Source organism: Malus sylvestris, chromosome 13 (genome assembly GCF_916048215.2).
Source record: "Malus sylvestris chromosome 13, drMalSylv7.2, whole genome shotgun sequence".
NCBI classification, from domain to species: domain Eukaryota; kingdom Viridiplantae; phylum Streptophyta; class Magnoliopsida; order Rosales; family Rosaceae; genus Malus; species Malus sylvestris.
Genome location: NC_062272.1, coordinates 40909885 through 40981973, shown reverse-complemented (window position 1 = coordinate 40981973; position 72089 = coordinate 40909885). Strand labels below are relative to the sequence as shown.

General features: G+C 40.7%; 1 protein-coding gene and 1 pseudogene across 1 annotated transcript; both read right to left on the bottom strand.

Moving 5' to 3' along the window:
• Positions 1 to 14618: 14618 nt before the first annotated feature.
• LOC126595488 (polyketide synthase 5-like) lies at positions 14619 to 16569 on the bottom strand (annotated as a pseudogene).
• A 41164-nt stretch (positions 16570 to 57733) lies between these two features.
• LOC126595487 (uncharacterized) lies at positions 57734 to 62671 on the bottom strand. Its single transcript, XM_050261764.1, has 3 exons — positions 62505 to 62671; positions 58306 to 60161; positions 57734 to 58212 (listed from the first exon to the last, which is right to left on the bottom strand). Exons 1-3 carry the CDS (start codon positions 62669 to 62671, stop codon positions 57734 to 57736), a joined length of 2502 nt encoding a protein of 833 aa, XP_050117721.1.
• Between the last annotated feature and the right edge of the window lie 9418 nt (positions 62672 to 72089).

Below are 72089 nucleotides of genomic sequence, written 5' to 3'. Positions count from 1 at the left end.
TGGGGACTCTGTGATGAAGAATGATATGACCGCTGCGGTGGTGGCCAGGAACCTTCTCACTCCCAAAGATATCAGACTACTTTCCAAACGGTCTGATGAGTTGGCTATTAAGGATTCTCTGGCTCTCAGTGTTCAGTGTGCAGGTTATGTGTCTAATATGGCCCAACACCTATTTGCTCGAACCCGCCAAGTTGAATCATTGGTGGCTGAAGTGATAAGTCTCAAACAGGAGATCAGATGGCTCAAGCATGAGAATAAACAATTGCACAGGCTCGCACATGACTATGCCACAAACATGAAGAGGAAGCTTGACCAGCTGCAGGAATCTGATGGTCAGATTTTACTTGATCATCAGAGGTTTGTGGGTTTGTTCCAAAGGCATTTATTACCTTTGTCTTCTGGGGCTGCACTGCGTAATGAAGCTCCAAATGATCAACCTTCGGTGCCTCCTCCTTCTGGGGTTCTGCCTAGTACTGAGGCTCCGAATAATTACCCTCTGGTGCCTCCTCTTTCTGGGGCTCTGCCGACTGCTGAGACTTCTTCTGAGCAACCTTTGTGAAGGCTCCCTCTTGTTTGTTTATTTTGATTCATGTATATGTACATATTTGTAACTTATCAAACATATCAATAAACAAGCTTTGCTTCATTTCAACGTATTGTGTGAAATACACCAAGGCCTTCTTCACTAAGTTCTTTAAATTTTTCCTTTTATTGAAGCTTGTATGTTGAAGCTTTGTGAGTGAAGCATGTAGGTTGAGGTAGTTCTCCCTTAATTTCCTGAGTGAGGAAAACTTCTCGTTTGGAGACTTGAAAAATCCAAGTCACTGAGTGGTCGTGAGACTTTCGAGTATCAAGTTGACATATGAGGCATTTCCTTTTTAAGTGGTAGCCCAAATATATTTGTTATGAATGTTGTTAGGCCCAAAGAAGAGGAGGCCTAGGCTTTTTTTTTTTTCGAATTTTTGAATTTTCAAATTTCCGAAATATATATATATATATTAAAGCTTTGTAGGTGAAGCTTTGTAGGTGAAGCTTTGTTATTGAAGCTTTGTAGTGAAGCTTTGAGGTTGAAGCTTTGTTGGGCACCATGAATTGATTTTGCTTCACACTATCTTGATCATGATAGTGTGAAGCTTTTGTAGGTGAAGCTTTGTAGGTGAACCTTTTGTGTTGAAGCATTGTAGGTGAAGGTGAAGCTTTTGTTGGTGAAGCTTTTATGGGTGAAGCTTGTGTAGGTGAAGCTTTTGTGGTTTGTGAAGATTTTGTGGGTGAAGCTTTTGTGGGTGAAACTTTTGTTGGTGAAGCTTTTGAGATTTTGCTTCACACTATCTTGATCAAGATAGTGTGAAGCTTTTGAGAATTTGTAGTTGTCCTCCATCGATGAAGTTTGTTGAATTGCCCTTTTTTTTTTTTTTTTTTTTGGGAAACTAGAAATTTGAAAATGTGGGAGAGACAACATATACAAATTTTGCTTCCACACTGTTGAGTAAGAGATTGTGATGCAAGCCACACTCTATAGTAGTCGAAGGTTTGGATGAACCATATAAATTGAATTTTCTTCGAACAGTCTTGAATTTGTTTCGAAGGTTTAAGAATTGTAGTTGCCCTCCATTGATGAAGCTTTTGTTGGCACCATAAATTGGTTTTGCTTCACACTGTCTTGATCAAGAGTGTGTGAAGCTTTCGAGAATTATGGTTGCCCTCCATTGATAAAGCTTTTGTTGGCACCATAAATTGGTTTAGCTTCACACTGTCTTGATCAAGGGTGTGTGAAGCTTTTTATGAGTTGTAGTGTTTGCATTGTTACAGAGGGGATATGTTTGAAGCAGATGCAAGAGGACTGAATAGCTTGATCTTTGTATGCCATGCACTGAAGTTGTTGTTGGCTTGTAATAAGACATTGTTGGTGACTATAACTCTTGTTGGGCAAAAGTGCTCCCCTAGTTGAGTTATCAAGCTTGAGGGTTTTTGATTATTTGTGAATGCTAGGAGTTCACCTGTACAAGTTGTACCCCTCGTCTTCTGGTTAGTGGAATGAATGGTGAGTTGCTTTCATCACTTGGTTGGTGGTACAAAGGTGAGTTCCTTCATAACCCTTTATCACATTTCATCACCTGGTTGGTGGCACGAGGATGAGTTCTTTCTTTCCCTGGTTGGTGGCATGAATGGCAAGTTGCCAAATGATATTAAAGTATGGGTTGTACATTTCATCACGTGGTTGGTAGCATGAAGGAGAGTACAGGTTGTACATTTTATCACCTGGTTGGTGGCTTGAAGATGAGTTCCTTCTTCACCTGGTTGGTGGAATGAGTGGCAAGTTGCCAAATGATATTAGAGTACGGGTTGTACATTTCATCATCTGGTTGGTGGCATGAAGGAGAGTACGGGTTGTACATTCCATCACCTGGTTGGTGGCATAAATGGCAAGTTGCCAAATGATATTAGAGTACGGGTTGTACATTTCATCACCTGCTTAGTGGCATGAAGGATAGTACGGGTTTTACATTTCATCACCTGGTTGGTGGCATGAAGATGAGTTCCTTCTTCACCTGGTTGGTGGCATGAGTGGCAAGTTACCAAATGATATTAGAGTACGGGTTGTACATTTCATCACCTGGTTGATGGCATGAAGGAGAGTATGGGTTGTACATTTCATCACCTAGTTGGTGGCATGAAGATGAGTTCCTTCTTCACATTTCAACACCTGGTTGGTGAGAATAAGGGCAAGGTGTCTAGGCACATTGTAGCAAGTGTCGAATGACACAAAGTATGTTGAACCCTTCCAAAGCACAGTTGGCTTATGTATGAATGTGTTGGAATATATGATTGAACGAATATACTGTGAAGCTGTTCGTTTATTTGTATAGTCTTGTTGACATATACTTAGACTTTGTTTCACGTTGGAAGCATTCATGTTGAAGCTTTGAACCTGAGTGTTTCATTGCTAGGAATGTAAAAGTATTAGGACCGAGTTGTCTAAATCACCTCTTTTTTTAATTCATGCCAAATAGTCTTCGTTACATAGGATGTCGAACGGCTAAAGCTTAACACTTGTACAATATGAGTTTACTTGTACTTGTAATAGTACTTCAAGTGATCAGCGTTCCATGGATGGGTAAGGGTCTTGCCATCGAAGCTTCTAAGCTTGTAGGAGCCAAGGCGACTGATGCCAACAACTTCAAACGGTCCATCCCAGTTTGTACTAAGTGTTCCTTCACTCGGGACTCTGTCGCAGAGTAATCTTTTCTTCAATACCCAGTCCCCTACTTTGAAAGAACAAGGTTTGACCCTTGAGTCATAGTAGTTAGAGATGTGCTGCTTGTAGGCGACATTCCTCAAGTGAGCTTGGTTTCTATGTTCCTCGACTAGATCTAAGTTGAGGGTAAGTTGTTTGTCATTTTCGCTTTGCACGTAGTTCTGGACTCGGAACGTTGCTTGCTCAAGCTCAACTGGGACAACTGCCTCTGTACCAAAGGCAAGTGAGAATGGGGTTTCTCCTGTTGTTGTCCGATACGAAGTGCAGTATGACCAAAGAACTTGGGGTACAAATTGTGGCCAACAACCTTTAGCCTTGTCCAAGCTGGTTTTCAAAGTTCGCTTGATTATTTTGTTGATGGCTTCAACTTGTCCATTAGACTGGGATGAGTTGGGGAGGCCAAACATAAGTTGATGTTGAACTTACAGCAAAATATCTTGAACTTATTGTTGTCGAATTGTCGGCCATTGTTGGTGACTATCGCATTGGGAATGCTGAATCTACAAAGGATGTTCTTCCATACGAAGTCTTCTATTTTTACCTTAGTAATGGTTGCTAAGGGTTCTACTTCGGTCCACTTTGTGAAGTAGTCAACTGCAATGATTGCATAGCGAACCTTGCCCTTCCCTGCAGGCATTGGGCCGATCAAATCAAGTCCTCATTGGGCAAAGGGCCAAGGGCTGCTCATAGGAGTGAGCGACTTGGAAGGGGAGTGAGAAATAGTTACGTAGCGTTGACACTTATCACATGAGCGGGATATTCTGATGGCATCTTGGTGGAGTGTTGGCCAGTAATATCCTTGGCAAAAAGCCTTATGTGCTAGGGATCAAGATCCAGCATGATCTTCGCAAAATCCTTCATGTATTTCCTGAAGGACAGTTTCCACCTTTGCGGGTGTAAGGCATCTTAGGTATGGTAGGCTAAAACCCCGCTTGTAGAGTTCGTCATTAATGATCAAGTAACGGGTAGCCTTGTATAGAATCTACTTAGCTTGGACTTTGTCATTTTGAAGGGTGCCATAGGCCAGGAATCTATAAATTGGGGTAATCCCTGTTGTAAGTTGCACACTTCCGCAACCATGGTGCTTGGTGCTGCCAACAATTCGACTTGAATTTTTCTCCCAATCTTGTCTTCCACCGCTGAGGCGAGGCGAGCCAAAGAATCTACGTGACTGTTTGCCGCTAGAGGAATTTAGGTGGTCTAATAGTGGAAGCACTTGAGCAATAATTGTGTTTGTGCTAGATATGCTGCCATGGAGCTATCCTTAACGTCAAAGTTGTTGGTGACTTGGTTAACCACCAATTGGGAGTCACTGAAGATATCAATTTGTTTAAGCCCAAGGTGTTTGGCCAAACGTATGCCTGCTATGAGGGCTTCATATTCGGCCTCATTGTTCGACTTCTTGAATTTGAAACGAATAGCATACTCCATCGTCACTTTGTTAGGGGTTGTAAGGACTAGTCCTGCTCCATAACCCTGTTGGTTGGACGAGCCATCAACATATAGACTCCATGCTGGGGCTATTGGTTCTATTTTCTGAGCTTCCGAGGGTAATGAAACCACTTCTTTAGGCGTAGAAACAATGTCAACAGGATATGTGAAGTCAGCGATGAAGTCTGCCATTGCTTGGCCCTTCTTAGCTGGCTTTGGTTGGTAAGAGATGTCAAACTCACCCAATGCTATTGCCCATTTAATCATTCGCCTAGAAGTGTCAGGACTTTGGAGTATCTGTCGAAGAGGATGATTGGTAAGCACAATGATGGAGTGTGCTTGGAAGTAAGGGCGAAGTTTTCGAGCAGATATGACCAATACTATAGCCAATTTCTCAATGTTGGAGTATCGTGTCTCCGCATCTTGTAAGGCCTTGCTAGCGTAGTAGACAGGCCGTTCGACATTACCATCCTTTCAAATGAGAATGAAACTTACTGTTGAAGCCGATACCGATAGATAGATAATGAGAGTGTCACCAACCTCAGGTTTAGAGAGCAAAGGGCTTTACTCATGTAGTCTTTGAGGTTCTTGAATGCCTTAGCACATTCATCAGTCCATGTAATGTACTTCTTACTTCCCTTAAGTGCTTTGAAGAAAGGAGCACATTGTTCTGTGGCCTTAGAGATGAACCTAGTTAAGGCTGCCACCATGCCAGTATGGCTCTGGATGTCTTTTGAAGTTACCAGTTCCTTCATGTAGAGGATTGCTTTGATCTTCTCGGGATTAGCCTCAATGCCTCGTTGGCTTATCATGAAGCTTAAGAATTTTCCAGAGCCTATGCCGAAGGCACATTTGTTGGGGTTCAACCTCATTTGATACCTCTTCAGAATGGTGAAAGTTTCAGATAGGTTGGTGATGTGTTGGTCAGTATGTTTTCTCTTGACTAGCATATCATCAACGTAAACTTCCATGCTCTTCCCAATCTGTTCGGCGAACATTGAATTGACCAGTCTCTGATAAGTCGCTCCTACATTATTTAGGCCGAAGGGCATGACTTTATAGCAATATAGTCCCCTGTCAGTAGTGAAGGCTGTGTGTTCTTGGTTCGGAGGGTTCATGAGGATTTGGTTGTATCCTGAGTAAGCATCCATGAAGCTCAGGAGTTCACACCCTGCGGTAGAGTCTATAAGGCTGTCTATGAGAGGAAGAGGAAAGCTATCCTTCGGGCATCCTTTGTTTAGGTCGGTATAATTGACCTTTTGGAGCAGGAGACTTTCCTTGGTCGGATTTTTCTTAACGATGACAACATTTGCTACCTACGTTGGATAATTGACTTCGCGGACAAAGCCTATGCCTTTGAGTTTTTCAACTTCTGCCTTTATTGCCTCGTACCGTTCAGCGTCATAAGATCTTCGCTTCTGTCTCACTGGCTTGGTCTTGGGGTCAATACTTAATCGATGACAAATTATATCGGGAGAGATGCCTGGCATGTCCTTGTATGACCAGGCAAAGACCTCAGTGTTCTCTTGCAAAAAAGAGATCAATGCCAACCGAATGGGTGGTGACAAGGTGGTTCCAATCTTCACCATGCGATCCGAATAATCTTTTGAGATAGAGACCTTCTCCAACTCTTCAACAGGTTGTGCTTGCTGGGTGAAAGAGTCATCTCGAGGATCGTCGGGTTAACTGTTGCCACTGTGAAGATCCCAATTAGCTTCATTTGGGCTAGTCTTTATGACCTGGTCATGTATAGAAAGGGTTTCTTTGGGCACAGGCAGGTGCTGTTGCTTGACCGAAGTGTTGTAACATGATCGTGCACTAAGTTGATCTCCTCTGATGTAACCATTGCCATGGGGGGTTGGAAATTTCATCAACAACAAATGTGTGGATACCATGGCCTTGAGATCATTGATGCTTGTGCGTCCGAAGATGACATTGTATGTCGTTGGTCAATCAACCACCAGGAAGTTAGTGGTAATGGTAACTGTGTAAGGGCCTGTACCAATGGTGAAAGGTAAGTGTACACTCTACAAAGGTTGCACGATATCACCGGAGAAGCTTATCAGAGGGGAAATCGAGCGATCGAGCAAGTGTTCAGCTACATTAAGTGCCTTGAAAGCTTCAGCAAACATGATATTGACCGAAGCCCCCGTGTCTACCAGGATTCGTCGTACTTCAAAGTTGGCTATGTGAGCTTCCACGATCAGTGGGTCGTTATGAGGGTAGATGATACCTCTTTCTTCCTCAGGGTAGAAACATATTGGATCCCAGTTAGGCTTTCGATACTTACCTCCCCTGATGTCTTCCACATGAAACACTTGGTGGCCAAACCTTAAAGCTCGTTCACTATTTTTCATGGCCCTGTTGGAAGATTTAGATATGGGTGTGCGACCACTTATGGAATATATCACATTCACCTAACCGCCCTTGGAAGTTGAAAGAGAAATTGATCAATTTTTCCTTCACGTGCCAAAGCTTTAATATGATCACGAAGGGTGATACACTTCTCGCCATCATGGCCATTATGCTCGTGGTAGCAGCAAAACGTGTTCGTGTTCTTCGTGGGCTTGTAATCCGGGTGCTGAAGGGAAAATTATGAGATTCTAGAATGGGATTTCAAATAGACTATCATGCATATACAAATCATATTGAATATACGAAAGCAGCGGAAGCATTTATAACATATTATCAAAGCTATAGTCATGCAAATCCCCTTCAAGGTTCATAGGTTTATATATAATGCATCAAAACATTTTAAAGAATCAAGAACAAAGTGAAGGTTAGTCTTATACCTCTTGATCTAGACTTGAGACCAAGGATGGACCACCTCCAAGCCCTTTGCTCCTTGAAATCCTTGAGCCTAGCTTCCCTCCTTGCCTCCTCCACTTTGATAGAATGAGTGCTCCTAGGTTCTCTTCAAGTTTCCAAAGTAGGAAACCTCTAAAGATCCTCACCCACTAGTGTAGTGAGAAGGATGAAGGAATAACCAAAAGGGTGTAAGAGATGTTAGTAAAAACCCCCTTTGGTGGCCGGCCTTTGTGTAGTTTAGAGAGCTATTTTTCTTTTGCCTCTTTGTTGTTTTTAACACACAAAAACCCCTAATGAACAATATCTTATAAAGTTCCTTATATAGACAAAAGAAACCTAGTCAACACTTGACTAAATATCTCACCCTTTCCACCTTAAAGTGGCCGGCCTCTTTGTTGTTTGTTTGGGCTTTGGGCTTTTATTATTTCAAGTCATCCAATGCTTGAATAAAAGCCCAATGGGTTTAAGCCCAATGGGTTTAGGCCCAATGGGCCCAATTAAACCCGAACGTTTCTTAAGCCCAAAACGATCTTTATCGCTTTTATGATTTCTTTAGACTTTCTAAATTAATCACAACAATTAATTAATCCAATTAATTATTTCCATCATCCATTAGTTACTCACTACAATAGTGTTGTGGCGAACAATCTTTTAGGTTCTAATTAGCAAGGCAGTGAGGTGATTGGCATCAATCCAATTGCTTATATTTAATTCAATCACTTAGTGAATTAAAACTTCATTTTAATTCACCTTTCTTCTTTGACGACTACATTTAATCATCTAGAAGAACTCACAAGCTATGAGTGACATCTAACCATATGTCATAGCTACCCAAGCTAATGTAGAAGTTTATTCGAAGAACCTAGTCAGTTGGAATTATAATGTAATTCAATCCTTCTCTAATACAATACTCTCAATCACATCATTAGGGTATGGATATATCATGTCAAACCCCTAATATGATTATTCCTTCTTATATGATCCAATTGAGTCGTATAGGAACGCTTTCCTTTATTACACTCGATACTTCGGCCGAAGATTCCCGATTCATATCTTAGAGTATTCTTCCTCTCTTATCAAGGATTAGAGATTCCTTGTTGCGCATACACTTGCCTTCATGACTAAGTGGCTTAACCCCAACTATGCCGTTGACATTCTGATAGAGTGACGTTGACATAATCAAAGATTAAGTACTTAACCACAAGACAATGACGATGCCTCAGGTCAAAGGACTACTTACATTATTCCAACCATTAGAGTTACTTGCTTGACATGTGAGTAGACCTCCATGCAAGTACTCTCTTTCGATTGTTTTCAGTGAACTCATTCCCTTAATGAGCACCTACATACTTGTCTTAGTGTTACAACACGAATGGGATGAGACTTTCCATCCTTCCAATTGAAGCGGACACAGTATGTACCGGTCTAAGCATTGTCAGTATCCCTCCGACAATCCAACGACCAGGAACCTTTTGGACATAATGGTTATGTGAAGAAGGTCTCTGTAGTCTAACTTCATTAGATTACTTCTTCAATCGATCCATTGTCCATGGATTCACTATTCAGGACATATATCGTTTATTGAGATAGTCCTAATTAGTATCTTTGCCATTTGATGTATAAGAATCATCCATACATCGATTCATTTGTCCTGAAAGATTTCTTCCAAAGATTGACTTTCAGGGCATATTTCCAACAGGTGCCTCGGCTTTGGCTTCGGTATTAAGTGTGCTATGCTGGGGTAAATGGCCACGCATATGGCATTCAAAGGTGTGTATGCCTCATACCTCGGGGTAGGGGTTGTCCTAACACGTGCTTGACCCACTGTATTGACTGCCTGGGGTCGAGGATGATCATGGCGATACCCTTGGTTAACATGGTAGTGTCCCTTACTCCTTTTACTAAAATGACACTGGCAAGGATGGAAATCTTTCCTTTTGGCCTCAGATTAATATGTCTGTTGACTTGGCAAAGTATTAAGTAAGGCAGGGGGAAGCACCGCTGCCGTTTGGAAGGTCGAGGTCTCCTCATTTGGTTGGATCTGGTTTCCACTCCCTACTTGCTGATAAGGGGTGGCTGTGGAGGGTTTCCTTTGATATGTAATTGCCTCGGCGGAGGCATAGTTGTAAGCCTGTGCCATCACCTCAGAGTAAGTCTTCCAAGTGTTGGCATTGATCATGTACTTGAAGAAACAATCACGTAGGCCTGCCGGGAAAGCTTTGAGGGCAGTCTTATCGTCTGCCTCGGCACAACGGGAATACTCATGGCTGAAGCGACTAGCATACATATGTGATGACTTGTCTGGCTTCTGGCAAATAGTGTACAAGTCGTCTGTAGAGTGCAAGCGATCAGTCTGGAAAATGTGTTGAGAAACAAACAGTTTCCTCAATTCCTCAAATGAGTCTACCGTCTCAGGTGCAAGACGGCAATACCAGTTTAGAGCTCCAACAGAAAGGGTAGAGGGGAAGAGAAGACATCGCTTTTCGTCGGTGTGCATTCGGTATGCCATGGTAGACTAAAAAAGGTTAAGGGGTTCAATCGGGTCCTCATTTCCAGTATAGAGTTGCAAGCTAAGCTTTTGTTTTGTCTTCGCTTGAAGGGGGGTGTCGAGGATCCTCCTTGTGAGAGGGCCAGGCCTGGGTTCGTTCCAATCAGGTATCTAGGCCTGACGTTCAGCCTTCAACTTGTTTTCTTCATTAAGGAGTTGTAGGACAAGGGGGTCCTGAGTGGAGTCATGTACCACTGGGATTTTCTTTTGTAAGTCTCCATCTCCTCTTGGAAGTAGGAAAGTTTGAGCAAGGGCGTGTGATTTTTCCTTGGACTCGCCGTACTGTCTTCTAAGGCGAGTTTGTCGAAATACCTCAGAGTCCCTTGTACCTTCGTGTTTCTCTAAGACTTGTTGCCCCTTCCCCAAATTGGTAGCCGGTCTGGGACATGGGAGAGGACCGAGTATTTCAGAGACCTTTGGGTCATTGATCTTCGAGCTTACATGGATGGGATTGTCTCGACGTTGCTTTAGGAAATCTCGACAGTCGCGAAAGACGGCTTTCCATCCTTCCACTCCTTCTATAAGGAGGTGTCTTCCTCCACTTCTCCTGCTTTGGGTCGAAGCAGCTGGGTTGAGAGAAGTTTCATGTTGATCAATGTTTTGATGATTAGATTGCTTCTCATCAGGGATACCCATGTTGAAGCAAGGTAACCCTTCGTGTTGGGGGGCACCCAGATGATGGTTGATGTCCACAGGGGTAACGAGCTCGTGTGTTTGAGTACGCCTAGTTTCGTGAAGCGTCTCAAAGAGCTTCTCATACTGCTCCTGAAGGACCTCATTTTTCATTGCTATCTTGTTGTTCTGAGCTTCTAACTCATCGACTTTAGCTTGAAGAGCAACCCTCTTTCCTTCTTTCTTTCGTTGCTTCGCACTAGGTGCAAGAGGGGTGTCATTCTGTGTGTTGTGGCTTCCTTCGCTCCCCATGTTGGAGAAGGATGCCTAGTCAAAAGAGAGTGTATGAATGGTGGAAACCAGCTTGACAAAGCTGAAGAGAGTGGGAATAAGTGTTGTTCCCACAGACGGCGCCAAATATTGATGCAAAAAATCGGTGAGGACTTTGGTACAACATAAAATGGTAAGTTTGTGACCTTCGCTAGATTGCTCCAGTCACTAGTGTGGATAAGTAAGTAAATGGATAAGGACAGGGAATCAAACACAAGATGTACGTAGTTCACCCAGATTGGCAACGTCCACGGAGTAGCGAAGTTCTCATTAATTGTGAAGGGTTTACACAACTACATAGGTTCAAGCTCTCCTTTAGTAAGTACTAGTGAATGATTTAGTACAAATGACATTAGGAAATATTGTGAGAGAATGATCTCTATTTATAGAAGAGAGTTTCTAGTTTCATTCTGACATTGACACGTGTCGTGTTGTGATTGGCTTCTGATGTTGACATGTGTCGCACTATGATTGGCTATAGAAGAGAGTTTCTAGTTTCATTCTGACATTGACACGTGTCGTGCTATGATTGGCTTCTAATGTCGACACGTGCTGCGCTGTGATTGGCCTTCTGGTTGGAGGGAAACTCTTCTGGGTCATTGATGGTATAACGTTGATCGGTGCTCAGTAGTTTCGGGATTGGTCAAGTATGGTACAAACAAATAGTGTCTGCTTATTCCAGTTTCATACAGTGTCTCCTTATTTATGATGACCCATCCTGAATTAATATATATATTTTATCCTCGGATGTGTGGAATTGACGATTATACCCTCGAGTCGTAGTGACGTGGATGTATGTTTATAGTTTTAAATTATATTTTAGCGGACATGAGTAAATTATACGCGACGTCACGAGAGCGTTGACGTGAGTTAAGGCCGAATGGGGTTCATTACAAAAATGTTACAAATGAATAGGTGAAATTGGGTTGGTTTCTTTTGATTGGATCTTATTTGCATGGACCTTAGACATTGTAGCCCAATGAGGGCTTGAATTTTTTTTATTGGCCAATCCCGTAACCCACACACACACACACACACACGTGCAACCTTCTTCTCTCCCCTCTCTCTCGAAATTTCCTTCCCATCCGTACAACCGAGAATACTCACCCTTAAACTAAACCAAAACTCTACGAATCGAGCTTGATTTTTCCAGATTCTTACTCCTCTCGAGCTCTAGAATCCAGTGATACCTTTTGTTTGGTGATTTGACTTCAAAAACTCGAGAACTCTTAAACTCCGGCAAGGTGCTCTGCTACTCCATTGTGATCGTGGACGTTTCACGAAGTTTTAAAGCTTAAGGGAGTCTTAAACTACTCCATAGAGACCTAGGAACAATTTTTGGCAGGTTTTGGACGTCGGGATAGGTCAGTTCTACGAGTTGCAGACTTAGCCGGAATATCGAAGGATTTTTCGACCACTTTTCATCGGTTTTAGGACGTCTAAGAGGTAAGATCATGTTCTACTAGTTTAGGGCTTCAAATTGATATAAAATTTGTGGAATTTGTTTGAAAAATGAAGAAGATATTGAAGTTTTACGATTCGCAGGAATCCGGCGCCGGAACTGGAAAATCGTAAAACTTCAATATCTCCTTCATTTTTCAACCAATTTTTTTTTCCTTCTGCAATTAATTTTCTTCAACTAGGACCCAAATAAGACTTTGATTGAGAAGTGGAAATTCACGTGTATGCAAGTCTAGTAGAGTCTTTCTAACATCTCCATTCCATTTCTCTCACAATCTCACACTACAAGGCATAGACTCACCAAACAAATATTTAATGGTAGTGTGCCTGACAAAGAACACTACCATATACATTTAGGGGGGCAGGGAAGGCCGTCATTACAAAGAACATGAACAAGGGAAGATGGGGGTCTATCAACCCAAATATGATCACATACTTCCTTACATCACCGCAACGCCAAAAGGTTCGTAGTCGAGTGGGCCAGTCTTGGAACCCATCTTGAAAAGCCACCCCCATTATGTTGCACTTAACTAGAATGGGAAAAGCTTCCAAGCTGCCCTTCTTTGCCATATCCCTAAAGCAAGAAATTGATTCCAGGAAGTCAGACTCAACAATTACTGAATTCCAACCCCTACAAATCCCCAGCTTACACCCATGCATAATAGCCAATGCCTCCACCATTGCTACACTTGTTGCCTTCACACCATACCTACATGCTGCCAAGAACCTTCCATATTCATCCCATGCCACCACTCTCATAAATCCCAAACCTTCACTAGCCACCCAACTGGCATCGACATTAATCTTTACAAAGCCCGAACTCGGTGGAGACCATCGGACACAAATATTCGTATCCTGAGAACTGGGCACGAGCGTAGTGGTCGGTAGTGATTTAGCCTCTTTGAAGGTTGTAGCCAAAAGGGAAATAGCAGCAATTACCTGTCTTGGGTAGATTTGTTGTTGGTTGAACTAGAAGTTACACCTTGATTTCCATATATGCCAGCATGTAAAGGCAATATATGATAACAGATTATTCCTCACCTCATTTGAACCATTGGCCATATCAGACATTTCTAGCGGCCAGTTTGCCCAAGTTGTGATCTCCATCCGATTAATCCTTATATTCAAATTTCCCCCAAACCAAACCACATCCACCCATGGGCATTGAAGAAAAAGGTGCTCAATTGACTCTTCATGCAACTTGCAAAGAGGGCATATGAGTGATGGACACGATTGTGGATATCATTATAATCACAATTATACTTGGTTTTCATAATTTTTTAATTCCAAATACAAATGTACTAGCTATGACTATATGTCGTTGAGATCTATAAATGATGTGGAGCCAAAAATAATCAAGAGACGACATGTGGATTTTTGGGCAAAAAGGACAAAATTACCCTTGAAGAGCACTAGAATTCCCAAACCCGAGCAGTGGACAATCATCCCACAATCAAGTCAAAAGTGCCCAAAATAGGTATTTATTCAAAACCTATTTTATCCATCTTCTCCACAAGGTAACCCCCAAAACATTCCTTTTAAATTATGTTAATTAGCTAATTAATAGATTTAGTACCTAATTAATCTATTAATGACTACTTAAATTACCAATTAACTACAAAATACACTCAAAAACACCACAAAGGGCCGACGACCTTCTCCCCCAAGGAGGCCCACCATGCCCTATATATACTACTCCATTTTCTCTAAAAACCTATGTCTACACTCTTGCTAAATACTCAAAATTCTCCAAACACTTTTCCCTCAAAATTCTAACTTTGGCATCGGAGGTTCTTCGGCCAAACCCTCCCCCCCCCTTCATCGTGGGTGTGTGAGGTTATTGGCCTTGAGCTAAGGTGTTATTTGTTTTGTAGGTGCAATTTTGTCCAAGAACAAGGAGGAAGAAATTTGCATCCACAAATGATATGATCTGTAATTTGAAGCTTCTTGAAAAAATGGAATAGCTGAGCAACTACAATTAGAGATGGAACCATTTATTATTCAACATTTAAGACACCACGCAGCCATTGCATCAAGGTTTACTCCAGGATACCAACAGACGCTTCAAAATAAACAAATTCCAAAGCCCAAAAACTAGCTACAAATACTGGAAAGAAATTAAGGTTGACACATTACATTTAGGAACACAGTACAAATGATCATTTAATGCCTTCAAAGTCTGCAACCAACCACCACGTTGTGAAGCACGACTGTCTCGATGGTGAGGCCTGGACCGAATCCGAACAACACTCCCCACTCCAGTCCTTCTCCGGTTGTTTTGAGTCCTTTCTCGGTGGACTTCCTCCTCACCTCGTCCAAAATAAACAAGACACACGCACTCGACATGTTGTAGTAATCGAACAGCACTTGCCTTGTGGCCTCTAATTTCTCTGGCTTAAGTGCCAACTTGGCCTCTACTTGGTCCAGAATAGCAAGGCCGTCTGGGTGTGCAATCCAGAAAAGCGAGTTCCAGTAAAAAATGCATATAGGCTTGAAGGCCTTATTAAGGCTCTTTTCGATGTTCTTCGAAATAAGCCTAGGAACGTCTTTGAGAAGGTGAAATGTAAGCCCGACTTCACGGAGATGTCCGTCAATTGCCCCATCATTGTCAGGGAGAATGGTTTGCACCGCCGAAACCAATTCAAACAAGGGCTTCTCGACTTTGGGCACTGGATCTGCACCAATGATGACCGCCGCTACACCGTCACCAAACAAGGCTTGACCCACAAGACTATCAAGGTGGGTGTCACTAGGCCCGCGGAAGGTGACCACAGTGATCTCAGAGCACACAATAAGAACACGTGCACCCTTGTTGTTTTCGGCCAGGTCTTTGGCCAAACGGAGAACTGTGTCTCCAGCAAAACAAACTTGTTGGTACATCATGAGGCGCTTGACGAAGGGGCGGAGGCCCAGAGCTTGGTGAGCTGGTAGTCGGCGCCGGGCATGTCGACACCGCTAGTGGTGCAAAAGACCAAGTGGGTGATTTTGGACTTGGGCTGTCCCCATTCCTTGATGGCCTTGGTGGCAGCTTCTTTGCCAAGCCTCGGGACTTCAACAACCACCATGTCCTGTCGAGCATCGGATGAGGGTGCCATGTACTCGCACACACTTGGATTCTCCTTCAGAATTTCTTCAGTTAAGTACATGTAACACTTCTTGATCATGGATTTGTCACCTGAAAATTACATCAAGTCACAAGAAAAGTTAACTACCACACATTTTGTTTTTAGTACAAGCAATACTACTAATCTGTGCCACACAGAAAAAAGGGAGAAGGATTTGAACCCAAAACGCAATGAATTAACACAAAAATGTCAAATCCAAAAGACCAATCCACCAATTACCACCCAACTTTATATGAAATGTTCAAATCCATTGGCAACACACAATAAAATTGTAGCTTTTTCTTTTTGTGGCATGACTCTCCTAATTTGGTTCATTTGCAGCGAGCTGCCTTACTTTTAGACGTGGCTGAAACAAATGTTTTGAAACTGACGTGCTAAAAAAATAAAATAGAGTAACCCTAAGGAGACTAAAATACATCCCCAAACCACATGAACTCAACCAGCACAACAACCCCGCCCAGTCCACCAATGAGTCTAATTTACTCGGAGTTTTAATTTTCTAATGACTTAATTAATTTAATTAAAAGGGTAATTAAAGAAAATGTAGCTGTGTTTTCCTTGTAGTTTGCATGTTGTACACGTATACTGTTCTGTTGGAATGTTTTTACCTTCCATTAATAGCAGAGCTCAATGAAAGGAGATGAGAGGAGAGGAAACATAGATCTTTCTTCATTCATGGACCTTATACATATTAATTTTCTGCAACCTCAGTTACCAAGCACATGCATATATAGCAATAGGAATAATAATTTGCAAAGAAAAAAATATATTAATCAACAGAAGAAAAAAGGAAAACGGAGAGGAAGTGAAGTGTACATACACATGCGCTGGAATTTTTCTTTGAGCTCAACCTTGTGATCGCTGTTGGTGATACGAAAGTTGTAGTCGGGGTATGTGGCTTGGTCTACACAATTGGGAGGAGTTGCAGTCCCAATGGCAAAAACAGTGGCCGGACCCTCAGCCCTCTGAGCCTTGCAAACTTCATCGACAGTCACCATTTTTTCTATGTATCCGATGGTCGAGAAAGATCAAATAAGACAGAAGGCTAGAGGTGGTGGTGTTGTTCGGGGAGGAGGTGGGGGTGGTGTGACAAAATAGTGAAAGAAGTGGATTGTATTTATACAAGGAGGAAAAGAAGGGAAAGAGGTTAAGAGGATAGATGAGGGTCACGTGATTGACCAATGCATGCCAGCCATTAGTGGGAGCACCAACAACTACCTAAAGAAGAAGAGAAGGGGTTAAAAGGCTTCAGAGGCCGACTGGCACGTGCATTTTTTGAGTTTGGCGTGGATTGTTGCCCATCGAACATTCGCATGATCTACATGTGGAATATGTTTCTTCTAACGTTTCACCACTTTAGCTGGCAATTTTAGTAGCTAAGTTTTCAATATCTTTTGCCACTTAATACTACGGTCTAATTGTATTCCTCTTCACTTATAAGTGAGAGGTCTTAGGTTCAATTCTCGCCAAAACCGAGTACGGACCATATTATAAGGCTAAACTCACTCTTCCTTCACATAGATAATATCGTTTGTTAAAAAAAAAATAAAGCTTTGAATATCTTTTTCAAAAATACTATTCTTAGTATCTATTTATACCATCATTTGTATCATTCAACAGCACTACTTGTTGATGCATAAAATCAGCGAGGACTTTGGTACAACAGAAAGTGTTAAGTTTGTGACCTTCGCTAGATTGCTCCAGTCACTAGTGTGGATAAGTGAGTAAATGGATAGGGATAAGGAAGCAAACATAAGATGTACGTGGTTCACCCAAATTGGCTACGTCCACGGAGTAGAGGAGTTCTCATTAATTGTGAAGGGTTTACACAACTACATAGGTTCGAGCTCTCATTTAATGAGTACTAGTGAATGATTTAGTACAAATGACATTAGGAAATATTGTGAGAGAATGATCTCTATTTATAGAAGAGAGTTTCTAGTTTCATTCTGACATTGACACGTGTCGTGTTGTGATTGGCTTCTGATGTCGACACATGTCGCGCTGTGATTGGCCTTCTGGTTGGAGGGAAACTCTTATGGGTCCTTGACGGTATAACGTTGACCGGTGCTCAGTAGTTTTGGGATTGGTCAAGTATGGTACAAACAGTGCTCCCCTAAGTTCCCGAGTGAGGGAAGCTCCCCGGTTGGGGACTTGATATCACCGAAGTGTGGTATCATTTTCACTTGCCTTATCTGTCTCATATGTAGATGTGGCATCTTCTCTAGAAGTACTTTTCCTCCATCCAGGGGTGGTATCTTTAACCGATGAAGATGCACAAGGTAATGTATCAATTTCACTTGAAGCTTACTTGTAGTTTCAGGTAGGGGTGGGTTCAAAAAACCGAAAACCGAAAAAAACCGAAAACCAAACCGAACCGAAACCGAAAAAACCGAACCGAACAAAAAAACCGAACCGAATTGAAAAATCCGAACCGAACCGAATTCTTTTGGTTCGGTTCGGTTTTAGTGATCTAGAAACTGAACCAAACCGAACCGAACCGAATTAATTAAATTAATTTTTTTATTTAATTATTTGTTTTGGATATTATTTTCTAAACCCAATTTGTAAGTTAAAATATGCTAAACCCAATGTGTTGCCAAACTTTAAGCTCAAAATATTAAAAAAATGTCCTATAAAAACTTTAAACCCTAACCTATTATTTATCCCCCATATAAGGTTCCGGAGCCAAACCTCATCCTGAAGTACCTACATCCATCTCCATAGCACTGTCTACTTTTGTCTCAGCTTTCTTTTCCAAATCTACTCTCATATAACATGTAACAGAATCTATAAACATTTATTTCGGGTAGATTACTTAGGGAATTTGTGATGGAAAAGAATCCAACACACACTAAATAAATCCACCCACGCATTTCTTTTACTAATCAAGTTGTCAACATGCAGTTACAAGCAAACAACCCTGATCTTTGAACAACATCATACAATTTAACTTTTCTAAGTCATTTGTACGATTTTTGTGTTGTGATGTTGTTAGTTTGGACTTTGGAAGACTTGATTGATGATTTTAGTTCAACTTTAAATGTTTATTTTCATTGTCTTTGATTATAGTTAGAATGCTTGTGTTATGATTGTGTTGGATACGTTAAAATTTAAAATTTCAATGTTTTTCATTTTTTGAAAGAAAAAAAAAACAAAAAACCGAAACCGAACCGAAAAAAACCAAACCGAAAAAAAACCGAACCGAAAAAAACCGAAAAAAAAATGAACCGAACCGAACCGAACCGAAATTTCGGTTTGGTTTCGGTTTTGGCAAAAAACCAAACCGAATTAAACCGAACCCACCCCTAGTTTCAGGCTTGGTCAAGTGCGATACAAACCCTATAGTAGGAGTCCCCCAAGTCGCCGAGCTAGGAGATTTGCCGAAGGAATTAATAGACAAGGTAAGCAATCAGACTTCCAAGCAAGCAACCTAGATTGGAGGTTTGACTTCGGCTTCCGATTGATTGTTCTCTTTCTCCTTGTGTCGTAAACAACAACAAGGATAAGGAGAAGCAAATGGAGAAGAGATGATATGAGATACTTTTGCTTTTGAAAAAGTAACTTTCCACAAGCTTATTCTTGAACTGGGTTAGAGGGTTTTCTGATTTCCTCCAGAGTATAAAGCCGACTCAAGAATTTGAGGGTCAAAACAAGTCCATCAAATCTAGAGTACGTTCGACCCTGATGATTTGGGATACTTTTGTTGTTGACAAAGTAGTGGATGTATCGGCACGTGTTTTGTTGCGCTTGTCTCAACATGCTTCCTTGTATCCTTCTCACTTGCCCTATCTGTTCCTCAGGCAAATGTGGTATCTTCTTTGAAAGCATAAGATGTTGAAGATGAGTACTCAAGAGCAATGCTAGGTAAGTAATCAGGCAAGGTGTTCCAGGTAGTCAGTTCCTGACTGGAACCTTGATTCCAAGTGCTGATTGATAGCTCTCTTTCTTCTTGTCTTGCAGGTAAGAACAAGGTCAAAGGAAAAGACAGGGAAAAAACATGATATGGGATACTCTTGCTTTTAACCCTGATGATATGAGATACTCTTGCTCTGGTGTGGCTTGTTTGCAGAAGTATTATCGGGAGGAAAAGAAGCTGAGTATTTCGAGAGACTCTGCTAAGAGTGCCCTCTCGGATGTGAAGAAAAGTTGAGCATTTTTTTTTATTTGCAGGTCTACCTGGTTGTGGAGCATGGAGGTCGACATATATAGGAGTCTCCCTAACAACAAGTAGTAGTGTTATTCGTTTACCCTTCTTGGTCATAGCAATGTAGTGGGAGCTGCAAGCTTCACGTGCTTTAACTTTGTCAGAACACTTTGAAAAAGTGGTCTGTGGTATCTGGAAAGCTGATGTTGCGTGTGAAGATTGTAGACAAGTTTTATCTAAGGAAATCTGGCTCTCGAAGTTCGGAGAGCGGTGCCTCTTCGATTTTCGAACAAGCAATCCTGTCGGGGATCTGGCTCTTGAGATTTGGAGAGCAGTGTCTCTTCGATTTTTGAAAAAGTAATCTTGTTAGGAGTCTGGCTCTCGAGATTTGGAGGGTGGTGCCTTTTCAATTTTTAAGCACGTAATCCTGTTAGGAGTCTGGCTCTCAAGATTTGGAGAGCGGTGCCTCTTCGATTTTTGAGAAAGCAATCCTGTTGGGAGTTTGACTCTTGAGATTCAGAGAGCAGTGTCTCTTTGATTTTTGAGAAAGTAATCCTATTGGGAGTCTGGCTCTCGAGATTCCGAGGGCAGTGCCTCTTCGATTTTTAAGCAAGCAATCTTGTTAGGAATGTTTTCTTGAATGTGAGTAAAGGTTGGACATTTTTGCCAGTCTGCCTTGCCACGGAGCACAGAGGTTGATACACATAGGGAGTTTCTAATTATCAAGCAGTGGTGTTGTTCCTTTACCCTTGTGGGTAATAGTAGGGTAGCTGGACCTTCAAAATTTTTGTGTCTAAACTTTGTCAGAGATCTTTGGCAAAGTTATATGTGGTACTCGAGGAGCTGATGTTGCTTGTGGAAAGTGGTGCCTCTTCGATTTTTGAACCAACGGCCATGTTGCCCTTTCTTTTATAAGGGCACCAATTGTGTGCAAGAAGTACATTCAGAGAGTTATTGCTTGTAGGAATTTTCCCCTTACTTCAGAGATTTATTGCACCTCATTTCTCCTTCATCATTTCTAAGAATGTCTTGCCCATCCGACCGTCGTTTTGACTTGAACTTTGGTGAAGAGGCAGCCATGCTTTCTCAAGACAACACATGGCGCATATCCTTCTTATCCCCTACTGGTCCTCTTATCGTTAGGGACTCTGTGATGAAGAATGATATAACTGTTACGGTGGTGGCCAGGAACCTTCTCACTCCCAAAGATAACAGACTACTTTCCAAACGGTCTAATGAGTTGGCTATTAAGGATTCTCTGGCTCTCGGTGTTCAGTGTGCAGGTTATTTATCAAATATGGCCCAAAGCCTATTTGCTCAAACCCGCCAAGTTGAATCATTGGCGGCTGAAGTGATAAGCCTCAAACAGGAGATCAGAGGGCTCAAGCATAAGAATAAACAGTTGCACAGGCTCACACATGAATATGCTACAAACATGAAGAGGAAGCTCGACCAACTGCATGGGTGAAGCTTTTGTAGGTGAAGCTTTTATGGGTGAAGCTTTTGTGGGTGGAGCTTTTGTGGGTGAAGCTTTTATGGGTGAAGCTTTTGTGGGTGAAGCTTTTATGGGTGAAGCTTTTGTAGGTGAAGCTTTTATGGGTGAAGCTTTTATGGGTGAAGCTTTTGTAGGTGAAGCTTTTGCGATGGGTGAAGCTTTTGTGGATGAAGCTTTTATGGTGGGTGAAGCTTTTATGGGTGAAACTTTTGTAGGTGAAGTTATTGTGGGTGAAGCTTTTGTAGGTGAAGCTTTTGTGGTGGGTGAAGCTTTTGTAAGTGAAGCTTTGGAGTTGAAGCTTTGTAGGTGAAGCTTTGGAGTTGAAGCTTTTGTTGGGTACCATGAATTGATTTTGCTTCACACTATCTTGATTAAGATGGTGTGAAGCTTTTGAGAATTTGTAGTTGTCCTCCATTGATGAAGCTTTTGTTGGTAAAGCTTTTGTGGTGAAGCTTTGTTGGGTACCACAAATTGATTTTGCTTCACACTATCTTGATCAAGATAGTGTGAAGTTTTTGAGAATTGTGGTTGCCCTCTATTGATGAAGCTCTTGTTAGCACCATAAATTTGTTTTGCTTCACACTGTCTTGATCAAGAGTGTGTGAAGCTTTTGAGAATTGTGGTTGAACTCCTTTGATAAAGCTTTTGTTGGCACCATAAATTGGTTTTGCTTCACACTATCTTGATCAAGAGTGTGTGAATCTTTTGAGAATTGTGGTTGCCCTCCATTGATGAAGCTCTTGTTGGCACTATAAATTGGTTTTGCTTCACACTGTCTTGATCAACAGTGTGTGAAGCTTTTGAGAATTGTGGTTGAACTCATTTGATGAAGCTCTTGTTGGCACCCTAAATTGGTTTTGCTTCACACTGTCTTGATCAAGAGTGTGAAGCTTTCTACGAGTTGTAGTGTTTGCATTGTTATAGAGGGAAAATGTCTGAAGCAGATGCAAGAGGGCTGAATAGCTTGATCTTCGTACGCCATGCACTGACATTGTTGTTGGCTTTCAATAAGACTTTGTTGGTGAGTATAACTCTTGTTGGGCATAAATGCTCCCCTGGTTGAGTTATCAAGCTTGAGGGTTTTTTATTATTTGTGAATGCTAGGAGTTCACATGTATAAGTTGTACCACTCGTCTTCTGGTAGGTGGAATTAATGGTGAGTTGCTTTCATCACTTGGTTGGTGGTATGAAGGTGAGTTCTTTCATCACATTTCATCACATTTCATCACCTGGTTGGTGGCACGAGGATGAGTTCCTTCTTCACCTAATTGGTGGCATGAATGGCAAGTTACCAAATGATATTAGAGTACGGGTTGTACATTTCATCACATGGTTGGTGGCACGAAGGAGAGTACCGGTTGTACATTTCATCATCTGGTTGGTGGCATGAAGATAAGTTGCTTCTTCACCTGGTTGGTGGCATGAGTGGCAAGTTGCCAAATGATATTAGAGTACGGGTTGTACATTTCATCACCTGGTTGGTGGCATGAAGGAGAGTACGGGTTGTACATTTCATCACCTGGTTGGTGGCATGAATGGAAAGTTGCTAAATGATATTATAGTATGGGTTGTACATTTCATCACCTGGTTGGTGGCATGAATGAGAGTACAGGTTGTACATTTCATCACCTGGTTGGTTGCATGAAGATGAGTTCCTTCTTCACCTGGTTGGTGGCATGAGTGGCAAGTTGCCAAATGATATTAGAGTACGGGTTGTACATTTCATCACCTGGTTGGTGGCATGAAGGGCAAGGTGTCGAGGCACATTGTAGCAAGTGTCGAAGACACAAAGTATGTTGAACCCTTTCGAAGCACAGTTGGCTTATGTATAAATGTGTTGGAATGTATGCTGTTTATGTATGAATGTGTTGGAATGTATGATGTTTATGTATGAATGTGTTGGAATGTATAATGTTTATGTTGATTGATATGAGTGATGCTTATGAATGTTTTGCTATGCATGAAGGGATCCATGCTTTTGATATGTGAACCATGTTGGTTGTAACACTTAGTATCACATACTTTGTGTCAAAGTACGCATGTTGAAGCTCTGAGTTGTAGTATATGGGTAGGACCGCGTAGACCAAGTGTTCTAGTGCTAGGAACACAAAAGACTCAGAAGAAGTTGTCTGAATTCCCCCTTCTTTAAATATTTGCCAAATGGCTTGTGTGACAAAAGATCTCAAGCGGTTGAGAGTCAAAACATTTGTAATGTGTATGCCTTCTTATAATAGCATTTCCTTCAGTACCTAGTCCTTCACTTTGAAAGAGTAAGGCTTGGCCCCAAAGTCATAATAGTCAACGGTACGTTCACCCCTGGTTGTCTTGATACGAACTTTTATCCCTCTTGTTGTAATGGGCTTGCTGAGAGTCAAAATCATTCCTCTTACCAAGAGACAGATACATTTGGTGACTTAGCGAGTAGCTAAATGAGGCAGGAGATGATGCAATGGGTGTTTAAATGGCCAATATCTCCTCATTTGGTAGAACTTGACTTCCACTTCCCATTCGTTGATAAGGGTTAACCATATGGGGGTTCCCTTGGTATGTCCTTGCTTCGAAGGAGGCGTGGTTGTAAGCCTGTGCCATCACCTCAGAGTAAGTCTTCCAAGTGTTGGCATTGATCCTGTACTTGAAGTAACAATCACGTAGGCCTACCGTGAAGGCCTTGAGGGTGGTCTTGTCATCTGCCTCAGCGCAGCGAGAATACTCATGGCTGAAGCAACCGGCATACTCTCGTAGTGACTCGTCTGGCTTCTGGCGAATAGTGTACAAGTCATCTACAGAATGCAAGTGATCGGTCTGGAAGATGTGTTGAGAGACAAACAGTTTCCTCAATTCCTCAAATGAGTCTATTGTCTCAGGTGGAAGACGACAATACTAGTTTAGAGCTCCGCCAGAGAGGGTGGAGGGGAAGAGAAGACATTGTTCTTCGTCGGTGTGCATCTGATATGCCGTGGTAGACTCAAAGAGGTTAAGGTGTTCAATTGGGTCATCCCTTCCAGTATAGAGTTGTAAACCAAGCTTTTGTTTTGTCTTCGCTTGAAAGGGGTGTCAAGGATCCTTCTTGTGAGAGGGCCAGGCCTGGGTTGCTTCCAGTCAGGTATTTCGGCTTGACGTTCGGCCTTCAACTTGCTTACTTCCTTAAGGAGCTGTAGCACAAGGGGGTCCTGAGTGGAGTCATGTACCACTGGAATTTTCTTTCGTAAGTCTCCATCGCCTCTTGGAAGTAGGAAAGTTTGAGCAATGGCGTGTGGTTTTTTCTTGGACTCGCCATATGAAGGATTATTTTGTGAAAACATGTTCATTTAAGCAACATCAATAAGCATGCAATTAACAATTAAAGGCGGAATCATGCTTGCATGCACTTAAAAACAAAACATTACCCATGAAATTCAAAGCCTAGTAGATTGGTGAACCATTAATCAACTCAAAACAAAGTGAGTTGAGATTTATACCTTTGTAGATTCCTCTTTGCATAAGCAAAGGCTAATCACCCAAAGAGAGGGCCTTCATTCCTTGCATCTTAAATCTATGGATTTGGATGGATGAAAAGGTTTCTCCAAGTTCCCAAAATTGAGAACCTCTAAGTCTCTTCACCAAGGTTAGATTGGAGAAGAAATGAGTGACCTTGGAGTAGTGGGATTGCTAGATGCACCCTCCAAGGGGCCGGCCTCTTTAGAGAGAAATGGAGAGACATGTTCTCTCCAATTTTCTCCAAAAACAAACCCTAAATGAATTTTAGCTATAAAGTCATATTTATACCTTTATTCATTTGAGTGGCAAACTTGTAAATAAGTCCAAGTTCACTACCCTTAACCATATGGCCGGCCTTAGGGTGTTGTTTGGGCTTTTGGGCTTTTGTGAATTAAGTTGTCATACAACTTAAGTCAATGGGCTTGACGTTCGAAGCCCATTGGGCCTAAACGTCCAAAACTATCCCGAGGTCTTTCACGAACTTATTCGTTTGATTAATTAACATATTAATTAATCCTTGCCATAAATAATTAAACCATTTAATTATTCTTACTCATCTCCATTGTTTCTTGATAGCAGCATATTTATGCGCCTTAGTTAGTTAGTTCTTATGCATTTATGTTGTGTTTTCTTAGTTAAAGTTAGTCTTTTAAGCTAGTTTCATGTGTTTTCAGGTTTTAGAGACAAAGTGAGCAAAAGGATGCAATTTGGAGCATTTTGGAGCAAAATTGGGCTAAAATGGAGTTCATGCACATGAAGCACAAGGGATGGACGAATTTGAGGAATTGATGAAGCTTGGAAGGCGTTTCAAAGTTGAAGAATTGAAGATATAAAGTTTCCTAGTTGAAGAAGGAAATGGCTTGAATGAAGGATTCCTAAATGAATTGGGATTCCTAATCAATGTAGGAGTCCTAATTGAAGATGGATTCCTCGACGAATGAAGTTTCCTACTCAAGCAAGGTTTCCTATGTGAAGAAGAAGAGTAAAGTCAAAGAATCAGCTCAAGAGAAGGATCTTATCCAAAACCTCATCCATAACCTTATCTTAGCTTATCTTATCCAATCAAACCTTATCCTATCCTATCCTATCTTATCCTCATCCTAAACTATCCACATTTCAGCCACTTAGGAGGGTTTCTAATTAGATTAGGATGCTTAAAATGGGATTTCTAGAAGCCTTATCCCTTCCTAGATAAGTGCCGCACCCTATACCTTAATTCCCTTGGAATTTCAGATTTCTAGAAGCCTTATCTTTTCACACTCTTTGTGCCGCACCTTATCTCCCAATCCCTTTGGGTTTTTGACTTGTTTTCCTTATTGGATTGTATGTTATTATCCTATGCAACTTAGGCTTTTAAAACCTTGTCCTTGGCTACCTAGGAGATGGGATTTTCAGCCTATAAATACAAGGCCTTGCCGCACATATCACTCACCACCCTCTACCAGATTTTCACTGCACCATTCACCAATCATACCTCATTGTGCCGTGAGTTTGCAAGGAGAAGAAGCAAGACAACTTGGAGCCGTGCATGCCATTCAAGACGTTGGATTGTCGGAGCGTTTCTAGGTGTTTTCTATCTTTATGTCAATGTTTAAATATATTTATCTTTGTTTATTTGCGAACATGAGGAACTAATTTCTTTATAGTCAGAGGGGAATTCAAAGCCACGATCATATGTTTTATATGATTTGATTTCTTCCAATTATGATTTCATGAATCGTGAATTTGGTTTACTTATCTATTTGATTGATAACATGTTTATGTATGTTGATTGAGGGTCGACACTTAGTTTGCATGCATGAATTTGATGCTAGAGTATAAGGGAATTTCACCTAATCGTTATTAACTTATATTCATAAGTAGTAAAAGTCGCTAGTCACGATTGTGTTAAGTAAATCCTAGGCAAGAGTAACATGCGTATCCCATAGTTATGAATGCCTCGTCAATGCTTATGATTTCCATTGAACTTAATGATCTTTGATATGTGTCTCTATCATGCGTATTCCATAGTTAGGGTCCTTGATAAGAATAATTTGGTTGTAATGCGTATCCCATTCAATTCAATGAATCTAGGGAAATCTGAGAATTAATTGGTCAATCTAGTTAATTTAGGGCATTGTCATTCATGGTTTATTGAAAGAGTAATTAGAAATCGAGTCGTATGCATATGTTTCATGTGTGGAGAAGGAACCTTCTAACTAGCCTTTCACCATCTTAGTTTTCATCAAAACGTTTTTGTCAAAGTTTGTTTTCAAATTTTCTGTTTTCAAAGTTAAATTCGTCCAAAATCAATCCCCCTTTACTTAGTTGAGTCATAGTAGTTAGAAATCACTTTAGTTTGTGTTTTTAAGTGTCTTAGGTCAAGTTAAAACCAATTTTCGTCCAAGTTTGTGTCTAGTGTTCAAAACTGCCCAGATTGTGGTTTTAAGGCAGTTTTGAGTGTTTTTGGGCTGTTTTGAGTCTTTTGGTTCGTTTTGGTGTTTTAAAGTTTAGTTTTGCATTCTTTGAGTCTAGTTTAGTGTTTTAAACTTGTTTTTACGTATTTGAGTCAGTTTTCAAGTGATTTTGCAATCCCTCCTAATCCCCGGTTTAGAACGATCCCTACTTACATACTTTGCTACAATTGATAAAAAGAGGGTTAATTTGTGTGTCAATATAATTTTCACACCAAATTTTGGCGCCGTTGCCGGGGATTAGCAAAGTTGCTAATCCCTTGGATTTTTTTATTTCAATTTGTTGATTTGAGTCCAGATTTTTACTTTGTTTTTGTTTCGTGTTTTTAGGTACTAGTTTATGACTCGGAGCTCTCATCCGGTTCGTGAACACATCTTGGACTTTGACGACGATTTTGAACGAGAGTTGAGACGAAAGAGGAAGAATCCAAAACCTAGTGAATCAAGTTCAAATTCAGAAGTCGAAGTTGAGATTGAGGAAGAGGAACCCACGACACAAGTGGGTGAAGTTGAGGCAGTCATGGCACAAGACAATCGTACAATCAAGGAGCTCTCGGCTTCGGGATTGGACAATGCCGCACCTCTATGTATTCAATATCCGGCGGATGCCCAAGGAAAGACCGAGGAATTCGAGTTAAAGTCAAGTTTGCTCCACCATATTCCGAAGTACCATGGGTTGTCCATGGAGGATCCTAACAAGCACTTAAAAGAATTCGAGGTGGTGTGTTCAAGCATGACTCCAATCGATGTCGACGGGAGTATATTGAAGATGAAGGCTTTTCCCTTTTCTCTCATGGAAAAGGCCAAAGATTGGTTGTATGAATTAGCTCCCGGAACGGTCACATCTTGGGAGAGCATGAAACGAGCTTTCTTGGAGAAGTTTTTCCCAACTTCTCGAGTCATCCTCCTACGAAAAAGGATAAGTGGAATTCAACAAGAAGAAGGTGAGTCTTTTCCTACATATTATGAACGGTTTAAATCTCTTGTTGCTTCTTGTCCACAGCATCAAATGAAGGATGAGCTTCTACTACAATACTTCTACAAGGGACTTCTACCAATCGAACGACAAATGCTAGATGCTTCGGCGGGAGGAGCTTTGGTGGACAAGACCCCCACGGCAGCAAAGACTTTGATTGCCAATCGAGCGTTGAACGCTCAACAATATGAAGGTGTTGGACAAAGAGGCACCCCACGGCAACACCAAGTGAATGAGGTAAGTGCCATAACCGAACTTCAAAATCAAATGGCTAACCTTACTACTTTGCTTTCTCAGGTTATGGAAGGGCCAAAAGTTCAAAATGTAAGTGCGTGTGGCGTATGTTCCATGCAAGGACATCCTACGGACAAGTGCCCACAATTGATCGAGAACGGAGGGTGGGAGACCCTCAATGCCGTGGGCTTTGGGCAGCAATACCAACAAAGGAATGATCCCTTTTCTAACACCTACAATCCCGGTTGGTGTGATCATCCAAATTTCAAATGGCGAGAACCCCAACAAGGCCAACAACAAAGCACGTTTAGGCAACAACCCCCGGGTTTCTATCAAAAGTCGTTTGCACCAAATCAAACCCAAGCACAACCCGCCCAAAAATCAGGTTCTTCTATTGATAATGATCAAATTTTTAATTTACTAACTTCTATGGCGCAGGGCATGCAGACTAGGGACAAGAAGGTGGACGAGTTGGAGAAGCAAGTGGGGCAAATTGCCGAGTTTATGGGACAGTTTCGAGACCAAGGAAGACTCCCTAGTTCAACCGTTGCAAATCCAAAAGGGGGATTCGAAACCGCCAAAGCAATTACATTGAGGAGTGGTAAACAAGTTGGAACTGAACCCCAAGCATCCAAAGCAAGTCATGAAGATGATGAAAAGTTGCAGTTTGAGGAGAACACACAAGCAAAACCCACGGCAAGGAGGGAACCACCTTTGCCGTAGCCATCTTGCACTTCCAACCCATATAATTCGGCCAAGGTAAGTTCAATTCCGACTTCTCCTAGTTCTATCCCACTAAACGTACCTTTTCCTAGCAGGTTGAGGCAATCCAAGAAGGAGGAGACCGAGAAAGACATTTTGGAGACATTTCGGAAAGTGCAAGTCAATATACCTCTTCTTGACACCATTAAGCAAGTACCAAGGTACGCAAAGTTTTTGAAAGAACTATGTACAACAAGAAGGAGAATTTCGAACAAAGAGGTGGTCCAGGTAAGTGAGAATGTTTCCGCTGTTTTGCAAAGAAAACTACCTCCTAAATGCAAAGATCCAGGTAGCTTTACAATTCCATGTGTTATAGGCAATACTAAATATGAACATGCTATGTTAGATCTAGGAGCGTCAATTAACGTCATGCCATACTCAATATATGCATCCATGAACTTAGGAGAACTTAAAAACGATGGTGTTATAATTCAATTAGCCGATCGTTCTAATGCATATCCGAAAAGAGTTTTGGAAGATGTGTTGGTGCAGGTGGATAACTTGATATTTCCAGCGAATTTCTATATTTTAGAGATGGAGGACTCACCAAATGTCACCCCATTGCCGATTCTACTTGGGAGGCCCTTCATGAAAACAGCACGCACCAAGATCGATGTGTTCAAAGGGACGTTGACAATGGAATTTGATGGGGAGATTATTAATTTTAATATTTCTGAAGCTATGAAATTTCCTAAAGATGATCATTCTTGTTTTTCTATTGATGTATTGGATGAATTGGCGCAGGATTATCTTGATATGTTGGAAGACGATCCACTCGAAACGACGATTGCACAAGGACTTGGCACAAAACCCAACCTGGCCGTACCAAAGGATGAACATGCCGAGCTTGTGGCTGCCTTGGAATCATTGCCAAAACATCATGGTAAGCCTTATAACCCAATTCCAATTCCCATTTCCACTAATACGTTGTTACCATCTGTAATTCAGGCCCCCGTTCTTGATCTTAAACCATTACCGGATCATTTAAAGTATGTATTCTTGGGAGATGAAGAGACATTGCCCGTCATTGTCTCTTCGTCACTCACGACATTAGAGGAAGAAAAGTTGATTCGAGTGTTGAAAGAGCACAAAACAGCCATTGGATGGACATTGGCCGATATTAAGGGAATTAGCCCTACAACATGCATGCATCGCATATTTCTAGAGGAGGGGGCTAAACCAACTCGAGAGGCTCAACGCCGACTCAACCCTCCGATGATGGAAGTTGTGAAAAAAGAGATTATAAAACTTCTCGATTGTGGAGTGATTTATCCAATTTCGGATAGCCGTTAGGTCTCACAGGTTCAAGTTGTCCCAAAGAAGTCCGGAGTTACTGTGGTGAAGAATGCCGAGGATGAGCTTGTGCCAACCCGTATTCAAACAGGTTGGAGAGTGTGCATTGACTATAGGAAGCTCAACAACACCACAAGGAAGGACCACTTTCCACTACCATTCATCGATCAAATGCTAGAAAGGTTAGCCGGTCATTCTTTTTATTGTTTTCTTGACGGTTATTCAGGATACAATCAAATTGTCATAGCTCCAGACGACCAAGAAAAGACCACCTTCACGTGCCCATTTGGTACTTTTGCTTACCGGCGCATGCCATTCGGATTATGCAATGCACCGGCCACGTTCCAAAGATGCATGGTAAGTATCTTTTCCGATTTCATTGAGAAGATTATTGAGGTATTCATGGATGATTTTAGTGTCTTTGGCGATTCGTTTGATGGTTGCTTGGAAAATCTCACATTAATCTTAAAACGATGCGTGGAAACGAACCTTGTTTTAAATTGGGAAAAGTGTCACTTTATGGTAAAACAAGGCATCGTTTTAGGGCACATCGTTTCTGAAAGGGGAATTGAAGTTGATAAATCGAAAATAGATCTTGTACGCTACTTACCCTCTCCAACTTCGGTTAGAGAGGTTTGTTCTTTTCTTGGCCACGCAGGATTTTATAGGCGATTCATCAAGGACTTTTCAAAGATTTCCACACCCCTATGCCGACTTCTCCAAAAGGATGTGACCTTCGACTTCAACGAGGAATGTGAAAAGGCGTTCAAACACCTCAAAGAGATGCTAACTTCAGCCCCCATCATTTGGCCACTAGATTGGAGCATTCCCTTCGAGCTTATGTGCGATGCGTCCGATTATGCTCTAGGCGCTGTTTTGGGACAAAGGAAGGACAAACAGCCACACGTCATATATTATGCCTCTCGGACCTTGAACGATGCTCAATTGAACTATTCCACAACGGAAAAAGAACTTCTTGCCGTTGTTTTTGCTTTAGATAAGTTTCGTTCTTATTTACTTGGCACTAAAGTAATAATTTACACTGATCATGCAGCGTTGAAGTACTTGCTCACGAAGAAGGAGGCTAAACCAAGGCTTATTCGATGGATGCTTCTCCTCCAAGAGTTCGATATCGAAATCCGAGACAAGAAAGGAAGTGAGAACGTTGTGGCTGATCACCTGAGCCGTTTGGTGCATGAAGAAGAGGTTGTGCAGATCCCAGAGACATTCCCGGACGAGCAATTGATGTCCATTGAGGTTAGTATGCCATGGTATGCAGATTTAGTTAATTATTTAGCATCTAAAGTCATTCCAAGTGAGTTCAATAAAAACCAACGTGATAAACTTAAGTATGATGCACGAAATTATGTGTGGGATGATCCTTATTTATGGAAATATTGCTCTGATCAAATCATTCGTAGGTGTGTGCATGATTATGAAATTCAGTCTATTTTAAACTTTTGTCACACTTATGCATGCGGAGGTCACTTTGGCACTCAAAGGACTGCACGTAAAGTACTTGAATGTGGTTTTTATTGGCCTACTATTTTTAAGGATGCTAGAACTTTTTGCATTGCATGTGACCGTTGTCAACGAACTGGAAATATAGGACCAAAGGACCAAATGCCGCAAAACCCCATATTTAATGTTGAAATTTTTGATGTTTGGGGGATAGATTTCATGGGTCCTTTTCCTTCATCTCATGGTTTTGTTTATATTCTACTTGCGGTTGATTATGTTTCGAAATGGGTGGAAGCAAGAGCCACCCGTACTAATGATTCTAAAGTGGTTGCAGATTTTGTTAAGACTAACATTTTTGCAAGGTTTGGAATGCCGCGGGTACTTATAAGTGATGGGGGCTCCCATTTCTGCAATCGCACAATTGAAGCACTACTCAAGAAATATGGTGTCACGCATAAGGTGGCAACACCTTATCATCCTCAAACAAGTGGGCAAGCGGAGGTGTCAAATAGAGAAATCAAGCAGATTTTGGAGAAGACCGTAGGGCCAAACCGGAAAGATTGGAGCTTGCGCTTAAATGATGCATTATGGGCATATCGTACGGCCTACAAAACAGCAATCGGCATGTCCCCATTTCGGCTCATTTATGGGAAACCATGCCATCTTCCGGTTGAATTAGAGCATAAAGCACATTGGGCCATCAAAACCTTTAATATGGACATTGATGCCGCAGGCCTTCACAGGAAACTTCAATTGAACGAGCTTGAGGAAGTTAGGAATGAAGCGTACGAGAACTCTCGTATTTACAAGGAGAAAACGAAGGCATTCCATGACAGGATGATTCAGAGCAAGACGTTCTCTATCGGGCAGAAAGTGCTACTTTTCAATTCTCGCCTTCGGTTATTTCCAGGTAAGTTGCGTTCTAAGTGGATTGGACCTTTTATTGTTACTAATGTTTTTCCGCATGGTGCAGTTCAAATTCAAAGTCTGAAGACGCAACAAGAATTCAAAGTCAATGGACATCGTTTGAAGCCATATTTCACACCTTTTGAGGAGGAGACCGTGGAGGAAGTCCATCTGCAACCCGTGGGCCCTATTCAAGCTTGATTGGAAGCATCGTCCGGCTGGAAGACGTTAAAGCAAGCGCTTCTTGGGAGGCAACCCATGCAAATAAAGAGGACCTAGGAAGCTCCAGCATCATAATCAAATTTGCGTTTCTAAACCCTACTCTTTATTACTTTTACTTTGCCATATTTGTCATGTTTGCTAGTTGTGTTATTTGCTTGTTTTTGTGTGATTCTATGTTTGAAACATTGCGGACAATGTTTGGTTTAAGTGTGGGGGGGTAAACAAAGTGTTTTTGTTGCAAAATTCGTAGGATTTTACCACCTAACATTTCAAAGGTTGTTTTTCATTGTTTTTAAGTGTTTTTAGAAAGTTTTGATGTGTTTTTATGTGGCTTTACCAGAAATTCCGAAAATTCAAGAAAAAAATAGAAAAAGTTTTGAAAAAACCCAAAAAAAAGAGTCGTTTTAAAGTTGTTTTTGTGTGTTTTTGTCTTAGAATTCCTTCCAACACAATGATGAGGATTTGGTTTTTAATTGCATGACCGTTAAAGAAAGTTACAAACATGGATGGAAGTTTGATATGCTCTTTTGTTTATGCTTGGTCATCGTTGTTGTTTACGAATTCACATATAATCACAAAGAAAAAAATCAGTTTTTGTAACATGCTTGAAGGAAGTAACTCAAACTAACGCTACAACCTTGTGAGACTTGAGCCTAAACGTTTATTTGGAGAGTTAAAATCTGTGGAATTGTTGTTTTCTAAAGTCGTTGCATGATCTCATCATTTTTTGCTTGGTTGCTACTTAGAAAGCGTGTCATCATTATAGATCCAAATATTAGAACTCATACCCATTTCATTCAAAGCATAAAATTGATTAGCATAACTAATAAGATGAAGTTGTTAGTAGTTACCACCAGAGCCAAAAAGCCTTCATACCATGCATTTGTTTTGTAGGTTTACCCTTTTGAGCCTTAGTTAGCCATTTTCTTTGTTAGCCACATTATCCTTACCTAGCCTAGATTAGGACTATCCATACCCTTGTTCTTAAAGGATAATAAAGCATGACTTAGAGGGAATTCCTTTTGATCAACATTGTGCAGAAAAATAAGTGTGGGGGAAGGAAAATTTTGTGTGCCAAAAGAAGTAGAAGGGCACGGGTTAGAAAAAGACAAAGAAAAAAAAAAGAGAGAAAATTCGTAGAAAAAGAAAAAATGAAGAAAAAATGTGAAAAGTATGAAAAAGAGTTGAAAAAGATGTGAAATTGAGCTCTTAAGTGTTGGTTATTGAAGAAAGGGTCCAAAAAGCTTGAATTTGGCCCTAAGTGTTGCATGAGTCTTCCCCTTGTGTTTCAAAATCGATTTTTGCATGCAAAAGTGAATTCTAAGTGTCAATTTCATTACTTTGCTTATTATTCTTTAAGAATGTTTGTTTATCCTTACCTTTCTTTGTTAGCCAATACCTTAGCCCCGTTACAACCCTTTGCTTCCATCTTGATTGTTATGTGTTTCAATATGTGGAGTTTGGAATTGGTATGAGCATATGATATCCCTGGTTCTCGCATCTAAGTAGTAGCATTCCATTCATGAGATCATATCTAAATGCTTATTAAATCCCGAAAATGCTTTCTTTGTTATACATATATGTGAGCGTTCGTTTTCATATTTACATCAATCTTCTCACATATAACTAGTATAGGGTGTGGAGTTAGAAAATCTGTGTGAAAATTGAGTGCATATCTAGTAAGGACTTGAGCAAATTCTCTAAGGCATGTTACTACATTCAAAATCATGTTTTAATTGGTTATATGTGAACTAGTACGTAGTGACTATGATTAAGTATGTGCTTAAGTGTAAAGATGAATAAAATCTATGGGAATGATGATTTTTAATGTGTCATGTACCATTGGGAATCCCTGAGACGATTGTTGGAAGGTTTAGGTTATGTTTGTTTCATTGTTTTGCTCGAGGACTAGCAAAAGCTAAGTGTGGGGGAATTTGATAGGAGCATATTTATGCGCCTTAGTTAGTTAGTTCTTTTGCATTTATGTTGTGTTTTCTTAGTTAAAGTTAGTCTTTTAAGCTAGTTTCATGTGTTTTCAGGTTTTAGAGACAAAGTGAGCAAAAGGATGCAATTTGGAGCATTTTGGAGCAAAATTGGGCAAAAATGGAGTTCATGCACATGAAGCACAAGGGATGGACGAATTTGAGGAATTGATGAAGCTTGGAAGGCGTTTCAAAGTTGAAGAATTGAAGATATAAAGTTTCCTAGTTGAAGAAGGAAATGGCTTGAATGAAGGATTCCTAAATGAATTGGGATTCCTAATCAATGTAGGAGTCCTAATTGAAGATGGATTCCTAGACGAATGAAGTTTCCTACTCAAGCAAGGTTTCCTATGTGAAGAAGAAGAGTAAAGTCAAAGAATCAGCTCAAGAGAAGGATCTTATCCAAAACCTCATCCATAACCTTATCTTAGCTTATCTTATCCAATCAAACCTTATCCTATCCTATCCTATCTTATCCTTATCCTAAACTATCCACATTTCAGCCACTTAGGAGGGTTTCTAATTAGATTAGGATGCTTAAAATGGGATTTCTAGAAGCCCTATCCCTTCCTAGATAAGTGCCGCACCCTATACCTTAATTCCCTAGGAATTTCAGATTTCTAGAAGCCTTATCTTTTCACACTCTTTGTGCCGCACCTTATCTCCCAATCCCTTTGGGTTTTTGACTTGTTTTCGTTATAGGATTGTATGTTATTATCCTATGCAACTTAGGTTTTTAAAACCTTGTCCTTGGCTACCTAGGAGATGGGATTTTCAGCCTATAAATACAAGGCCTTGCCGCACATATCACTCACCACCCTCTACCAGATTTTCACTACACCATTCACCAATCATACCTCATTGTGCCGTGAGTTTGCAAGGAGAAGAAGGAAGACAACTTGGAGCTGTGCATGCCATTCAAGACGTTGGATTGTCGGAGCGTTTCTAGGTGTTTTCTATCTTTATGTCAATGTTTAAATATATTTATCTTTGTTTATTTGCGAACATGAGGAACTAATTTCTTTATAGTTAGAGGGGAATTCAAAGCCACGATCATATGTTTTATATGATTTGATTTCTTCCAATTATGATTTCATGAATCGTGAATGTGGTTTACTTATCTATTTGATTGATAACATGTTTATGTATGTTGATTGAGGGTCGACACTTAGTTTGCATGCATGAATTTGATGCTAGAGTATAAGGGAATTTCACCTAATCGTTATTAACTTATATTCATAAGTAGTAAAAGTCGCTAGTCATGATTGTGTTAAGTAAATCCTAGGCAAGAGTAACATGCGTATCCCATAGTTATGAATGCCTCGTCAATGCTTATGATTTCCATTGAACTTAATGATCTTTGATATGTGTCTCTATCATGCGTATTCCATAGTTAGGGTCCTTGATAAGAATAATTTGGTTGTAATGCGTATCCCATTCAATTCAATGAATCTAGGGAAATCTGAGAATTAATTGGTCAATCTAGTTAATTTGGGGCATTGTCATTCATGGTTTATTGAAAGAGTAATTAGAAATCGAGTCGTATGCATATGTTTCATGTGTGGAGAAGGAACCTTCTAACTAGCCTTTCACCATCTTAGTTTTCATCAAAACGTTTTTGTCAAAGTTTGTTTTCAAAGTTTCTGTTTTCAAAGTTAAATTCGTCCAAAATCAATCCCCCTTTACTTAGTTGAGTCATAGTAGTTAGAAATCACTTTAGTTTGTGTTTTTAAGTGTCTTAGGTCAAGTTAAAACCAATTTTCGTCCAAGTTTGTGTCTAGTGTTCAAAACTGCCCAGATTGTGGTTTTAAGGCAGTTTTGAGTGTTTTTGGGCTGTTTTGAGTCCTTTGGTTTGTTTTGGTGTTTTAAAGTTTAGTTTTGCATTCTTTGAGTCTAGTTTAGTGTTTTAAACTTGTTTTTACGTATTTGAGTCAGTTTTCAAGTGATTTTGCAATCCCTCCTAATCCCCGGTTTAGAACGATCCCTACTTACATACTTTGCTACAATTGATAAAAAGAGGGTTAATTTGTGTGTCAACATAATTTTTACACCATTTCTTCAATCTCCACCTTACACGGTGTACGATCCATTAGGTTCCTTTTAGCGAGGCAGTGGGCGATTCAAACTCTTTCAAATCGATTGTGAATTGAAACTTACTTTCAATTCTCCCTTTAGTGATTATACACGTTTAGGGCTTCCACAAACCAAGAGTGACACCTAGCAACATATCATGGTTACCCAAGCTAATCAGAAGAGGTGGAGAACCTATTCAGTTTAGGATTACAAATGCAATACGGTCTTTCTCTAATACAATACTCTTGACCACATTGTTTGGTTTGATAGTTTATTTATTCATGTCTACTATCTAATGTGATTCGTGTGCTTATATGATTACCTTGAATGTGATTTGGAACGCATTCCTAAATCTCATTCATACTCTGGCCAGAGATTCTAAATCATATCATAGAGTATTCTCCCTCAAACAGTTTGAAGGTTAGAGATCCCTTGTTGCGCATTCACTTGCCTCCATGGCTAAGTGGCTTAACCCCAACGATGCAGTGGACACTCCAATGGAATGACGTTTGACATAATCAAAGATCAAGGACTTAACCACAAGACAACGACGATGCCTCAGGTCAAAGGACTACTTTGCATTATCCCAACCATGAGTTCTCATGTGACATGAATATGAGAACTCTTCGTTGATCGTGTTCAGTGAACTCATTCTCTATTGAGCACCTACGTACTTGTCTTGATGTCACACACACCAATGACTCGAGACTAGTCACTCTCCCTGAAAGAAGATACAGCACGTACTGATCTTAACGGACTGTCAATACCCAATTGGCAATCCTATGATCAGGAACGTTTAGGATGTGTTTACGAAAGAATGGTCTCATGAATCTAACTTCTTTAGATCGCATTCTCCCAATCACATATTCCTTGGACTTTATCATTTAAGCATATAACATTTATATGAGACGGCTCAAACAATAATCTTTGCCCTTTATAGTTAAACTAGATTAGTTTAACATGCGAAATGTCCGTAAAGTATCATCATATGATTGGTTTTAGGGCACATTTCCAACAATCTCCCACTTGCACTAGAGCCAATCAGCTTGGTCATCAGTGATGATACCTCTTCTGTAGTCATTTCATAAATGGCTGAATAGTAGGCCTAGACAATGGATATCTATATGTTATCCATAGAAGCAACCTTGAGAATAACGACGTCACCATTATACATGATTCTCAATCATGTGGTTCAGTCTCTCATTTGAGTTCGGACCTTGATGAGACCTTGATTCCCAGGCTTGAGCTATCGCCCCATTAGTGTCATAGTGTCAGTACACTAGATACACTTTCTGGTTGGAACCGAATAGAGAGTTCATAAATGAACTTTCCCATCCAAACAACATTGTTGTAAGCTTCTATATGGCAATATATTTTGCATTCATAATGGAACACACTAAAGTCATTACTTTAATGTTTCCATCCAAATATCTCTTTAGTCATAATAAAGAGATATCTGTTTATCTCTTCATTCATAATGAAGAAACATCCAATGATGGATTAGATTCACAATCTAATACATTTACGCTTCCATTACGTTACTCTAATTCTTCCTCATTCTTTGAGGAATCTATCCTTTAGTATTTCTTAAATACTTAAGGACTCCCTTGACAGTTGCCATGGTTCTGATCCTGGGCTTGCACTGATATCGTCTTGCACCTTTCTAGGTACAACTCATATCAATGTTTTTCATACAATATGAAATACATAAATCACCTTTCTGCGTATGCATAAAGGATTCTATTTACGCATTATTTCTTTGGGAGTCAAAGAGTATATTCTCTTTGAGAAGAGCAACTCCTTAGTCTTACTAGAGTTGTCCATATGATTGAAGTTCATCATCATATGAGAAACTTCCTATCATCTTTTGTCTATATTTAGGGCTTGATATAATCTAATTATATCCTAAAATCTATCAATATAGATTTCCATCCCATGTATATATACTATGTCTCCCATATACATTCTATCTTCATATAATGTTTTAAAGTCATAACTTTAACGAAGAAGTATTCTTTTCATTTCCAAAATTAATATATCATATATATATTCATATATATCACATATATATTTATATATATATATATATACAAATTTAGGAATATAATTAACTCCCACTAATCTTTTGTAAACTTAGTAAACAAAAGATTCATTTACATCTTTATGAGAAATCAAACGATTTGATCCTTTTCTCATAAGATGCTCATAGCTCCCACTAGCTTGCTAAGATCCATGATGGATGGATCTCTACAACTTACATGTCTTGTGATTTATAGTTTTAGACATATATTATCAAGACTATCTTAATAATGGTTTCGGAAACCCATATAATGTCCAATTATTGAATCACAATTTAGTTGTAGCTAGCAATCTTCGAATTAATTGAAACCTAGACTATTTCAAAGATGGTTTCTTCAAAGTCAACCATTCTCTTTGATTGTAGTCACCTTAAGCTACCAATTAGCTTATGAAGGTTTCATTATTTCGGGTCAAATGGTACTTTACCATTTCCTTGAGTATATATCATATATACACTCAATGTAGTCATAAGGATTTTCATTCTTATTTCTTTCGAATTAAGAGGTGCAACTCTATGACATAGATAAAGTTCAAACCATTCAACTGAGACGGTTTATAAATCCTTCTCGACTACCTTGGAGCTTTTGGTATAGGAACTAGGTTGTTTATATTTGTTGATTACTTTCTTGTCTCTCAAAGAACCCATTCTTTGAGTTCTATCTCTCGTTCATTTGCTTTTAGGCAAATCACATTGTAGGATTATAATGAACTACCCAACAAAACAACATTTGTTAGTTGGTTTATAGAAGTGATATCCAAAAGTTAATTTAAGGATATCCCACAAGATTGTTATCAAACAAATATTGCTTATTAGCACACAACCCCAAATCTTAACATGTTTTAAGATTTGTCTTTCTTTCCAACTACATCTTATGAAGTCATGAAAATATTGGAAGATCTTCTAATTTACAATCATATTGTTTTAGAAGTATATATCCTATATATGGGTAATAGATAACATCTAACGAACTAAATCTTATTCGAGTTCGTTCTTCTCCTAAAGGAGAAATTCATTATCTTATGATGCTATTTTCCTTGATATCTTTCAAGGAAACTCATCTAAAGTGTTACCTTTCCTTGGATCAAATCTAAGGAGGTAAATACTTTAGATGTCTTACTCATCAACTTACATTTCTTGAATTCTTTGAAACATTTTGCAAAGTATTCGGACTTGTGTTTATTCAAAATAAACTATAGTCCAACCGAGAGTGATCTTCGGTGAATGTCATCCAACATGAGTAGTATTATGTTGTGGACAAGTGCCACTAACATCTAAGTGAATTAACCTCAACAACTTTGTGATTCTTTCTTCTTTCCAAAAGAATAAAGATTCAAACATTTCGCCTCTATACAATTTTAACAAGAAGGTATTGGATCCAGATCTAACGATCCAAAGCATCCATCTATCACCAACTCGTAACTTATGTTTTAGAGGTATCACAACTTAGTTGGGATTAGTGACTACCTTGCAACCTTTTTGGGTTTTAAGCATCATTATATTCTAAACAGTTAACACCACCATATTATCTCTACTATAGAGACAATCAATTAGATTACCATAATCCAATCATTGATTAATAAAGAACAATGTTTTGTCAAACAAAACATTTATCCATTTCACATAGTGACGGAATTTAGTTCCTTAAAATTGGAATGTAAAGACAATCTTTGGTTTTTCCAATTTCTTTGATAGTTCATATGAGGAAGTAAGTACTATCTGCTTTCGCAGAGATCTTTATTTTATTCACGTTCCGAATGTGAAGCACCTTTTTCTTCTCTCATATATCTTCTACTTCTTATTAGTCACACTTTTACAACGATTGTAAAACATAGTTACTAATACGGAATCAAGCATTCAAGTAGAAGAACCAACTGTTTTGAACTTTTCAAGAACAATTTACAACACCTTCGAAAGGTGTGTTCTTGACACTTGCAAGAGATTTCTTGCAAATACCCCTTCCAATGTCCATCCTTTCATAAAGAAAGTTTGTTCCCTTGGAGTTAATTTAATCTTCTTCATTTGACTCCTCCTTTGACTACAATAGTCATGGTCCCTAAACTCCCACTATCTCTCTTGAAACTTATTTCAATTGTGTTATACACATCAAACAATTTGGAGAGCGTGTGGTTATTGTTCACCATATAGTTTACAATAAACTTAATGAACCATAAGGATAGGCACACAAAGGTGAAGTCCTTGCCTAGTTTCCATCTCGTTAAGTGATTTATCACTTCAACACTCAATGATTAAAAATCATCATAAGTCCATGTTGATGGACTATTTTTGTCAACCAACCATTATGTTCTAAACATAATTACAAACTTTCAAGAGTTGTACAAGGCAACTGTCATTTCTTCATACAACAATTTGTAAGTGAAGAATCATGGCACATAAAGTGTCCATGCCCTTGTGCTTACTTCTCAAGTTCCTTGTTCATGTAACAAAGAAACAAGCACTAAGTGTTTGCATTGACTAAGGGTTGTTCAAAGCAACTCTTATTTCTTCATATAACAATTTGTAATTGAAGAATTATGACATTAAAAGTGTTGTCCTCTTTATGATAGACATTTTCTAACATATTCTTCTACTGATACATTATCAATAGGAAGATTGTGAGGATGAGACTACTTAGGTACATTTACAAGCCATTAAAGACAATCTATGGTTTTGTAGTACCAAGTCCGGAAACTAAAGCTTTCGGCTTTTATTTGTCAAGTGTTGGATAGCGTTTGCAAATATATTGGTAAACAAATACATAACGAATATAAATTGATTGATTTTAAGCCATTTGATTCGAGTCTTTAAATCAAATAGCACCACCCATTATTTTTGGCAAATTCCATATCCCTCATTGGAATTCGAGAGTTTTGGATGAAACTCTTAGTAGGGTATGGGAGGCTCACTATTACCAAGCCCACCTCAGAATTATATCATGTTGGCTAGCGTTAATAATAATGAGAGAGTACGCTTACTCATTTGCATCTCTTGCAAGTACCCATCTTATTTGGCCTCTAGAGAATGATGCCTCAGAATTATATCATGTTGGCGTCATTGCACTTAGTTAAGTCATTCCCACCATGCCTAGTTCGTGTAGGGGTTCAAGCATAGCCTCAGAATTATATCATGTTGGCTAAACTCGTTGCCTACCTCACTTCATCATGTATGTATATAGAACTCCTCCTGAGTGTAAGCACGCACTTTGTACTCCCCCATTATAGGGTGAAGCCGGTGTACGAGTCACATACGATCGGAGCCTACCACGGTGGAAGGCCACGAAAGAGTGTTCAAAGCACTCTCACGCTTATCAACTTAATAATGGTTTGGTTGAGGGTTTTAGGTCTCATCACATATAAACATACATTTTAATCTCTATTAAAACAATTTTGGTCCTATTACAACTATTGGTCCATATGATTGTTTTTAGTTGTATATAATACTCCCACTATGCTTATAAAACGGTTTTTAAAGCAAGAGTATATGATACTACTAACATAAACTTTGCATTCATTTGATGGACTATATAGTTGCCTTAGGGCCTTAGGATGACTATGAACCTTTGTTTAGATTCAACACGAGCCTAGTGTTGAATCTTGGTCTAGGAATGGTGATTGATTTTAGTTACGCGTTTGATCACATTAAGGCGTGTTGTCTTAGGGGCGTTGGACCCAACTACTTCATTTTCATGCATATCATATAAAGCAAGAAAGAAGTACTTCAAAGTAAAGGTGAGCTTATGCTCATTACAACATTTGCATAAAACAAATTACTTTAAAGTAAAGAAGAGCTTATGCCCTTTTACAACATTTGATCAAATCAAATTACAACCAAAGTCTAATCTACACATTCCCATAGTTCAAACAAATTTGAAACGGCCTATCACATAGCTCAATTATATTAGGCTTAGGTTCATAATCACCCTTTAATTAATTAAAACTTTAACTAATTAAATTGAATGCAACATTTTCATTTGGTTTTTGTATCCATAAAATTGATTTAAATGGAGCTAAACAAAAAAAAAATCCAATTCTCATTTAAAGAGACAAAACAATTTTGTTCTCTACCTAATTTGGGCCAATATGCAATAACCACAACTTTTGGGCCATAAAGCAATTAACCTCAACTTTTGGGCTATATTGCATAACTTTTGGGGTCACTTTGTAAAGACACAAAAGTCCACTACTTCATGTAATTACACTAGAACCCAAAATTTAAGCAAAGCAAAAACTTCATTAAATGAGCAAAACAATTTGTCCTTTAGCGTTTTTGGACCTAAACGTAAAAACGTAAACTTTTGGGCCAAAGTGCAAATACACAAAAGTATCAAAACTTTATGTAATTGCATAAAAGACCCAAAAGTACTCCCATTGAGGGAGGGCTGGTTTTTAGAGAGGGAAAGGGAGTGGAGATAAGTCCATAAAAATTTGGAAATTTTTTCAACAATTTCATAAAGCCTTGCAAGTGGAATTTGTGACATAAATTCATGCAAGTGGTATGTGACTTAAAGTCATGCAGGTGATGTGTGTGTAAGAGAAGTACTTCTTACACACCTATCACCGTTTCCATCACCTTACACAATTTCTATCACATTAAAACATTTGATAAAGCACAAAACAAAGACTTTATGAAATAAATCAAAACTTTGAATCAAAACACAAACCTTTTTGTTCTTGGCAAAAATGTCAAGAACAATGAAGAACACTCATGAAAAAAACTCAAAATTTTCCATGAACATTTTTCACCAAAAAACATTCCAAAACCATTCAAACTTTAGGGAAATAACATCTAACCAAACTAGGGTACATAGGGGTTCCAAAAGTCACTTGAAAACACTTTTAACAAGTCAAACAGGAACCCAAAAATCCACCCTTTGGATTTGGCCGAAAATCCCCAAAGTCATGGCACCAAATTTTAGCTCCAATATTCATGCTCATATGAACTACATCTACAACATTTGAGATGGCAAATTTTCAAACAAAATTTACATTCAAAGAAGCAAGAATAAAGCTTGTAACAATTACAACTTTTAAATCACAAACTATGAACTACAAAACACAAAAGGATTCACCAACTACTAGACCTGGGCTCTGATACCACTTGAAGGATTATTTTGTGAAAACATGTTCATTTAAGCAACATCAATAAGCATGCAATTAACAATTAAAGGCGGAATCATGCTTGCATGCACTTAAAAACAAAACATTACCCATGAAATTCAAAGCCTAGTAGATTGGTGAACCATTAATCAACTCAAAACAAAGTGAGTTGAGATTTATACCTTTGTAGATTCCTCTTTGCATAAGCAAAGGCTAATCACCCAAAGAGAGGGCCTTCATTCCTTGCATCTTAAATCTATGGATTTGGATGGATGAAAAGGTTTCTCCAAGTTCCCAAAATTGAGAACCTCTAAGTCTCTTCACCAAGGTTAGATTGGAGAAGAAATGAGTGACCTTGGAGTAGTGGGATTGCTAGATGCACCCTCCAAGGGGCCGGCCTCTTTAGAGAGAAATGGAGAGACATGTTCTCTCCAATTTTCTCCAAAAACAAACCCTAAATGAATTTTGGCTATAAAGTCATATTTATACCTTTATTCATTTGAGTGGCAAACTTGTAAATAAGTCCAAGTTCACTACCCTTAACCATATGGCCGGCCTTAGGGTGTTGTTTGGGCTTTTGGGCTTTTGTGAATTAAGTTTTCATACAACTTAAGTCAATGGGCTTGACGTTCGAAGCCCATTGGGCCTAAACGTCCAAAACTATCCCGAGGTCTTTAACGAACTTATTCGTTTGATTAATTAACATATTAATTAATCCTTGCCATAAATAATTAAACCATTTAACTATTCTTACTCATCTCCATTGTTTCTTCAATCTCCACCTTACACGGTGTACGATCCATTAGGTTCCTTTTAGCGAGGCAGTGGGCGATTCAAACACTTTCAAATCGATTGTGAATTGAAACTTACTTTCAATTCTCCCTTTAGTGATTATACACGTTTAGGGCTTCCACAAACCAAGAGTGACACCTAGCAGCGTATCATGGTTACCCAAGCTAATCAGAAGAGGTGGAGAACCTATTCAGTTTAGGATTACAAATGCAATACGGTCTTTCTCTAATACAATACTCTTGACCACATTGTTTGGTTTGATAGTTTATTTATTCATGTCTACTATCCAATGTGATTCGTGTGCTTATATGATTACCTTGAATGTGATTTGGAACGCACTCCTAAATCTCATTCATACTCTGGCCAGAGATTCTAAATCATATTATAGAGTATTCTCCCTCAAACAGTTTGAAGGTTAGAGATCCCTTGTTGCGCATTCACTTGCCTCCATGGCTAAGTGGCTTAACCCCAACGATGCAGTGGACATTCCAATGGAATGACGTTTGACATAATCAAAGATCAAGGACTTAACCACAAGACAACGACGATGCCTCAGGTCAAAGGACTACTTTGATTATCCCAACCATGAGTTCTCATGTGACATGAATATGAGAACTCTTCATTGATCGTGTTCAGTGAACTCATTCTCTATTGAGCACCTACGTACTTGTCTTGATGTCACACACACCAATGACTCGAGACTAGTCACTCTCCCTGAAAGAAGATACAGCACGTACTGATCTTAACGGACTGTCAATGCCCAATTGGCAATCCTATGATCTGGAACGTTTAGGATGTGTCTACGAAAGAATGGTCTCATGAATCTAACTTCTTTAGATCGCATTCTCCCAATCACATATTCCTTGGACTTTATCGGTTAAGCATATAACATTTATATGAGACGGCTCAAACAATAATCTTTGCCCTTTATAGTTAAACTAGATTAGTTTAACATGCGAAATGTCCGTAAAGTATCATCATATGATTGGTTTTAGGGCACATTTCCAACACCATACTGACTTATAGGGTGAGTCTGTCGGAATACATCAAAGTCCCCAGTACCTTCATGTTCCTCTGGGACCTGTCGTTCCTTCCCTAGATTGGCAGCTAGCCTGGGTCGTGAGAAGGGACTGAGTCTTTCAGAAACCCTTAGGTCATTGATCTTCGAGCATATGTGGAGGGGATTCTCTCGACTTTGCTTTAGGAAGTCTCGGCAGTCACGATAAACGGCTTTCGATCCTTCCAACCCTTCTGCAAGGAGGTTTCTTCCTTCACTTCTTCTACTTCGGGTCAAAGCATCTGGGTTAAGAGAAGTCTCATGTTGGTCAATGTTTTGATGATTAGCTCGCTCCTCATCAGGGATACCCATGTCAAAGGGAGGTAACCCTCCGTGTTGGAGGGCACCCAGATAATGGTTGATGTCCACAGGGGCAACGAGCTCGCATGTTTGAGTACGCCTAGTTTCGTGCTGCATCTTAAAAAGCTTCTCATACTACTCCTAGAGGACCTTATTCTTCATTGCTATCTTGTTGTTCTGAGCTTCTAGCTCATCGACTTTAGCTTGAAGAGCAACCTTATTTCCTTCCTTCTTTCGTTGCTTCGCACTAGGTGCAAGAGATGTGTCATTCTATGTGATGTGGCTTCCCTCGCTCCCCATGTTGGAGAGGGATGCCTGGTCAAAAGAGAGTGTACGAATGGTAGAAACCAGCTTGGCAAAGCTGAAGAGAGTGGGAATAAGTGTCGTTCCCACAGACGGCACCAAATGTTAATGCACAAAATCAGCGAGGACTTTGGTACAACAGAATGTGTTAAGTTTGTCACCTTCGCTAGATTGCTCCGGTCACTAGTGTGGATAAGTGAGTAAATGGATAGGGACAGGGAAGCAAACACAAGATGTACGTGGTTCACCCAGATTGGCTACATCCATGGAGTAGAGGAGTTCTCATTAATTGTGAAGGGTTTACAAATGACATTAGGAAATATTGTGAGAGAATGATCTCTATTTATAAAAGAGAGTTTCTAATTTCATTCTGACATTGACACGTGTCGTGTTGTGATTGGCTTCTAATGTTGACACATGTCGTGCTATGATTGGCATTCTGGTTTGAGGGAAACTCTTTTGGGTCCTTGACCGTATAACGTTGACCGGTGCTCAGTAGTTTCGGGATTGGTCAAGTATGGTACAAACACTACTCATATCTTTTCTCTATCTCTTTCTTTTTATCCTTTGTACTTTTTTGAGATATATAAAATATCACAGCTAATAGATTTTCTAATTGAATATAGACTACTAAGTTGACCAAAATATCAAAGCTGTATATGATTATGATGTACAAGGTGTAGGATCTTAATTATCAAAATCTCAACAATTAAAAAAGTCTAAAATTATTAGATTTGGGCGGGCTACATTTACATTTCCAAACAAAATGACTAGTAGTTATGCATTATTTGCTTATTCTCTCACTCACTTCAATCAAGTCAATGTGGTGTGTATTTAATGGACTATTAAATTTAAGGGTATTTTAGACATCTCACTTTTTACACATTAATTTACTTTTAGTCTACACACTAAACAAGCCTCAGTTTTATTTTTGAAACTATAATTCAAACCCATAAATTTTGGGCATTTAAAAAAATAAATTATTCAATCAATAGAAAAATTCCAAGCAACAAAATCCTTTTCGTAGAGTCATTTCACTAGCAAGACATCCATGTATTGGCTTGAAATTTTGTAATTGAAAAATATTCATTACAACAAAATCATTATACCATTAAGCTATCATATCCAAAATGACACACCGCAACCTGAAATGTCCACTTGGAAACCCGAATCACGATGTGCTGGCTTACACCTGGAACGTGATGAAGCCATAAAGTGTAGTGATGTGGAAAATGTGAATAAATTTAAACATAAAAGTGACTAATTTAGAGTGCGCATGTGAGCGGGATTGAACCCATATCACACAAGTGATGTCAGAGCATAGATAAAATTACAGTAAAAGAAGAGTAAAGTCATTTATACCGAAAGGAGAAGTCTCCTACATAATAGCTTTTGCCAATAATCCTCGTCGTCACGAAACCTCTGCCACTAAAATCTTAGAAGGGCGAAAAATAAGGGTGAGTGGGCTTGAAAATAAAGTTTTGTAAAACCCTTTCGAAAAGTGTAACCCCTCACTGTAAAACGAGTATATGGTTTCCCAAAAATATTATAATAACAGTATGTAATAGGTACCCTACAGCAGAAGTGAGTCAAAGATGTAGGGTACAACAACAAGGTATCTCAACATTAAATTTCAAACCGTTATTACAAGAAATCAATGCTCATTAATTTATGTAGGCACACAAGTCCATTGCAAAGGTATTCATACAATGGAACAGGCTGGGTGTAGGTTTTACATTCTAGTACTACATCACGTGAGCTGCGCTAGTCGCATCACATACAAGTCCAACATATCATACAAAAGGATAGGCTGGCAGCTAACTTTGAATCCAAAGCGATGTAAACAATGCTTGTGAACTACACGTGAAGCTAGTCCTTAGCCCAGGACAGTACAAATAACAAAGAGACACCGTGCAAACATGTAATAATGAGTAAATAAAACGTAAGGATGTCATGCCACAAGTTTATGCTCACAAATAATATTTAAAACATAAAGTGTACGAAAAGTCTATTTGTAAAGCTAAACATGGCATGTCACATCATAATATATAAAAATAGTTGTTGGAAAAATCACATATATATACGTAAAAATAAAAGGCCTACTCACAGGTACATGCATGTCGTAACCATAGCAGCTAGGAAAGTCGGGGCCTTCGATAGAAATTGCACCTAAGCATAATATTGGGTCATGTCAGTAAACTCAACTAAAATGATTTAATTTGGAAAAACAAACGGCAGCTTTGGAATCAGCGCGTCGAAATACGCTAAGAGGGGTCCCGGGCAAATTTTGTAAAAAGTCAACGAAAAGAAAGTCAACGGTCAACTCTAAAAAGTCAATCGAGACGTCACAATGGTCAACTATGTTAAAATTTTGAAACTTCACTAAATAGATGCCAAAACGGACTCAGGGTGTCGAAATTAGCCTATAAGGGTTTTCTAGAAAATTTCGAAAAAAATCAACACAAGGAATATTCCAGAGAATTTTCCAAGAATATTATGAACCCATAGAAATTGGGCCGGATTCTGGGTTGATGGGTGATAGGAGCATACTTATGCAACTTAGTTAGCTTGTTTCTTGGCATTTACTTAGTTTAATTATAGATATTTTAGTACTTTAAGCTATTTTCATGTGTTTGTAGGTTCAAATAACAAAGTTGGCAATTGTTTGGGCCCAAAATATCAGTTTGGGCCGAGTATAGGATTATTCTCGGCCCGGAAGGCCCTACGACAAGGTTACCATGGATCGTTTGGTTTGTGGGCTTCCAAACCTAGGTCGGTAAAGTCATGCTGCAAGATGAGTCGAATCCTGGCGCAATAAGGAGTCTCGGCGAGATTAATAACCCTGGAAGTGAATCCAACTCGGTGAAAGGATAGGTTCAAAATCCTGGTGGGAGTAGGAGTACTCGAGATGGTGTTTGATCAAAAGAAGAAATCCTAATCCGAGTAGGTTGTTAACTCGACCTAGAAGGTACATTACTACTATAAATACAAGGCGCTGTGCAGTGTGAGAGGCTCATCCAATTCAACACACAACTGCCCTGCGCAAACTCTCTCAACAACTTTGAGATTTTTATTTTCTCTTTTCGCTGACACATCAGCCGATCTCGCAGTATCTTCCGTTGGCATCAACAGCACTGCGGTAAGGATGGTTGGTTACCTATCTAAGTCTCGGTCGAGAAGGATTTCCGGATCCTTATTGATTGAGGTCATCTTGTTAGCCTTCTCGGCGAAGCGAGGTGTTACAGCCTACTGAGCTCGACATTCAGACAGCTCGCTGAGTTATTTTATGATTGGATACTCTCAAGTAGGATTCAGAGTTTGGCATTTAGACGGCCGAACCACGTTCATTATTAAGACTCATATCTGCTTTGAGTTTTTTTGCCCTTACACTTTGGTGTCGATTCGGCGTGAGTTTACTCTGACGAATACCATCACTATGACCGAATCTAACGACGACAATTCGTGAACTTCATAAGAATAGTAGCCTTGTCTTCAGGTTTGAGAACCCAAGAGGCCTAGACGTGTTCCTTCCTCGGTCGTAATCGCGAGACGCAGAAGTCAACCGCGCACCCAACGCAACATCAACAAATTTACTCCTCGGTCAAGCTCGGCCGACGAGTTGGCACGCCCCGCATTCACCGAAGGACGTAGTTAGCTTATAGATTACTCGGCCTGCGCACCACGTAGGCTTGGTAGTTTTTAGGGTCAACATTTTGGCACGCCCAGTGGGACCCAGTGCTAAACTACGAAGTTCATGCCAATTGAAACGTGATCGGTAAAAAAGAAAACAACTATGGGAAAATCAACAGCCGATTTGCCAATTCAGAACATAGGACAAAGTGTGCCGCAGGAGCAGAATCCCATTAGCGCCGTGACACCTGAGTCCATGAGCGTGACTCGTCGAGAAAGGGAAGTTAATCTCGGCAGTCAGTTTCCCAGTCTTGAAATCCCTAACAGGAACACCTGCGTTCTCAATGAAGGGATAATGAATGATTGTGACGAGGATGGTGGCGAAGGATCTGATCCACCAACAAGATCATTTCTTCAAAAACGACTTGACGAGCAGTCTCGGATGATTGAACAGACGTTTAGTTGAGCAATTGATAAACTTCATGACATGATACGCAATACCAGTGAGGAACAAACCAGATTACTCGAAATACTGTTTAGTAAGGTCAGCGACGGTAGGTCTTTCGATCTTGCCCAGCACTTGCCACCAAGAAATAATCTATTACCAATTGCACCGGCCGAGTCAATCCTTGCTCGGCTCAAACCAATTAACTTGGAAAAAGGAGGAGGATGAAATAGTAGGTCAGACGGATCTGACCAGAGAGTGGAAGCAACACTCGTCGATATGACCGAGGTCTAACGGATGATCGATTCGGCCATGAAGAAAGGGCCGAAGTTCCCTAAATTTATACATCCATATCCAGCTTATGTGGAACAGTTCGAATACCCTAGAGGTTTCAAAATCACAGATTTTAGCCTTTTCGCCGAAGAATCATCCTTATCCTCGTTAGAACATGTGGCTCGTTTCACCGCGCAATGCGGAGATGTCAATAGCGACTTTCACAAGCTGTGACTTTTCAACTTTTCACTAACCGGTTCAGCATTTGCTTGGAAATGTCAGTGTCCTCGTTAGCAATGATGGCTCAAGCATCCGACGAGTCACCAATGGATTATCTTACCAAATTTAAATCAGTCAGGAATTGGTGCCGAGTACCTCTCCCCGAAGTCGAATTCGTCAGACTTGCTCTGAATGGTCTTGACGTAGAATACAAAAAGAAATTCTTGGGGGAAAACTTTCAGGATATGTATGAACTAGCTCAACATGTTGAGCAATATGATTATTTGCTCCGTGAAGAGAAGATCTCGAAAGCTCCATCTAGGGGGACGATCTACAAAAATCCCACTATCAGTTATGCATCGGGCGAAGGTGAATGTGTTAGCGTGGACGCAGCTGAGATAGTCATAGATAAGCCATACGTTTGCAAGGCACTAACTCAAATTGACTCTAAGGAAGTCAAAACCCGCTCGGCCACTGAAGAAACAATGAAAACGTCAAAAGTTTATACTTTTGATATTACAAAGGCTGATGCAATTTTTGATCAATTGTTATCAGCAAAGATCATCAAACTTCGCCCTGGGCATACCATTCCTAAGGCCGAAAAGCTTAAAGGAAAGATATATTGCAAATACCATAATTCAAGCAAACATACGACAAATAATTGCGTCGTGTTTCGAGACAACATCCAAAGCTGGATTGATAACGACAAACTCAGATTTCAGGAGAAGATTAGTGTTGACACCGACCCATTTCCCATGGCAACAGTAAATATGGTAGATGCTCGCCTACCTAGGGACAAAGGAAAAGGGAAGGCAGAGGTCGTTACAACGCAATGTTCTCTGAATCAGAATTCTCGTCCACGTTTCAATGCTGATTTTCGTTCAAACAAACCACCTACAGCTCTAACGGGACCCGCTATTGTCAAGCCCATGACAGACTACAGCACTGATGAAGACAGTGGGTCGGCGGGTTTATGCAGCAAATGTAAAGCAAATGTCAACACCGAGCCAAAGGAAAAGTCCTCTCCGCCTATAATGGAACAACCTACAACCGCAACACAGCAAAAGGTGCTCAACGCAGGCCAACATCAAGGGGTTTTTAATAGGCTTGGCCCTGAAGTACGGGTGGAAGAGACACTTTCAGTTAGACGACGCCTCGATTTTGATGCTCCGTTTTATGACGAAGATTATTACATACGTAATTCTAGCAGCTCGGAATCATCGCAGAGCTAAAAAACTTTCTAACCTCCCGAACCTCGAGACCAGCGTTGGTATACATATCATTCTTTGAAAGGCGTCTACACTGCACTATCCAAATCCCAGAAACGTCGACACCAAAGAATAGATTGCATGGCCCACCGACGGGCAGCGCAAGAAACTTCGGTCCCTAAATGGTGGCCGAAGGAAACAGTTGCCAATGACGATGAATTACCATCTCCAACGATTATGACAGAGCTGGTTCAAGGGAAATGGCTGTCAATCAAGATGTCGAAACCACGTTTAAGGAGGCTGATAAATAGATTAAACTTCTTCTTCGGCCTGGGGAGATGAAGGCACGCTTCGAGCATTTCAGGCAAGAAGCTGAAAGCAAACTGCCCCCACTAGCCACACAAGAACCTTTGATCAAAATTCGACGGAATTTACATCCACCATTCCTCAAGGAGGCCTTGGAATATATGCGAGAGTTTCATAAAAAACATTCGGCCAACGATCTATATGGTTTGCCGAAAGCATGTCAAGATACAATCAATCTCGTCCTAACTTGCCCGGATGCCGAGCCAATTATTCAGAATACCTCAGACCCAGGATTCAAAGCTAGGTTCCAGCATATACGAGAAGCTCGAGTCCTTGGTTTTGAAGTCGACCCATACACTGATATCGATGCAGCCGACCTTCCTTTCTCAATGGAGGACCTTCAGTATTTACGATACCATTTTGAAGTCTTTTCGGCTGTTTCTCTCTTCGGGCTTACGACTGATGAAATAACACTAGTCCCACGGTTGGATGCCTACCTCGACACCAGGGATGCCCGTATAATGAACCAAGAGCAAGCTCGTATGTTGGCACCAATCCCAGGCACAATTCCGATCTCAGACACACCTGAGGCACCTACGCAGAACCAACAGGCTACCAAAGAGACACCGCGGGAACAAACCATTAAAGAAGGAGTAGAGGAGTCTCTTGGTACAACTCTGATGGAAGTGGATGCCGCAGTCGGTGACCAGGAAAGAGAAGAGCCTGAAGAAGATGATCGTAACCCGATGGACTCGTCAGTCCTGGATAACATGGAAATCAATATGGTCCATGTTTTTCCCGCTAATTTTCAGTTGAGCATAGCTCAACCGAATTTCCTCGATGTCGACGTAGTTGCCGAGGAAACCGGTCACATTGATTTTGTAACTGTTGCTGAAGTCGAGTAGACAACAAAAGATGACAATCTCAGGGTAGCTTTGGCCGAATTGTTTCCTCGCACATCATCGGCCAAACTTCATCATTTGAAGCCATTGTATGTAACGGCCCATATCGAAGGGTATCCAGTCTCCAAAAGTTTTGTCAACTGTGGAGCCACCGTCAATATCATGCCTGTAAATGTCATGAAGGCATTACGTCGCTCCAATGACGAACTTATTCCTTCTGGGATCACAATGAGCAGTTTCGTCGGAGATAAATCCCAAACCAAAAGGGTGCTTCCTTTAGCGGTATGTTGGAAGTATGCCCACAAAGCCACTCATTTGATGTAATAGCTTTTTGGAATACTTAATGTATTAAACTTTTATATGTTTAATGAAGGGCAAAGCTTATTGTTAATAACTATTTATTGTATCATGTGTTTAAGCAATAAGGGAATCCTAGGGATGTATTTGATCTAAGAGACAAGTGATCTAAGTGAGTTAGATTATCGAGACCATTCTCTTATGTTCATTCCTAAAACGTTCCTAGCCATAGGATTGCCAATTGGGCATTGACAATCCGCTAAGGTTAGTATGTGTTATGTTGACTCAAGCGTGAGTATGACTAGTCTCAAGTCATTTGGTGTTGGACACTAAGACAAACACATAGGTGCTCGAAAGAGTAATCGAGTACACCGAACAACGATCAAAAGAGAGTTCGAACATACATTTCATGTAAGAACTCGAAAGTTGCAATATGCAAAGTAGTCCTTTGACCTGAGGCATCATGGATGTCTAATGGTTAGGTCCTTGATCTTTGATCATGTCAACGGCATTCCATCGGAGTGTCCACGGCATTGTTGGGGTCAAGCTATCTAGTCGTGTAGGCATATGAATGCACAACAAGGGATCTCTAACCTTCCATGGTGGAAGGAGAATACACTAAGATAGGATTCTAAAGTCTTTGGCCAAAGCAAATGAATATGATTTAGGAAGTTTGTTCCAAATCATATTCAAGGGAATCATATAGAGAAGTATCGCATTGGATAGTAGACATGAAACAAACTATCATTCAAACAATGTGATTAAGAGTATTGTATTAGAGAAGGACCGTATTACATTGTAGTTGTAACTGGATAGGTTCTCCAACCAATTCTACTTAGCTTGGGTAACAATGACATACTGCTAGGTGTCACTCATGGTTTGTGGAAGCCCTAATGATTAGGCAACACTAATCATAAAAGGGAGAATTGAAATGTGGTTTCAATTCACAATTGATCGTTAAGAGTAACAATCGCCCACTACCTCGCTAATTGGAACTTAATGGATCGTACACCGAGTAAGGGTGATAGTGAAGAAATTAAATGAAATGGATATGCAATTAAATGGTTTAATTGAAGAATGGTCAAGATTAATTAATTAGTTAATTAATTTTCCGAAAGGTTCGTATTGGGCTTATATGTTGGTTTTGGGTTTCGGGGCCCAAAAGCGTTTTGGTCCAAAAGGCCCATTATGTTTAAGTTGTATGACAACTAAAACAAAAATGGGCAAATAGCCCAATAACATTAATATGGCCGGCCATTAGGGTGAATGGGCAAGCTTGGATTAATTACAAGTTTGCCACTCACTTGAAATGAAGTATAAAAGGAACTTTATAGCTTTATTTCTCATTAGGGTTTTTCTTGGTGAAATGAGGTGAAACACTTTCTCTCTATTTCTCTAAAGAGGCCGGCCACTTAGGGAGATTAATCTAGCAATCTCTTCTTCCCTAAGTCATCCATTTCATCTTCACACTTAACCCTTGGTGTGGAGACTTAGAGACACCAAATCTTTGGTGTTTTTGGAGATCCTTTCCATACATTCTCAAAGTCCAAAGGAGCACAAAAGGAGAAGGAAATCACAAGAAATATCCAAGGAGCTAGGAGGTGACTTGAAGGCCCTCCACTTGGGTGAATCCCTTGTGTAAACAAGGATGAGCTTCAAGGGTAAAGAAACTCTAAATCTTTACTTCTCTTTAATGTTGTTAAAGAGTTTATTAGTTCACCATATACTAGGCTTTGAAAGTCATGGGTTTTATGAATTGTTTTTGAATGCATGCCTACTTTAAAGTGTTAATAGTTTGCATATGTATTCAAATGTTCTTACTTGTTCTTAGCTAGGACAAAATTTTTCCTTCACGGTAAACATTGCCGGCTGTAATCACATGACCACCTTTTTCATCATCGACTCCAAGACCGAGTATAATGCACTGCTCGGTCGAGACTGGATTCATCAAACCATCTGTATTCCTTCATCATTATATCAAGTCCTCATCTTTTGGGACGGCAAATCGGTTGTTCACCCGGCCGATAGCCAACCCTTTGAAGCTAACATGATCCAAGCATGGTATTATGATGACCACGTCAGCTACATTACCTTATAAGGTTTCAATGATGAAGGACGACCGACTTGGATTTCCGTTCAGAAAGCTATCGAGGTTTGCGCCGAGATTGTCCACCAGGATTCGGCAAGACTAAGGTTAGCTAACTTCATCCCTGACCCCGATGTTTAACACCGATCAGGAAAAATGTTGGGCCACGGTTTCATTTACTATGGAACGACTGCTGGCTCATTGGTATACCATATCTAAGCAACCAAATTCAGACGTCCACCTCGTAGAGTTCCTCGCCGAAGGAGATAATGGTCCTGTCTTATCTCTTGACAAAGTTCAAGCTGCCCTGGTCGAGCTCGAAGACAATCGACCCCAAGTCAAGGACCCATTGGAAGAAATTAATGTTGGGACAACCGATGACCCACGACCTTTATTTATTAGTGCTTTGCTTCCCCAACCTATGAAAGTCGAACTTCGTGCCCTGCTTGAAGAATTCAAAGATTGTTTTGCTTGGAGCTACCACGAGATGCCTGGCTTAGATCGCACTCTCGTCAAGCATGAGTTACGTATTAAACCCGGGTGTAAACCCTTCCGTCAACCACCTCGACGATTCTCGATCGAAGTGCAACTCGGCATCAAGGAAGAGCTGGTTCGTCTCTTGAAAGCAGGTTTCATTCGGACAGCTCGATATGTTGAATGGTTGGCCAATATCATTCCTATTTTAAAGAAAAGTGGTGCATTGCGCATTTGCATCGACTTCAGAAATCTGAATTTGGCAACTCCCAAAGATGAGTATACGATGCCGATTTCGGATTTGTTAATCGACGCTGCGACAAATCATGCGACCTTATCTTTTATGGATGGACATGCTAGGTACAACCAAATTTTCATTGCCAAAACTGATGTGCACAAAACTGCTTTTCGCTACCAGGGGCACTCGGCACATACGAATGGGTTGTCATGCTATTCGGCTTCAAGAACGCCGGTGCCACGTACCAACGAGCAATGAATACCATATTTCATGATTTAATTGGAACCATCGTCGAAGTCTACATCGACGATGTTGTAATCAAGTCTAAACACCGGCAAACACATCTGGATGATCTCCGACAGGCATTACTCCGCATGCGTTAACACAACCTCAAAATGAATCCTGCCAAATGTGCCTTCGGTGTGTCAGTCGGTAATTTTCTCGATTTCCTCGTGCATCACCGTGGGATTGAAGTGGATGAAAATAAAGCACACGCTGTCATCAATGCCCCACCTCTAACGACGAAGAAACAACTACAGTCCTTACTCGGTAAGATAAATTTTCTCCGCCGATTTATAGCTAACTCGGCGACTAAAATGAGAGCATTCTCTACGTTATTGAAACTCAAGGACTCAGATAAATTTGAGTAGACAGACGAGCATTAGGCGGCGTTTACGCAAATAAAAGTCTCCCTCACGACACCACCTGTCCTAGTCCCACCTCGGCACGGTAAGCCTCTTAAGGTATATATCTCGGCGGCCGAAAAGTCCATCGGCTGCCTCCTCCCGCAAGACAACAACGCCGGACGAGAGCAGGCGATTTTTTGTCTGAGTCAAAATCTTAACCAACCAAAGATCAATTATTCTGCTGTCGAGAAGCTTTGCCTCGCTTTATTTTTTGCCGCATCAAAACTTAGGCATTACATGCTCCCGTCGGTCACCCAGGTCATTGCCCAGATCGACGTCATCCGCTACATGCTCACTCGACCAATAGTAAAAGGCCGAATTGGCCATTCTCGGAGACAGACTTCGGAGTTGGCCATTCTCGGATGGCCTTGGTCTTCTCATCATCCACCTGAATACCATTTTCACCAACCACAAATCCTAGAAATAGCAATTTACTTGTACAAAATATGCATTTCTTGAGATTCATATACAATTTATTTTCTTTCAAAACACCCCAAATGTGTCTCAAATGCATCATGTGTTCTTCTCTGGTCTTGCTATAGATTAAGATGTCATCAAAGTAAACCACAACAAAGAGACCAATAAACGGACGAAGAACTTGATTCATAAGCCTCGTGAAGGTACTCGGCGCATTAGACAATCCAAATGGCATCACTAGCCACTCAAACAGTCCATCTTTGCTCTTAAACGTCGTTTTCCACTCATCTCCAGGCCTGATTCGAATTTGATGGTAGCCACTGTGAAGGTCAATTTTTGAAAATAATTTCGAACCTTCAAACACATGTAGCATGTCATCTAACCAAGGTATTGGAAATCTGTATTTGATGGTGATTCAATTAATAGCTCGGCTGTCTACACACATACGCCATGCCTTTTTCTTTTCCTTGTCTTTCTTTGGAACCAATAGGGCAGGTATTGCACAAGGGCTCATACTTTCTCGGATAAACCCCTTTCGCAGCAAGTCTTCAATTTGTTCCCTCAAAAACTCATTTTCTACAGGGCTCATTCGATAATGGCGAAGATTTGGTAGGCTAGCTCCAAGTACCAAATCAATTTGATGTTGGATGTTCCTCATGGGAGGAAGCTCGTTAGGCAACTCATCATAAATGAGTTCATGAAATTCCTCTAATAATTGTTGCACTTCTGAAGATATTTGTTCCTCTTCTTTGTTTTCTGTCAATAGTCCCTTCATCACGATCAGAAAGAAAGAATCTGCTTCTTTTATGGCCCCTTCAATCTCCTTCTTATCACTAATTAGAGTGAGGAAACTAGTATTCTTTGCTTTTGGTACTTCAGAGGGCGAAACAGGAGCCATCGCAATCTTCTGATTATTCCAAGTAAATAACACCACATTATCTCGACCCTTCAATGTCGAATCCACATCAAACTGCCACGGTCTCCCTAATAGTATATGACAAGCATCCATATCAATAACATCGCAAAGTACTTCATCATGGTAATGCTTACCAATGGAAAGTGGGACACGGCAAGTTTTTGTGACATAGACGGAAGGTCCTTTCTTCACCCATCCAAGTGAGTATGAGGTGACATGAGGCTCCGTTGGTAGCTGTAAACGCTCCATCACTTTCTTGGCCACAAAATTTTCACAACTTCCATTGTCTACAATCACTTCGCAAACTTTGCTGTTGATGGAGCAAAGAGAACGAAAAATGCAGTGTCGTTGCCCATCCTCTTTTGGTGTTAAGAGAGTCCGCTGCAACACCAAAATGAGGTGATCCATTCCTTCTTCATTTGCGAATTCAACGCCTTCATAGTCATCATCACCAACTTCTTCTTGGTCCCCTTCAACCTCCAACAAGTTGGCTTGTCTCCGTTCAGGACAAACGTTAGATCGATGCCTAATTTTGTTGCAACGATAACAAATGTCCCCTATAGGCTTGGCGTACGGATTCTCCCTTGGAGGTTGGTTTCTATTCTGCCCCTTGTTAAAAGTTCTGCTGCTCGCTTCATTTGACGCTCGAGAAGAAAAACTTGAAGGTTTCAATTCTCCCGAACTTTGTGGCACATATTTCCCTTTGTCGGTGGACGAGACAACAGGGTTTTCAAAATGCTCCGTCACATTCCTCTGGAAAGAGGTTTGTCGCCTTTCTTTCTCTATTATCTCCGCCTTCAAGGCCATGTTAATGGCCTCTTGCAAACTCCATAGATTTTGCAACCCAATCTTTTCTTGAATGGAGGGTTTCAATCCATTCACGAACCTCGCAACGCTTTGATTTTCTGTCTCCATCAGATTGTTTCGCTCCGCAAGTCTCATGAAATCATTCGTATAATCAGTCACATTTCTATTGCCTTGGACGCAGCTGATGTACATACGATACAAAAGCTGTTCATAATCCGCAGGTAAGAAACGATCCATCATGAGTTGCTTCATTTTTCTCCAAGTGCGGATTCGATTCTTTCCTTGCCTCTGCCAGGTATTTTGTAATTGATCCCACCAAATAGCGGCAGTTGCTTTGAGAAGAAAGGCCACCATATTCACAGTCTTTGTTTCGGGAACCTCCATCACATCAAAGAATCTTTCTACTTCAACTAGCCAATCTAGGAAATCTTCGATTTTAAGGTTTCCCTTAAAAGTTGGAATGTCGGCCTTAATCCTAAAGTCATCAAAGTTGTTGTGGTTTTGATGATTTGGATTGTTAGCTGGGTGTGGTTCCACATCTTCTTCTTCGGACTCCGATTCGCTGTCTTGAACACGGAGCCTAAAAATTCACAGATTATTGACTCCAACAGCTCTATGATTATTTGGACCGATGGCTTGGACCAACATCTCACGAAGTTCTCCAATTTGAGTAGTCAAGTTTGTAATCTGTTCAGCTTGAGCATCCAAGTCTGCTCGAGTGATAGGAGTAGGTTCATGATCACGATCACCCATGGATAGATAGGATAATCAACGATGCCAAGATGAGAGAAACCTGCTCTGGTACCAATTGATGCAGAACGAAGCAATGAAAGGGTTACCAACGTAATCCATTGTAGAACAAAGTTACTGGAGTCCACCAGTTGATAGAAATCCCAAAGGATAATTTGATTAATTGATTGAAAAATGTCTAAATGATTACAAAGCCATGGCTTAAATAAGCCTTTTACAACCTTTTGGGAAACTCAAAAGACTTAGGGAATTAAAATGAAAATAACTAAGATATAATAAAGCCCTTGAAACCCCAAAAGACTCCATTTATTAGTAGGCTGCTGTCTTGATTGACTTTCTGCAAAAGATGGCTCAAGCCACTTTTGTGGGAGAATTATTTTAACAAGTTTCTGCGAAAAGTGGCTCAAGCCACTTTTATGGGAAATTAACACCCCTTTTATGATTGCGTCCTTTTGTCTTCCGATGTTCCATCTCCTCCTCGATCCATTGCACCATTTGTTCTACATCACTACCACATGGTTGCCAACTACTTGGCCGAATCCTTCGACGGTATTACATTTGAACATATTTCCCGGATTCATAGTTAATCAGCAAGTCATCCGACGTGACAACGTGATACGTACAAGAGTCATGTCCTTACCTTCGTTGTTAGACCAACAAGACCTTATAGATGTTTGCGCTGTCGAGGCAATACCAGATGATTGGAGAAAGCCCATTATGCAGTACCTTGACAATCCTAATGGCAAACATGATCGCAAGACAAGAGTTCACGCCACAAACTATGTCATGTATCAAAATGAGTTATACCGAAAAGGCGATGACAGTCTACTACTACTATGCCTCGGCCCCCAAGAGAGTGCTCAGGCAATCATAGAAGTCCATGAAGGGGTTTGCGGAGCTCATTAGTCTGGACGTAAAATGCGATGGTTGCTTCGACGACACGGCTATTTTTGGCCAAGAATACTAAAGGATTGTATCGAGTTCGCACGAGGGTGCATACAATGTCAGATTCACAGTCCTATACAAAGGGTCCTGGCCGAATCATTACATTCGGTCACTAAACCATGGCCATTTAGAGGATGGGCCATGGACGTAATCGGCAAAATCACACCATCCTCCGGGGCTGCCAAGCACGCATGGATACTGGTAGCAACCGATTACTTCACTAAGTGGGTCGAAGCAAAATCATATGCCGAACTAACGTCTAAAGAAGTTTGCGACTTTGTGGAAGAAGACATTGTGACCAGATTTGGCGTACTAGAAACGATCATAACTGACAATGGCACAATCTTCACAGCCGGGAGGTTTAAAGGGTATATGGCAAGTTTGAAAATTCGGCTTTAACAGTCTACACCATATTATCCACAAGCAAATGGGCAGGCCGAGGCAAGTAACAAAGTGTTGATCGGCATTCTAGAGAAAATAATAAAGGAAAGGCCTGGCATATGGCATTTAAAGTTAAATGAGGCTTTATGGGCATATCGAACATCGCTCAGATCGGCGACAGAGACAACCTCGTATGCACTAACCTACGGACACGATGCAATGTTACCAGTCGAGTTAAGCATAAATTCGTAGCAAATAATTGAACAAAGTAGTCTGTTTAGTGTCGAATATAATCAGTCCATGAGACAGGAGTTAGACGATTTGGAAGAAGCGCGACTTGATGCTTACAACTTGCTGGTGGCACAAAAACGGATTGCCGAGCGAGCTTATAATCAAAAGGTCCGACAGAAAACATTTGGTGAGGGAGAGTTGCTTTGGCAAACGGCGTTACCTGTAGGACTTAAAGACCCCAGGTTCGGCAAATGGTCGCCAAATTGGGCAGGGCCGTTTGTTGTACATAAAGTATACAGCAAGGGGGCATATCATCTTAGAGACCGGACTGGCTTAGTTCACAAATTGCCAATCAATGGGAATTTTTTGAAAAAGTACTATCCGATCACATGGGAAATGCGAGAATAGAAATTCAGTTAATTAAGATCAATAAAAGAATATACAGATTAAGTAGGTCGATCAGTTTACATCCAAATAAATTCAGGGCGAAGAAGGAAGAAGAGTGCCAAGAAGGGCCTTCTGCTCCAACCACCGCACCTCGTCCATGATGAACTCGGCCTGCTGGTTCTTCTTGTCCATCTTCAACTGCTCGATTCATTTCGTGCTCACCGCATACTCGGTTAAACAATCTTTGCCGCCCGACTCAAAGTCCTTCGCAAGCTCAGAAGTAATAGCCGACCTTCGTTTTGCCAATTCGGGTATTTGATGGTTGAGGTCGGCCAAGGCTTCTCCTTTAGCCTTTAGAGCATCGATCTTCGGCTGTATAGCATTTTGGACGGCCATGGCTGCTTTTAGATCTTGTTCATCCTTCAGAGAGTTCTCGAGGACACTAAAGGTTTTACGAATGCGCTCCAAGGTGGACGACGCCTAAACGATAGCCTCGGCGCTCATTTGAGCATCGGCTCCGAGATTGTTTAGGCATGCACCCAACAAATCAAGACCTTTGCACTCAAGGACTTGCGACGACAAGAGAGACAAGATTTCTTGCAACTGAACTAGAGCAGTTGAATCAGCAGGTTCAGTTGTGGTGGCCGAAGGACCAACCGCTTCTGTAGTGCTTGATAAGAGAGCTTTGAACTCGACTTCCCATGAAGGCTGCACACAAAAATCAGTTTAAGCTCAAGGACATCACGAAAAAGATAGCAAGAAGGTTTTGTTTTAAACCTGCCGAGAGGAGACTTCGGCCATATCTTCAGGTTCATTGCTCGAACCTAAAGAACTTAAAGGCCGAGCCCAGTGTCTTAGACTGCTCCTCAGTTGACGCGGCCGATGGAGGTTATCTACGTTCGATGCCTACTGATGAGGCCAAGAAATATAGATAACACCCTTTGGCGCATAGAATTTTCGATGAAAAGAGTGGGCAAGCACCTGACAGTTAATATTGTCCTAGTTTAGAGCTCTAAGACAGAAAAGTAACCAAGGAAAGCGGTAGGGTTACTTACGAAGGCCAAAGTGGCTTATTGGGGAGGAATGGTGAAGTCCTGGTCCTGCGGATGAACGGGCATTTCCGCCGTCGCTTCTGGCTCTACGACGGGTCGTTTGCCACGATCGACTGCAGAATGGCCGATCTAGACAGCTGCCTCGGACGCAGAGGGAGGTTGACTGCGGGGTTGAGGGCGACCCGCCAGTGGAATCTTGTCGCTCCCATCAATCTCCTCTGGTTCGACGGCAGGTCATTTGTCACGGTCTACCGCAGAAGGGCCGACTTGGACAGCTGCCTCGGATGCAGGAGGAGGTTGATTGCGTGGTTAGAGGTGACCCGCCAGCGGAATCTCGTCGCTCCCGTCGCTCTCTTCTAGAATGACTGTCGCGTGTTTTGGATTTTTAAGGGGAGTTCTCTCGTCCAGAGGGGCCGTCTCTTCCATGACAGGTGCAGCTGCCAACCCCGAAACAACAGATGGCTCGACCAATGGAGTATTCCTTGGCCCGGTCACGACTAGAGGGTCAAGATGAGCCTTGGGAGCCTGACTTGTCGGGGTCGGCTTCATGGCCGTCGAGACACGTACAGCTGGGGAGGAAGGAGAAATGTCGAGAGTAGCCGTTCCTGACGTTTGCCTAGAGATGACGTGAATTTCTCGTTGCCCTTTGTTTGCCAATTTCTTGAAGCGTTTTGTAGGACGGGAGACTGCAGCGGCCGTCTCAGTTTCTTGTCGGGGTCGTTTGCTCGGCTGGGAAGAGGGGATTACTTTTTTCTTGGCTGTAATTGAAGCCACCGCTGTTTCCTTTTTCGACACTCGGCTGCCTGAGAATTGAAAGCTGAGTCAATAACAATAAGGATATATATATATATATCCAAATATATAAAGCAAGCTATATACCTTGGGTAGCCTCTTTAGGTCGGGGAGCAGGAGCCTTGTGGGGACGATCGTCGAAAATCTTGTTAATGACATCTTCGACCGATACGCTGAAGAAGCTATGAGTATATTCTTCCCACCAATCGCCGAAGGTATCGGTACTAAGGGATTCTGGAGTCACCGGTCGAAGACTAAATTTTCGGCATCGCTCTTGGAATTCTTTTTTGGCGTCGTGGCATTCCTTCTCTGAAGAACCAGGTTCGCGTCCGCGGCTTAAGATGGACCAGGCAACCTTGGAGGTAGCCAAGCTGCCGAGCGAGGAAGTTGGGATGATACACTTCCCAACCCACTCGCCAACCCTCGCAGCCGAGGGGTAGGTCGCGGGTAAGCATGAAGGACCCTCAGGATTGACGAAGGTCAGCATCTTCATCCGCGCCCCACGTTGATGTAGAAAGCCTGATCAACGAAGGGTATTCTCGACGACGACAAATCAGGAACTCGTCATTAGAAAGATTGTTGAGAGCGAAAAGGTATCTGAATACCTCTTTAGCTTGGTGAGGGGGTGTTGGTCGAGAAGCCAGCTGAGGGCCAAGCGTTCCCGTAAGTGAGAAATCAGCAATCTCTGGCCAAAAAGATGCAAAGTAAACTTGAAGCCAAAGTTGAAATATCCAGAGGGGACTGCTCTGGTACGGGTCAATCTTGTGTTGGGTCGTCTCGGCCAAGCATCGTAGGAGATGGGCAAGAATGGCCGGGCTGAGTGCCAGAGTGTGACTGCTAGTTAGGGCTTCAGCCACTGGCATGTTCTCGACCAGACACTTATTGGATTTGGTACAACAGATAAATTTGTTGTACCAATAGAAGAGGAAGGCCTCGTGTTCTCCTTCTAGCAGAGCCTCCTCTCCTCGGCCGGCAAAATGGAGATAGAGGGTGTTATAGTTGAAGAAGTTCTTATGAAGTTTGTGAACCTCTTCTTTTGACGGTGCTTGGCCTTCACCGCTCAGCGTCTCAAAGGCCCGCTTGTCGAAAAGCACCTTCAGGTCAAGGTTCGATGGGTACCTAGAGAAGGCAGCATCAACTGGGATTCCAGTTGGGGAAGTCCCCAGGATGGCAGTAATGTCAAGGATGGTGGGACCTATGGGGCCAAGAGGGAAGACCATGGTGTTGGTGGCTGAACACCAGAAGCATAAGGCCACTAGGAGGAGCTTCTTGTCCATGATAACTTCCATGGATGAGAGGTGAATGGCGTCGTAGATGCCTAGGGCTTTCCATTGCTCACCAAAGAGTTTTTCCATTCGTACGACCTAAGCCGCCCAGGCTGTAATGGTCGAAGGCCATGAACTTTATGGCTTTGCCAGGTCCCACTTTGACCATTTAAACCCTTGCAGCAAAGGTGATAGGCAGTGCTCCTTGAGAAGTCTGATAATGGTTGGTGGTACTGCCGCTTTGAAGAGAGGGCCCAAGATTTGGTGAGGGGTGCTCATGTCACTTTCAAAACAGATGGTTTTGATCGAACTTCGATCAATAATTTTCTGGCATTGGTCACATTCCTTGGAAAGCTTGGAGATGAAAGAGGCCATTTTATGGGGGTTGAAGATGTGACGAAAGGAATTTTTCTGGGTTGGGGAGTTTTGAGACGAAGATCTGGAAGAAAGGGATTCACCAGAAAACCAGGGCAAGAGATTTCAGAGAATTTGAAAGCGTAAGGTGTAAATGAAAGAATTTCGGTATTTATAGGAATATGGAGGGAAGGTCAATCGTTTGAAATTCAAACGGAAGGGTAAAATCGACCAAGAAATCCTCTAATCATTATGAACATTCAGAGAATCCAGTTGAGAAGACCGAGGGTTTCGTGGCTTAGGGGGCGCACGATTGCGTGTGGCGGCGAGATTTATGGTGAAAGACGTTTGGCGTCTGCACGATGGTGAATGGTTCACGGATCAACGCGGCATGGTGGTGCTCAGCAACAAGGTCATGATGGTATGACGGTTTAGGGAGCTGCACGTTTTAAAAGTCATCATTAGGGATTAACCGTGTTAAAAGATGCCACGTGGTGTATTAGTCAGCAGGATCAAGATCGTGCAATCGTGCTTAATAAATACACCTTGGAAATAGAGTATGTGGATTCTGAGTATTAGTTTCGCTTCTTTAAGGTCGGAGCTCAACCATAGAATTTAGGACGAGGACCTCAGAAGCGAGGGGGCAATGTTAGGGCCCAAAATATTAGTTTGGGCCGAGTATAGGATTATTCTCGGCCCGGAAGGCCCTACGACAAGGTTACCATGGATCGTTTGGTTCGTGGGCTTCCAAACCTAGGTCAGTAAAGTCACCCTGCAAGACGAGTCGAATCCTGGCGCAATAAGGAGTCTCGACGAGATTAATAACCCGGAAGTGAATCCAACTTGGTGAAAGGATAGGTTCAAAATCTTGGTGGGAGTAGGAGTACTCAAGATGGTGTTTGATCAGAAGAAGAAATCCTAATCCGAGTAGGTTGTTAACTCGACCTAGAAGGTACATTACTACTATAAATACAAGGCGCTGTGCAGCATGAGAGGCTCTTCCAATTCAACAGACAACTGCCCTGCGCAAACTCTCTCAACAACTTTGAGATTTTTATTTTCTCTTTTCATTGACACATCTTCCGTTGGCATCAACAGCACTGTGAAAGCAACCGGTGACATCTTCAGACTGCATAGATAGCTCTGTCGCCGTAGAATCAGCCGATCTCGCAGTATCTTCCGTTGGCATCAACAGCACTGCGGCGAGGACAGTTGGTTACCTATCTAAGTCTCGGTCGAGAAGGATTTCTGAATCCTTATTGATTAAGGTCATCCCGTTAGCCTTCTCGGGGAAGCGAGGTGTTTTATGATTGAATACTCTCAAGTAGGATTCAGAGTTCGGCATTCAGACGGCCGAACCACGTTCATTATTAAGACTCATATCTGCCTTGAGTTATTTGTGCCCTTACACTTTGGTGTCGATTCGGCGTGAGTTTACTCTGACGAATACCATCACTGTGACCGAATCCAGCAACGATGATTCGTGAACTTCGTAAGAATAGTAGCCTTGTCTTCAGGTTCGAGAACCTAAGAGGCCAAGACGTGTTCCTTCCTCGGTCGTAATCGCGAGATGTAGAAGTCAGCCGCGCACCCAATGCAACATCAACAAATTTACTCCTCGACTGAGCTCGACCGACGAGTTAGCACGCCCCGCATTCATCGAAGGACATAGTTAGCTTATAGATTACTCGGCCTACGCACCACGTAGGCTTGGTATTTTTTAGGGTCAATAGCAACAAAGTCCTATTTGGAGCATTTTGGAGCATTTTTGGGCCAAGATTGGATAGTGCAAGCATGGATCCACTACACCCATTACATCCACTCATTACCAAACATCCATCCACTACACCCATTACATCCACTCATTACAAAACACTCACCCACTACACCCATTATACCCACTCATTACCAAACATCCACCCACTACACCCATTACATCCACTCATTACCACAACACTCACCCACTACACCCATTACATCCACTCATTACCACAACATACACCACTACCACCTTAATTAGATGGTGGTCCTCTCCCAAGCCTATAAATACATCCACCCTTCACCATAACAAAGGGAGAAAAAAATCCATCCAAAGACACTACATTCACATCTCACAACTCCATATACTTGGTTAGATCATTCACTCCCATTTCAACACAACCTTCATCCAAACCCATCCATTCATCTTCACATCCATTCCTCCATACAAACAAACCTTCAAACACTCACCAACACCTTGTGCCGTACCAAATGAAGGGAAGGAAAGTGCTTGGACATGCTTGCTATCCAACTTGGATCGTTGGAGCATTTAGGTGCTTTCTTTCTTTTGTTTCTAATGTTTAAATTCATTTCCTTTCGTTTTGTTGTAAATATGATTGGCTAAACCCCTCTTGGCTAGGGGTGATTTCAAAGCCATGGTTATGTGTGCAAAATAATTTGATAAATTCCAGTTATGAACTCTTGAATCGTGAATGCAATTGGCTTAACTATTTGATTGATAACTTATTTGTATTTGTTAATTAAGGGTCGACACTTAATTGGCTTGCATAAATCTGTTGCTAGAATATAAGGAAGTTTCACATAATCGTTATAAACTTATATTCACATGTAGTGAAGGTCGCTTACAAACGATCGCGTTAAGTTCAATTCCTAGCATGAGTGACATGATGTCATAGTTGCAAGTGCTTTGTCAATGCTTATGATTTTCATTAAACGTAATGATCTTTCATTGTATCTCTATTATGATGTCATGTAGGGAACTTTAGAAGAATGTTTTGGGTTGTCGAATGATGTCATCCAATCCAATAAAACAAGGAAAATCTGAGAGTTAACTAGTGATGTCACGGTTAATTTGGAGCATTGTCGTTCATAATTCAATGAAGTAGTAACTGGAAATCGAGTTATTTACATACATGTCATGTGTGGAGAAAAAGCCTCTACCTATCCCATCCATCATCTTATTTCTCACATTCGTTTTACAATCTGTCTAGTTTTTCGTACTTGTTTGTTTGTTTCAACTTCATCCAAATCAAAACCCCCCTTTTAATTTCTTGTTTCAAAGTGTTTCAAATCTGTTTTAGTTTGTGTTTTTAAGTGTTTTGATTCAAGTAAAAGTCAATTTTCGTCCAAAGTCATTCCTAGTGTCTAGTTTAAGTTTATTTGATTGTTCTAAGCTGTTTTGAGTATTTTAAGTTTGCTTTGAGTCTTGTGAGTCTTGTTAAGTGTTTTTAAGTTTAGTTTTATGTTTTTGAGTCAGTTCAGAGGTTATTAGCAAGCCATCCTAATCCCCGGTCCAGAACGATCCCTACTTAAACTTGTACTACAATTGTCAAAAGAGGGTTAAATTTGTGTGTTAAGATAATTTTCGCATCAATGGGCCATGGGTTTGGCCGCTTCTAGGTTTGGATTTTGGGCCTTTTTTCCTTCTTCTTCTTCAGCAGATTTTCATCGAAAAATCTGGGGACAATTCAAACCCTCCGTTCAGACCCATTTCACAACCAAATTTTGCCCATAATATGGCGAAACGAAGTTAGAAAGGTGTAGAACAAGATTATGTTTGGAGTTCAAAAAGTGCCGAAGATGGCCGGAAAATGACATGCAAGGGCTGGGTTTCTTCACCGGATTTTGGAAATGGGAATAACAGTATGCATGCATGTCAAACCTTAGTAATTTCCAACTAATTTTCACATGCAAAGAGGTATTTAAGTACCTGGGATTGTTTCAAGTAGAACATGAGCTCCAAAGACCTTAAACTCGTCGGAGTTTGCTCGGAGAAGGTGACCGGAAACTAGGCAAAGTTTCAAAGAAATTGTAGGGGGTTAACCTCTAGTTTCGAACTGGAAAACACCACAAATCTTGTCCCAAGCAACATTAAAACATAATGAAACAAGATTTGCATAAAGAACCTCACCTGGGTTTGAGTTTCAGAGCTCGAAGCTCGAAGCTTCAATGGTGGTTTACACTGTGCTGTTCCAATGACGCATGCAATGGTATAGCTAGGATCCTCTAGTCCCAGTGTTGGAAATGTGCCCTAAAACCAATCATGTGATGATACTTTACGGACATTTCACATGTTAAACTAATCTGGTTTAATATAAAGGGGCAAAGATTATTGTTTGAGCCGTCTCATATAAATGTTATATGCTTAAATGATAAAGTCCAAGGAATATGTGATTGGAAGAATGTAATCTAATGAAGTTAGATTCATGAGACCATTCTTTCATAGACACATCCTAAATGTTCCTGATCATAGGATTGTCAATTGGGCATTGACAGTCCGTCAAGATCGGTACGTGCTATGTCTTCTCTCAGGGAGAGTGACTAGTCTCGAGTCATTGGTGTGTGTGACATCAAGACAAGTACGTAGGTGCTCAGTAGAGAATGAGTTCACTGAACGCGATCAACGAAGAGTTCTCATACTCATGTCACATGAGAACTCATGTTTGGGATAATGCAAATTAGTCCTTTGACCTGAGGCATCACAGTTGTCTTGTGGTTAAGTCCTTGATCTTTGATTATGTCAAAGTCACCCCATCGGGGTGTCCACGGCATCGTTGGGGTTAAGCCACTTAGTCATGGAGGCAAGTGAATGCGCAACAAGGGATCTCTAACCTTCAAACCGTTTGAGGGAGAATACTCTATGATATGATTTAGAATCTCTGGCCAGAGTATGAAAGAGATTTAGGAATGCGTTCCAAATCACATTCAAGGAAATCATATATGCACAAGATTCACATTGGATAGTAGACATGAATAAACTATCAAACCAAAGAATGTGGTCAAGAGTATTGTATTAGAGAAGGACCGTATTGCATTTGTAATCCTAAACTGAATAGGTTCTTAACCTCTTTTGATTAGCTTGGGTAACCATGACATACGGCTAGGTGTCACTCATGGTTTGTGGAAGCCCTAAAAGTGTATTATCACTAAAGGGAGAATTGAAAGTAAGTTTCAATTCATAATCGATTTGAAAGAGTTTTGATCGCCCACTGCCTCGCTAAAAGGAACCTAATGGATCGTACACCGTATAAGGTGGAGATGGATGAAACAAACTAAATGAGTAAGAATAATTGAATAGTTTAATTATTTATGGCAAGGATTAATTAATATGTTAATTAATCAAACGAATAAGTTCGTTAAAGACCTCGGGATAGGTTTTGGACCTTAAGGCCCAATGGGCTTCGAACGTCAAGCCCATTGACTTAAGTTGTATGACAACTTAATGAATAATGATTCACTAAGACCCAAAAGCCCAAACAACCCCCCCATGGCCGGCCATATAGAGAAAGGGTAGTGAACTTGCTTTAATTACAAGTTTGCCACTCAAATGAATAAAGGTATAAATATGACTTTATAGCCTTTTATTCATTAAGGGTTTGTTTTGGGAAAAATTGGTGAGAATTGTCTCTCCATTTCTCTCTAGAAAGGCCGGCCACCATGGAAGTTGTAGCTAGCCATCTATTCTTCCATGGTCACTCATTTATCATCCATGCTCTCCTTGGTGTAGATCCATCCAAATCCATGGATCTAAGATGCAAGGAATGAAGGCCCTATCTCTTGGGTGATTAGCCTTTGTTTAAATACAAAGAGGAATCTACAAAGGTATATAAATCTCAACTCACTTTGTTTTGAGTTGATTTATGGTTCACCAATCTACTAGGCTTTGAATTTCTTGGTTAATGTTTTGTTTTTAAGTGCATGCAAGCATGATTCCGCATTTAATTGTTAATTGCATGCTTTTTTTGATGTTGCTTAAATGAACATGTTTTCCCAAAATATTCCTTCAAGTGGTATCAGAGCCTAGGTCTAGTAGTTGGTGAATCCTTTTGGGTTTTGTGGTTCATAGTTTGTGATTTAAAAGTTGTAATTGTTACAAGCTTTATTCTTGTTTCTTTGAATGTAAATTTTGTTAGAAAATTTGCCATCTCAAATGTTGTAGATGTAGTTCATATGAGCATGAATATTGGGGCTAAAATTTGGTGCCATGACTTTGGGGATTTTCGGCCAAATCCAAAGGGTGGATTTTTGGGTTCTTGTTTGACTTGTTAAATGTGTTTTCAAGTGACTTTTGGAACCCCTATGTACCCTAGTTTGGTTAGATGTTATTTCCCTAAAGTTTGAATGGTTTTGGAATGTTTTTGGGTGGAAAAAGTTCATGGAAAAATTTTGGGTTTTTCATGAATGTTCTTCATTGTTCTTGACATTTTTGCCAAGAACAAAAAGGTTTGTGTTTTGATTCAAAGTTTTGATTTATTTCATAAAGTTTATGTTTTATGTTTTTCAAATGATTTATTGCATTAGATATTTATTTGAATGGTGATGGAAATGGTGATGGAAATGGTGATGGGTGTG

Bases quoted from the DNA above. Each gene is read 5' to 3' on its own strand.
- LOC126595487 (XM_050261764.1), bottom strand. From the start codon at position 62,671: ATGGCCGTCCAAAATGCTATACAGCCGAAGATCGATGCTCTAAAGGCT. The intron at 60,162-62,504 runs GTATGCGGTGAG...GTGAATTTTTAG, and splicing joins GGCAAAGATTGTTTAACCGA to GCTCCGTGTTCAAGACAGCG. The intron at 58,213-58,305 runs GTATGTGTGTAG...ATGTGTTTGAAG, and splicing joins GGAAAAGAAAAAGGCATGGC to GTTCGAAATTATTTTCAAAA.